Genomic DNA, 72,089 nt, shown 5'->3' with positions numbered 1-72,089 from the left:
TTGTATATGGCCACTCATTAGGCACAGAAAAAATGAGATCAAACTCTTCAGGTCTTTTTATGTAACTGAATTACAGTTAGAGCATATTTAAGATGAGTTACAAAGAGTATTAGGGTAAAAGGTGAGGGAATAGTGAGGAATATGGAAAACACTAAGAAGCCCAGCTTTCTCAGGAAAGTACCTGCTATTTAGTAGAATCTCTATATTCATTATATCTTTTTGTAACAACTAGCAAGACTGACATTATTTTCACTGTACAGAAAAGTGAACTGAACATGAGGGAGGGGAAGACTCCAGACTAAGGTCACACAGAGATGGAGAAGCAGAATGGCAATGCAAGCCTAGGTCCATTCCTGCTTTTTCTCTTTTCACCCTGCATTGTCCACAGTGCCAGGGAATCTCATGCTCAGGTTAACAATGCTCCTAATTTTCAGACAAGGAGAGGATAGCCAGGGTCACAGACATAATAGAGAAAGGAAGGTAAGTTGGGTATTTAGATTGTGCTGCTAACAATGTTGACTCAAATATTACTCAAATATTTTTCTATAAATGAGTAATGAGTTCAAACTTATTCGTGGTAGGGGAAAGACTGAAGTCATATGACTAATATTTAAGAAAATAAACACAAGCATCTCTGACTATTTCCAGTGCTGACTCAGTGTTTCATGTGCATGGCCACTGATTGCCCTGGCCTACTACTTGGCTTACCTTAAAGTGTTACAAAGGTGATTGCCAGTGATTCTTCCTATGCACCAGTAGCTAAAGTGACTGAAATTTCCCTGGGCCAGGGACTGTGTTAAACACTCCGTGGGTTATCTCATGTGATGCTCACAAAAGATTTAAGAGTCAGGTAATATTATTATCCCTACCTTATTTATTGTTCAAAAGAGGTTTAGTAGCTAAGTAACCTGACCAAGACTACAGATAAAATTATATTGAAGGCATACTATTGATTCTCAAAGCCATCAGGTTAAATCATGTGCTTAGAATTTCAAACATTAGAATTACGTTATCTCACTTGGGAAAAAAAAGTTATTTATAAAACAAATACATTAAAACCACCATTCTATGAACAAAATTAGAGAATAATGAAGAATATTTAGGTCAGAAAAAACTACATGCTTAGAAAATTGGTTTTGGTGGAATTTTTAAATTTTACACTGCAAAAGACACCCTTTAATCTAATAGTGCTAGAAACTCCTATTTGAGATTTTCATACAAAACAGAATAGTGTATGAAAGTAATGTAACTTATAAACAATATATAAGTACTGGTCAGAAAGAGAGCACAGTCTCTCAGTGTGACTGGGCCATTTTTACCGTTCCCAACAGGGGCAGTGTGTATCCATGGCAACAGGTGCTACAAATGCATTGTATTGTTATAAACTCTCCAGGGTTAGAGATTTTATTCATCCAGGTTAAAAAATATATATTCTTCCTCTTGTTTAAACAAATAAACATTAATCTCTATATTAATACAAAAAGGGTTTGAAATGTAAGGTTTGTTTTGTTTTATACATAAGAAAAATATACATTTAAATTTTTAAGATTTTTTTACTATTAGGTGTTTTTCCTTCGTATTAAAATTTACCTCTTCTTACCACAAATTTTGTTTTGTTTCATTAATTTCAGACATGCATGATTGTGTTTGTCTCTTAAAATATTAATGTAGATTCAATTTCTGACATGAGTTTTTTTTTCTTGGTTTCTTGAGTAGAATAAAAGCACAACCACAAAAATGCAACGTAAGTGCTACTGCCATTTAGCCTAGGACTCACAGACCTCAAATCAGAATATTTTTTCAATTTTAATAGTCCCATTTTGAAAAATCACATTTCTCAAATAATATTATTTTGTTACTGAAAAATGGCATACATCATGATGCCAGTAACACAGTGATTTTTCCTTTAGATGTCATCCATTTATGAGCAAATAGGGCCACATAAGGACACTAAAGCCCTAGAATAGGCTGGTTTCCTCCCCCACAACTAGTCAGAGAAGAATCTCATCTTCAAGAGAATTCTATGATGTCAAGGTCCCACTTGCAACACCTCCAGAAGTTCTTGTATTGCACTAACTTCCTGGCTCATTGATGTCCACCTTTATTTTACTTTCTAAAGGTCTGGGCTAGGGAGGAGTGTTGGGGAAGACTGGAGAGAGAGAAAGGCAAAAGCATTTCTTTCTATTGATGTAATTAATTTTTCTATGCAGGGGAAAAACAGCATTTCAATTTTTTTTTCTGAAAAGCCATAACTTGTACAGTTCTCTAAAAAGTTATATTTGTATATATTTTAGTTTCTTGTCATAGAAAAATGACTTAATATCATTTTGATTATGGCTTTTTAAATAAGAATTTCAGAGGAAGGAATACAGACAGTGAGGATGGGAGGCAGGGATAGAAAAGTAGCCTAATAAAAAGAGAATACAAACTGCGGAACCATAATAAGCCCTTCTTGCACTCGTGCTGTGTCAAACTCATCTCAAATCAGGGAAGGAGGAAAGGTTCTGCAATTTAGCAGGAGCAGGAAGTCCAGGAAAACAGAGTAGCCACAGGTCAGTTTCCCTGGTGACTTTGTAGCCACCATAGGTCTAAGACCTCAGAGGTGCAGGACTATGGGTGACTGTTGTACAGCAAGCAATTTCTGCAGCCACTTAAGGAGGCCAGCACCAAAGAGAAAATTTGCAACATGACAAAGACCTTCTGTTCTACCAATTATTTTTTTTCTCAGTTTGTAGTGATTCCTTTTCTATTTGACAACCGCTGTAGATGTGCTGTTTGTAAGTATGGTTGATGGGTATGAAAATTATTAGAATTAGAAAATAGTTGTATCAGCTAATGAACTACAGATCAAATAAACACCTTGGACCAAACTGGAGACTGAAACAAAATCTGTTCCCGGGAGATGGAGGGTATAGCAGGGCATGGGGGATGGAAATTCTTCAATACAAAGTACAATTCTGTTGCCAAAACAGGATGGGCAGGGACCCTACTTAGAGAGATGGAAGAGCATCAGAAACCCCATCCTCGTTGAGGGTTTGACAGGTGGGACTGGGAGCCTGAGTTCTAGTTCACAGTTTGCATGTGTATATTTCTACCCAGTCCCCAGTAGGCACCATGAGGATCAGAGCAGCACAGCCACCACATTGCTAACTGCAAGCCCATGCCATTCATTTTTTGGTATTCTGAATGCTTGGCACTTTACAACAACCTAAGGAGGCCTTAGTAGACTTAAAGAGCTGAACACTTGACTCTGTACCTTGCGAGTTAGCCACTACTGTCCACATTTCATGAGGAAAGAAACTAGGAGCTGGGTGCATTGGCTCACACCTATAATCCCAGCACTTTGGGAGGCTGAGGCAGGCAGATTACTTGAGGTCAGGAGTTCAAGACTAGCCTGACCAACACAGTGAAACACTGTCTCTACTAAAACATATTTTAAAAAATAGCTAGGTGTAATGGCACACACCTGTATTCCCAGCTACTTGAGATATTGAGGCAAGAGAACTGCTTGAACCCAGAAAGCAGATGTTTCAGTAAGGCTCCAGAGAAGTTCAGTATGACCCAAGATTCATACATTTCTATAATACACTCTTTGCTTACACTGCAAAACTCCCAAGCAATTATTTTGGTGCATATAAAGCTGGAAGCAGAGACACTCTGATGCTTTCTTTTCTTAAAAAAAAACCTCCTTTTTAATTAAAAAAGCATTCTGTGAACACATTTATTCGCTTTTTAAAATGTGAAATGTATATGTACTCCTGATTTCTTTAGAAAGAAACAAAAAGCTGCCTGTCCTGCAATAAACACATTTCTTTACTGTAGCTGTTTGTATAGCTAAGTAGAAACACACATAACAAAAGTTGGAAATTCATTCCTGATAAAAGATAATGTTAAATTTCCAGTATAAATAAGGTAAAATATTGCATAAATAAAATCATACATGCTAACTTGAGATAATAGCCATTTTTTATGTTGAATGATGTTTACAAACATATGCATTATAAATGAAATTGCAGCAGATACTGGGGCATGGGAAGATCTCATCAATAGTTAAGAAGTATTCTAACACTAGGTAACAATGTCCAGGTTGTTCAATATGTGGTGACATGAAACAGTGATACAAACTGTGAAGAAAATAGGTGTTGTAGATATAAGAAAGAATAGCCAAGAAATGCCAAAGACTTGAACTTTGTACTAAATTACTTAACTATTAATTTCAGCAATAGCTTGTTAGCTTATGAGGGTCAGGAATGAAATAATTTTCTTTTGATTCTGTGCCCCTCTCCCCTCACCTTTACCCCAAGCATAGTGACCTACATAGAAGATACACAATAAATGCTCAGTGAATAATTAAATGATTGATGTGGACTGTTTGAGATTTATCAGTCTCAATCTAAAATGAAAGCCTCTGTCGGACTTTCATTGTCCCCATAAATGCCCAGAGATGAAGGATGGTTGTCAGGTAGAAAAGGAACCATTTAAGATACTCAGGAAGTATTTGAAGTTTTAGGACATCATCAGTATAAGTGAACGTTAAAGAATAGTGATATAAGAAAATTTGTGTTTGCAAAAGGCCATGAGAACAAGAAGCTTTCATATCATCAAGTATCATTTAAACTATTCTGAACAGTTCCATTTTTAGGAGAAAGATCTTAGTCAAGGTTAGAATGGAGTAAAATGGTTAACAGCATTTTTTATTATTTTATTTTTTACTTTTTTAACCAAATGAGAGAAAAAGTAGAATTATAAATTTTTTCATGCAGCATTCTTTTCTAAAGCTAAGAAGTAGTTTTAGTTTCCGTAGGCATTGTGACAGTCCCTTGCAAAATCAGAGCTGCTAACTGGGCAAATACTTGGTGGCCTCAGGACCTTTCTCAAACGGGGGTATGGATCCTCCATCTTTAGATGGCATTAGCTTTCAGCTAAGCCTCTATTTCAGAGGGCACAGTTTTTACACTGCTGTGAGGAATAGAGAAAGAACACACACAAAGAAAATCCACGGAGGCTGTTGTGTGGCTTGTTGCTGTCCAGCATTTTTTAATCTGCTGGAAATTTCCTTTTCTGGTACTTTTCCTTTCAATAGGAGAATGAAAAGCCGGCATTGAGGGGAGAGAACTGGGGGGATGGGGAGAGTACCTACAAGTTATCTAACTTTCTGTTTCCAATTTTTGAGCTTTTTGAAGTCATTAGTGGCTGATAAGCAAGCACTATGTCCCCTATTTGCAGATTTGGAGGACCCTGAAAATCTAAAAGGGCTCAACCATCCTTTGACCTGTAGCCTCACAGAGCAGTCTATCTCTGTAATATCACACATTTATTGTGTGTGATATCTCCATAGGGAGAGTACTGGGCTCCTATGATGTGGAAGTGACAATTGCTTTTCACTGAGTGTAGGTAGCATCAGGTGCTTAGACAGAGAAATGCCTTACTATAATTTTCACAAAGAAGCAGAAGGAAGATACGAAGAGGGAACTTCCATTCTTGTCACCAATTCTATGAGAAGTGACAGTCTGCTCCTGTGAGAATCTGGCAGGTTGGGTGTGGCTTTTGGCAGGAAGAAAGACATAAATGAGGTAACTATTGGCCGGGCACCATGGCTCATGCCTGTAATCCCAGCACTTTGGGAGGCCGAGGTGGGTGGATCACCTGAGGTCAGGAGTTCGACACCAGCCTGACCAATATGATGAAACCCCATCTCTACTAAAAATATAAAAATTAGCAAGGCATAGTGGCAGGTGCCTATAATCCCAGCTACTGGGGAGGCTGAGGCAGGAAAATTGCTTGAACCTGGAAGGCGGAGGTTGCACTGAGCTGAGATCGAGCTACTGCACTCCAGACTGGGCAACAAAGTGAGACCCCGTGTCAAAAAAATAAATAAATAAAGAGCCATGAGAGCATCCATGGCCTGCGTGCCCACATGGCGGAGGAGAAGTGATAAGTGTGCTGCTTCCATAATACATTTGGATATTGTCAGCTAAGTTCACTTCTGAACTAAGGGGTCCCTCCACTTGCTGGCTGAAATTTGTCCTTGCACATCCCAAGGCTCATCTGCAAAGTCTACAATTCTGAAGATAGGGAGATTCAGCCATCGGTCTTTGAAATTTCCTGTGATGTGTTTCAATCTAGATGCAGAGGACATGGAAAAAATCAAAGTGCTCAAGTGATTCAAATATGTTATAGGCTACAATATTTTTCCAATTAAAATCCTCAGTTGTCATGTAGAAAGTGATTAAGCTCTTCTTGATTGCCAATTTTACTGAAAATGCTTAGTATTTTATAGTATCATTGAATATTTTTTGTTTTAGCCAAAGTATAGGAAAAAATAAATTAAACTGTATAGGTTGACTTTAAAAAAAATGAGGTAACTATTAGAATTCCTATCTTGTAGAAATTTTCCCCCAGCCTAATGAAAATAACAATAGCAATGCCAATTACCAGTAAGCATCTTGGAACAATGAGACAAAAAATGCCTTCCTTAATCCCTAGGTTTTCTCATTGTCACAAAGACAGATTCTCAGCTCTGTATTTTCAAGGTGTTGTGAGAGTGGAGGCATCCAAATAGGTGCTAGATATTATGCTGGAGAGGGCAATTGGGCAAGCTAATGTATTACTTTTATTAGTCTGGACCATAGACAGGCAGCACAGTTGTTAACTAAGTGCATATGAGACATAAAATACCAGCCTTGCCCACCCCCATCCCCATATATTATGGAATTGTCAGAGGTGTCTGAACTCCAGTGACTCCATCTTGAATACAGAGTGGGTAAAATAAGACTTAGATCTACTGAGCTATACTATCAGGTTAGGCATTCGTATTAGTGAAGGTTCTCTAGAGGGTCATGACTAATAGAATATATAATACATATAGATGGGAGTTTATTAAGTGTTAACTCACATGATCACAAGGTCCCACAACAGGCTGGCTACAGGCTCAGGAGCAAGGAAAGCAAATCCGAGTTCCAAAACTGAAGAGCTCAAAACATCAAGTCTGATGTTCAAGGGCAGGAATCATCTGCATAGGAAAAAAATGTAGGCTGGGAGGCTAGGCCAATCACTCTTTTCACATTTTTCTGCCTGCCTATATTCTAGCCCCACTAGTAGCTGATTAGATTGTGCTCACTCAGATTAAGGGAGGTCTGCCTTTCCCAGCCCACTGACTTGAATGGTAATCTCCTTTGGCAACACCCTCATAGACACACCCAGGATCAATATTTTGTATACTTCAATACACTCAAGTTGACAGTATTAACTAACAAAAGTCTACCCCTTTTGAGCCCATACACATCTTGCACCCATACACATCTCCTGAGATCATAATCTTCAAATAAAGACAACAATAAAGTCATAATTATACCTAACATAATACAACTATTCTTCATAAAACTGGAAATGCACCAATCCCCAACCCAAATACTATTACATAAAGTTAACAATACTTAAATGCTGATGTGAAGTCAATAAATGTATGTCAAATGATAAAGGAGAAAGGAAATAAAATGAAGATATTTCCTTAGTGCAAGTGTATACATGCACAAACAGGTTTTGAACAAAAAGAGAAGATACTCTTGACAATTACAGTCCTCATTTTTGTACCTGGTCACATGGTTGTAGCTGGTATTGATGAGTGTGTTCTTCTACCACCTATTCTGTATTCCCTTTGCCTCAGCAAGCACCTCAGCAGGTCATGGTTTTTTTCCCTGGTGAAGTGACGCAAATCTTCATTCCTGAAGGGTCTGGACCATTTGTAGTCCTGCCTGGATTGGGCTGTTATAGTTTCCCATTGACCTCAATAACAGAGTATGGTAATACTAAGAAATGCCCTAATGAATCTCCTGTATCCCATGTATGCTCTTCCTTCACTTTATTGTGGACTGATTTCATCTTGATAGTCAAGATCAGTCACACCATCCAACACTGTAACTCCCTACTTAGCCTGTTGACTTAAAGATAGGAAGAGCCCAAAGTGTCCAGGTGGCAATCTTAACTTCCAGTTTAATGGAATCGTGCCTTCTGCTGGCAGCATTCCTCCCTCCAGAACAAAGACCTCTAGGTCAGCAGACAGCAATGTTGTAGGAAGAGGAAGCAAAAATTTTTAGTGTATCACTAGGGATGATGGTGAGTGGTGCTAGTTCAACTTCCACCTCTTGATTCCTGGACCTGTGAATCTTAGCTATGGGAGAAACAGTACCATACATTGGACGCTGATTCAGAGCAAACAAGGTCTTCTGGAGAGCTTTGCCCCAGCCCTGCAAAGTATTGTCACCTAATTGGCATTGTAATTGTGACTTCAAAAGGCCATTCCACCATTCTGTCAATCCAGCTGCTTCAGTATGATGGGGAACATGTTAAGACCAGTGAATTCCATGAGCATGAGCTCACTGATGCACTTCTTTAGCCATAAAGTGAGTGCCTTGGTCACTCTTGGTTGTAGAAAAGGCCAAATACAGCAACTTATTCTTTACCTTGGAGGAATTCGACAGGTCCCATACCCCTGGACCCCTAGAAATTTTACTGAGGTAGAAGGTCCCTGAATTTTAGTCAGATTTATTTTTCATCCTCTGGCACACAAATGTGTCACCAATAAGTTCAGTGGGTTTGGTATTTCTTGCTCACTGAATCCTATCAACATAATGTCATCCATGTAATGGACCACTGTGATATCTTGTGGAAGTGAAAAGCAATCAAGTTCTCTCCAAATAAAATTATGATGAGAGACAAAACTAAAGAACTGATACACCCCTTAGGTAAGACAGTAAAGGTATATTGTTGGCCTTTTCAGCTGAAGGCAAATTGCTTCTGGTGGGCCTTATGGGCAGGAATGGAGAAAACGGCATTTGCCAAGTCAATGGCTGCATACCAGGTACCAGAAGATGTATTAATTTGCTCACACAATGAAACCACCTCCAGTACAGCAGCTGGATTTGGAGTCACCACTTGGTGAAGCTTATGATAGTCCACTTTCATTCTCCAAGATCGACCTGTCTTCTGCACAGAACAAATAGGAAAGTTGAAAGGGGATGTGTTGGGAATCACCACTTCTGCATCTTTCAAGTCCTTGATGGTGGCACTAATCTCCACAATCCCTCAAGGAATGCGATATTGTCTTGGATTTACTATTTTTCTAGGTAGAGGCAGCTCTAATGGCTTCCATTTGGCCTATCCCGCCATAATAGTCCTCATTCTACCAGTCAGGAAGCCAATGTAGGTGTTCTGCCAGCTATTAAGTATGTCTATGCCAATTATGCACTCTGGCACTGGGGAAACAACCACAGGATGAGTCCAGATTCACTGTAAATCAGGACCTGAGCTAAAACTCCATTAATTACCTGACCTCCATAAGCCCCCACTTTAATTGGAGGGCTACAATGATGTTTTGTGTCATTTGGAATCAACATCGGCTCAGAGCCAGTGTCCAGTAGTCCCTGAGATGTCTGATCATTTCTTTTCCCCCAACACACGGTCACCCTGGCAAAAGGCTGGAGGTCTCCCTGGGGAAGGTTGGGAGAAAGATTCACTATATGAATTGTTGGTAGTGTAGTGGGGTCTTTTCTAAGGAGACCCAGCCTCCCCTTCATTCAAGGGGTTCTGGGTCTATAAATTAGCTCAAGTCTGGAAATTGATTGAGGGGACATGATTCTCTGTGTTTATAATGCAAATTACTCTTTTGTCCATTTGACCTAGAAGTTTTCTGCTTGTATAAATTAAGTAGAAATGCAGTAGGCTTCCTATCAATTTCACTTCTTGAAATACTATGATTTGTTAGCAATGCCAGAGCTCTACATGAGTCAGACTACTTTGCCACTTTGCCTCTGCTATCTGTTACGGTAGTTACACCCACCTCGCCTTTGATGGTTGGGTGCTGCCACTTGGCCACTGCCACCTTGAGATCCAATTATTCCCATTGCATTTACATTTTGTAGTTGAATGACTGAAGTTCTCACTGTTAGATCTGACATACAGAGGAGCAATTACAGGGCTCTTCAAGATGCAGATATTTTACTGCACTCACAAATTTATTTTGAATTGGTAAAGGGTTTATCTTCTGGATCCTCCCAACTGAGATAAGTAGGTCTAAAGTGATAATCCACTCCACCATCCCAATGCCCTAAGCCTTTGGATCCCTTCCTTTACATTAAACCAAGGGAGATCAGGCATTTTCAGCTCACTCACAGTGGACCATCTTTTAATCCATATTTCAGCTAACCAAGCAAATAAACTATTAGAACATTTTTAACTCTCCAAGCTGCAATATTAAATGCAGAGTCTTCCATAACCTTAATACCCATTCCCATGCCTGTTCTCCAGATTTCTGTTTACATAAATTAGAAAACTCAAGCAGTTATTTTTGAGTAAAATAACTCCTTCTCATGGGTCACACTCTCAACCTTCTCATGGGTTGTACTCTCAACCTCACCTCTAGGGGCCCACCAGGACTTTAGCAAACAGGGTGCTGGGGGTGGCTCCTGAGGAGAATTAACATTATCTGGCCCAGCAACTGCCTCAGAGGAGGCCATCACGGTTGCCTCAGGCAGTACAGGGTCTAGCTCCCCAAATGTGGAAAGGCTGAAGGCAGCATGGGTTGGGAAGGTAATGTTGCCATTACTGGGGATGAGGAAGCTGTTTCTTCTGGCAAAAAAAGGTTCATCAGAGTTTACAAAATCAGTTTCCCTAGCTTCCTCAGGATCCTCCCACATGTCCCTATTCTAAGTTGCAGGGACCCATTCTTTTCCAATCGATGCCCTTACATTCACAGTAGACACTTGTTGAGGCTGTGCATGCACCTTTCAATGCAGGTCAGCCACTCACATGATAAGAGCCTATTTCTGTTCTTCCACAATTTCAGCTCTTTTGCTACAGGAGATAAGACTCTCACTCAGGGCAATCTTAGCAGATTTGAGGCTCAGGATTTACTTCTAAAGCCAGGAGACAGAATTCATCATTTTCTTTCATCACTTTTTCCACTGAACTTAGCAGCAACCAACCAGCTTCATTATGTTCCTTGGTTCTCCAATAGCTTCTCAAGGTAATATGTATGGAGTCACTAAACTCCTTGCCTCTTAGGAGTGATCAATCAGGAGTGTCAAATGCATTTACTTTGCATAACTCTGAACAGTTCATGTCATGGACTATCAGTGTTCTCCATATTATTAGAAGGAGAGTCCTTAGCAATTTTTTGTCTAATCATATTAAGTAGCCAACTCCAGAAACATAAAAGACAGCAAAAGAATATTATCCTTAATATTCTTTTCCTCTAGAACCACTCCTGGTATCAAAATCTGTATTAGTCAGGGTTCTCTAGAGGGACATAAGTAATGGAGTTTACATATAAACTCACATGATCACAAGGTCCCACAGTAGGCCATCTGCAGGCTGAGGAGCAAGGAGAGTCAGTGCTAGTTCCAAAACTGAAGAACTTGGAGTTCAATGTTTGAGGGCAGAAAGCATCCACCACAGGAGAAAAATGCAGGCTGGGAGGCTAGGCCAGTCTCTCTTTTCACATTTTCTGCCTGTTTGTATTCTAGCTGCACTGGCAGCTGATTAGATTGTGCCCACCCAAATTTAGGGTGGGTCTGCCTTTCCCAGCTGACTGACTCAAACGTTAATCTCCTTTGGCAACACCCTCACAGGCACACCAGGATTAATACTTTTTATCTTTCAAACCAATCAAGTTGATACTCAGTATTAATCAGCACAGTATTCTAAGTCACAGGATGAGATAGGAGGTTGGCATAAGATGCAAGCTACAGAGACTTTGCTGATAAAAGGATGCAGTGAAGAAGCCAGCCAAAAGCCACAAAAACAAAGATTGCAGAAAAGTGACCTCTGAGATTCGGAGAAATAGGAATGCTTTTACACTGTTGATAGGAGTGTAAATTAGTGCAACCATTGTGGAAGGCAGTGTGACAATTTCTCAAGGATCTAGAAATAAAAAATACCATTTGACCCAGCAATCCCATTACAGGATATATACCCAAAGGATTATAAGTTGTTCTATTATAAAGACACATGTATAGGTATGTTCATTGTGACACTGTTTACCATAGCAAAGACTTGGAACCAACCCAAATGCCCATCAATGATAGACTGGATAAAGAAAATGTGACACATATATACCATGGAATACTATGCAGCCATAAACAATGATGAGTTCATGTCCTTTGCAGGGACATGGATGAAGCTGGAAACCATCATTCTCAGCAAACTGACACCAGAAAAGAAAACCAAATACCGCATGTTCTCATTTATAAGTGGGTGTTGAACAATGAAGACATATGGACACAGGGAGGGGAACATCATACACTGGGGTCTGTTAGGGGATGGGGGGCTAGGGGAGAGATAGCAGGGGGCAGGGAGATTGGGGAGAAATAACATTAGGAGAAATACCTAATGTAGGTGATGGGGGGATATACCACCCTGACACATGTATACCTATGTAACAGTCCTGCAAGATCTGTACGTGTTCCCCAGAACTTAAAATATAATAAAAAAAGTGACCTCTGAAAGTCATCCTCACTGCTCATTATATGTTAATTATAATACATCTGCATGCTAAAAAATACTCCCACCAGTGCTATGACAGTTTACAGACGCCATGGCAACATTAGGAAGTTACCCTATATGGTCTGAAAGGGGAGGAATCTTCAGTTCTGGGAATTGCTCACCCCTTTCCCAGAAAACTCATGAATAATCCACCCCTTGTTTGCATAATCAAGAAATAACCATAAACATAGCCAACTAGCAGGCCTTGGGCTGCTCTACCTATGGAGTAGCCATGCTTTATTCCTTTACTTTCCTAACAAACTTCTTTTCACTTTACTGTATGGATTTGCCTTGAATACTTTCTTACCTGAGATCCAAGAACCATCTTTTGGGGTCTAGATTGTGACCCTTTCCCAGTAACAGAATCATAATGTGCATTTAACAAACATAATTTTTTATGTGGGAAAAAACTAAGTTTTGATAAGAATTTACTGCAAAGTTTAGAATAATCTGTATTTTTTAACTGTATGTTAAGACCTACAGAGTAAATTTCTGCTATTAAATGATCTACCTATATGTACATAATTAAATTTCTTTAAAAGACTCTTGAGTGTGTAAATCAATAATAATAACATATTATTGGGTTTATGATATATAGAAGTAAAATATCCAAGAACATATGGGTAGGTAGAGGGTAAACAGAATTACACTATTGTGAAGTTAATTACATTGCTCAATTGTTGTTATTTAAAGATAGGCCATAAGGATACATATAGTAATCTCTAAATCAACCACCAAAATAATACAAGGCATTACATCAGAAATTAAATTGAGTAAATAAAACAGGAAAGAAAAAACAGAGAAAAAAAACAGAGGCTCAAATTCAGGAATATAAATAGTTATATTAAATGTTAATGGATGGTACACTCCAGTTGAGAAACAGAGTGCTCAGAATGTATATGAAAGAGCAACATTCAACTATACACTTAAAATAAAACACTTTAAATAAAAGGTCATAGACAGATTGAAAATAAAAGTGTGGAAAAGATACATCACATAAACACAATGCATAAGAAGTTAGTGTGGCTAGATTAGCATCAAAGTAGAAAGTAGAGCATGCCTGTAGTCACCATACCTGGGAGGCTACGGTGGGAGGATCACCTGAGCCTGGGAGGTCGAGGCTGCCGTGAGCCGTGACAACATCACTTCACTCCAGCCTGGGTGATAGAATGAGACCCTATCTCAAAACAAACAAACAAAACAAAGATTAGGGGAATTGTATATTCATACAATTGAATATTATGTAACCAGCAAAAACCATGGTTTGGAGAATTATTATTGATAAGAAAAATGACAATAAAAATAGCACACAGAGTTATAACATTTTAATATATAAACCTATGGGTCCCAGATATGTCACAAGCTTATCCAGCATGCACATTTGAATATTGGTAAGGTGTGGATATTTTCAATACATCAGAGTTTAATTTAAAAAAGGAGCAATGACAAATAAATTTTATTAACAATAATTGGAAATTATCTTCCAACATTTCTGCAATTGAAATTGTTTCATTGTTTTAATTATCAGTAAAACAGTGACATTTTCTTTCTACATAAATTAAACTTTCACAATATAAAAAAGTCTATCACACCAAAATGTTGCTCAGCTTTTTAAAAATTAACATTTCTTAGTTTACAATTCTATACACAAAAGCATTGCTTTCTAGTAAACTTACATACACTGTGTGTAAGATTCAGACATGCCTTTTAGAATATGAAACTCCACTCATATCTCAGCAAGATAACGGATAGTATATAATGAGTTTTGAAATGAACTTCTGGGTTGATATAAAATGACAGCCACTTAAGGCTCCATTTGAGTTTTCATTACTTATGTCCAGTTTAAAATGTGATCAAATAGTTCTCAGCCTGGCTGAGTTGCAGCTGACTATGGTCCACTTAAATAAAGCTTTTACCAAATGTCAGAGCCATTGTGCATATTAATTAGAATATGAGTGGCTTATTTGAGGACAATGACAGGACTGTCTCCAGAAAGTATAATACATTATTCTTTAAGATCAGAGTGTAGTGTATGCCATTCTAACAATAACATCAAGAAGGAAGCCAGGCGAGGTGGCTCACCTCTGTAGTTCCAGCAGTTTGGGAGGCTGAGGTGGGAAGATCACGAGGTCAGAAGATCAAGACCATCTTGGCCAACATGGTGAAACCCCATCTCTACTAAAAATACAAAAAAAATAGCTGGGCATAGTGGTGCTTACCTGTAGTTGCAGCTACTCAGGAGGCTGAGGCAGGAGAATCACTTGAACCTGGGAGTCAGAGGTTGCAGTGAGCTGAGATTGTGCCATTGCACTTCAGCCTGGTGACAGATGGAGACTCTCAAAAAAAAAAAAAAAAAAACATTAAGAAGGATCATTTGTTTGTCTAGCTGCTTCATTGTACTAGCTGGAACAGACACTTATAATACAATGATCAGCTTAAGGTCAGAAGAATAATGTTAACCTTGGTAGAGCTTACCAACTCCTGTTTATTGTGTTAAGAAGCAGGTGCTAAAGAAAGTAACTTGCAAAGAAACAGGAAAGGGCTAAAGAGATGTTAATTAACATAACTCTTGTCCTACGATATTATTTCTACTGTTCCATTAAGGAAACAAACTGTTGAAAAGAAGTAATGGATCACTGAAGTTTTACATTTTCTTCCAGTTGAGTAAATCCTCGAACAGGTGACCAGTTTCAACTTTATCCTTTATCAAATTAGTCAGTACAGTCATTTTTTCTTTCCTAATAGCTCCCAAACCCATATGTTATTACTACTAACACTACAATGGATTTCTTATCTTCAACTATTGTTTTATTTCCCTATCTTGTCCCTAGCCTTTTGTGTAACTATAAGCTAATTTATCTTATAGAGCTGAAGTCACTTTCATTCATCAATTTTCTTTTCAACAACTTTCACTAGTTCTCTGTTATCTATAGGTTTAAGTTCAGTAGCAACTATAAAGTAATGACTACGCTTAACTCCAATTCCTACCACTCATCATATACGAGACATTTCTTTTTATAGTAGTCCCCACTTACTTATGAAAGATACTTTTCAAGACCCCAGTGGATGCTTGATACCATGGATCATACTGAATCCGGTAACAATATATGCATACTTATGATAAAGTTTAATTTATAAATTAGGCACAGTAAGAGATCAACAACAATAACTAATAATAAAATAAAACAATGATAACAACATGCCAGCATCACTATTCTTACACTTCGGGGACATAATTAAGTCAAATAAAGGTGACTTCAACACAAACACTACAATATTGTGATATTGAATCTGATCACCTAGACAGCTACCAAGTGACTAGTGGCCAAGCAGTATAGACAGCGTGCATACATTGAACCAAAGGGTGATCACATCCTGGGTGGAACAAAGTGAGAACAGTCAATGTCATGCTACTCAAAACAGCATGCAATTAAAAACTTATAAATTATTTCTGGAATTTTTCCTTTCATAATTTTAGACCACAGTTGACTGCTGATAAATGAAACTGCAGAAAGTGAAACTACAGAAAAGGGGGGAGCTACTGCCCTAGTCCTGGACAATACTGTGAATTCTTACACCTCGTTTCTAACTTCTTTTATTAACTTCAAAGATCCAGCAGTTTTATTTTATATAGCCCTTAAGTATCAGGTTAGATTTCTCTTCAGTGAGGTATTCCCTGACAATAGTAACCCAAATTAATTGGCATTGACATATTTTCTCCTAATAAAGATCATCTGGGGATCCTGTATCTTTACGGAAATTATTATAGTTCATAATTAGATTAAGAATGTCTTGAGGGCAGGTATGTCTTTTAACATTCTGATGAATAACAGAGGTAAACATCATGAGATAAATAAATACTTGTGTGTGGTATTATTATCATTTTTCTTTATTAGCTTATTTGATATAAATCTGTTAATTTGCAAAGCAGAAGAATGATCATTAAAAAAATGGAAGGAGGGTGTCTTTTCTCAGTCTCAGAAAGGTAGTAACCATAACCTTGATGATTAGGAATTTAAAGCAGAGGCCAATGAAAACACACTCATCACTAGCATGTGGATATTATACTTAATGTAAATGTAATCTTTTCTTATTTATTTTTTTCCAGATTTGTTATTTTCATTTATTAAATAAGAAGAAATACTTTGCTGAAGAGGACACAGGGAACCCTATTTAGTGTGAAGGAAGGATTACAAGAGATTCTTGGAATATCAAAGATGTGTAACTTGGAGGTAGGTCGATGTTCCCTTAGTCTCCAGTTCTCTTTAGAAATGGGAACGAAAAGCTCAAATACTGACAAAGGCATAAAAATCATCATATAATATCAAATATAGCTATATGCTAAGCTTTATGAGGCCAAAGACTTTGTCCATCTACTCAGTACTGTGTACTCAATATCTAAGACCATTCCTGACACATAGTAGGCATTCTTGAGAATTTGTTGATCTAATGAGGATTATTAATACTTTTAACCTTTGACTGTAATTAGCTTTATGATAAATATCATTAAAATTCATTGAGATTTTAGAGCAGATGTTCTACATAGAATTTTCTTAATTGTTTTTATTTTTATAGTTGAAAACTGGCCATGGCAGACCTTTCTCTTTCCCCTCTGTCAATCACACTGATTGGTTACCAGTCACAGCAAGATGATAATGAGCTTTTAGTATCCACTGTGTGCAACTGTCATATTTTCCCTCCTTTGGCTTATGTGCTTAATTTTTCATTTATTCTTCTTTGCTGGAAAGTAAATATTCTTGCTTCATAATCACTATAGAAAACAGAGGAGACGGGGGAGGAGAAAACAGTATGTTGTTGAAATCATCAAATTCTTAATACCTCCTTAGGGCAACAGAAGGATGGCAGGTGTTAAAGAATTATGTAAAAAGAAAAGGAACAAAGACATTAAAAGAAAGCCTCCATAATGAATCTTCTGGCAGGTTTCAGAGAAAGAAGCAGCTGAGTCCTAATGGCAAGAAAACATAGTGGAACCTACTGGTAAAATATGGTGACTGGTGCTTTCAACATGTTCAAAAATATGGTCACTCAGAAAATATATGTTTCAAAGTGCCTGAAGATATTTAACAAGATGATACAATGGCCTGAAAGACTACATATTTATAAGTTGACAATAATATTCATATTTTAAATGTTACCTCTCATTTAGGATCTCAAATTGCTACATGGGGAACATTATTTCTCTATTTATGAATTTTGCTAAAACATTTTTTGGAATGACTTTAGGATTTTTTTTTAAACAAAGAAAATTTCAGGAGCTTGATATCATTCGAGTCTAATGCAATAATCTGCATATCTTGGCACCATTATGAAAAATGTACAAAACAAAGATAGGGTTACAAATGTAAATACCAGAGTTAATAATTGTGACACAAATATACTATGGAAACAGCATGACTCAGTAGCTAGGCAACAGATTAGAAACTCAGGTTTAATATGTAATTCTGATTCTTCCCCCTGCTTTCTAGCTTTGTTTCTTATCAGCAATCTATTTAATATGTTGACTTATATAGTCAAAGGATAAAAATGGTGCAAAATAAGCCAAAATAGCAAATAACTTCCCGTTCTTATTTAACTTTGTAATGTCCCAGACTTTACATTTGAATGGCTGTGTAGGAGTATCACAGCACTTCACAATAAATGATGAAATCACAGTCAAGACATATAAGATGATTTGAAGAGTTGTATCTTTGTACTATACTGCCCAATCTACCCTTGAACAGTGCTACCTATTTGACTTACTATGCGCCAACCTACGTGGAAGAAGGTGGTGTCTTTTTCTGTTTTGTCTGACTCTGGTTCAAACAATCCCAACCTGAAAAAATATATATCATTTTCAAACAGAAAAAAAGAATTATCTTCAAGCTTTCTACTTACCTGTTCTAGTCAGAATGAAATGGTGACTATGCTTTTAAAAAAAAATGTAGCAGATAATGTGATAATGTCATTAAAATGTTAGCAACGGAGTTTCCACAGATGAACACATGTGCAACCCTGTTTTTTTAAATTTCTCCATTTGGAAAATGGAAAACAGAACTAGGTAAAACAAAAACAACAAAACAAACCTCACCATGAGCTAAGGTTGCAGTTATTCATATGCTAGCAGAATGTCTCAAAATATCAATTCTTCTTCTCCATTGCCAAAACCTTTATATCTCCACAAAAACTAAAATGCAGTGGTATGATATTTGTAATCAAGCTTTCTGGATACAAAAGCAGTTTTTCATAGTTTCTGCTAATGTCACTATTTGCTCCCAGGAATTGCAGCCACTGAATCATTTGGTGGATCCAGGCATTATATTGTGAGTGTTTAACAATTTTAACTCATCATTATCAACTGGCAATATAACCTAATATAAACTAATATTGGTTGGGTATGTGTCATGCACTGACATATAAGGTCAACAACAGTGATATTTTGGCTCCTAACCCAAACAGTTTCTAACCTCTGATAGAATATAAATGTAAGGTAGTACATTACTCTAAAGGAACAAACAATAAGGTTGGAGAAAGTCTGTTTGTTTTCTTTGTTAAATCTTACGTTTTATTAGTACTTTGATTTCAATAAACATGTCCGTATTGATACCAGTCCCTGAGCTTTAAAGCAGCTGTCAGGATAAAAGATCTAGATAGAGGCATTTCAATGAAGGAGCTCTCAGGAAAACACAGTCAGACATTTAAATAATATAATACAATAGATTAAATGCTATCGTTGAATATTTTTAAGTATAGCAGAATCAGGGAGGAAGTAAGTAACTAGATATTAGAAATGGGATAAAGCTTCACTGGGGAGGAAGCAATCTAACTAACTCATAGAATCAGAAAAGTCAGGCCCAAACAGATAAAGTTAGTACAGGAAAGAAAATTCCACACAAGAGAAACAGTAAATGAGCAGAACATAATGCTGGGTTTTGATGCTGTTTTACTTTAATTTTCATTTTTTCATGGGATAAGGAATAGAAAAAGAGCAAGAGCACCATGAGATATGAAATGCAAGAGTTGAAATGTAAGTTTAGAGAAGGAAAAACTTAAGGAAAGACTAATTCTTCATCTGAGGCTGCCGTGGGATACTCTGTTCCAGGAAACAGGCCAGGAAAAGAAATAGAGGGTGAAGTTGTAGGGAGAGGACTTATGAGAGACTCAAAATTAAGACACAATTTTTAATTAAGACATGAAATCACGACAGAAGGAGTTGATCCAGAAACTTCACCCTGACTTGTAGATGCTTCAAGCTCAGCGGTTCTGTAAAACACTTGGTAAATAACAAAGCCTCCAGACATTCAAAAGGATATTCACAGAATGGAATCTAAAATATCAAACAGTAGAAAACACAGTAAGGAATACTGGCAAAAGCAGCAACTACCAAACACGTGTACTCTCAAAGTACATAATTTCAATGTTGCTATTTCTGATGAGACCTAAATTCCTTTGTTTCATACCTTGACATTTAGAGAGTTTTTAAATTTTCACCAAGACCTAAGGGCTTCAGTCACTAAAGCTCTAATTCTGCAGAATTTATAGCCTTAATTCTTTGCCATATTCTGGAGCCGCTTCATTTCACCTGTCTGACCTCCTGGGTCTCAGGTCAACCATACACAAGCTGGGGGCAAGCTACAGCGCAGAGCTCCTAATGGGGCTCAAGACAGGCGGCTGGAGTTCAATAAATATTGATTGATGGTAACAGGGACAGTATCACTCTTCTTAGATATGTTGTCACTCCGCCTGCAGGAAAACACTGAGAGTCTGTGCTATTCAGGACAGTTTCCATGGCAGCAGAAATTAAAGGCCAGCAAACTTGAAGCTACACAAAAGTTGTGAGACAACATCATTCTGAACCTTGCATCATTCATGACTGTTTGTATTGTTTCAGCACAAAGAACAGACCAAGAATCTTCAATATGTCTGCATTGTGAATAGTCAAACTGTGACAGCTATGCCATGTTTTTCATGGAATAGACTATTTACAAGCTAAGGTATAGATTTTTTAAGTGGGGAACAAGTGAGGCATAGTCCCTCCTCATGTTTTAGCTTCAGTACACAGAGGAGATAACTTTTTTGGACGTCTTGAGGCAATATTAGAGAGAACATATCTAGCTTAGCTCTTAGTATCCATATTTGCACCTCCTGAGGCCTCTAAATGGCCAATTTTATTGAGCAGATTTTGCTATAATTATTGAGCTGCATTACGAGGGGATGAGATACCATCCTCTCAAAGGCAATTGCAATGCACACTTTCTTTTCCTGCATGCTTCTGGTTAAGAATTACTTAGAGATTCCTAGAATCAATGGGCTCATGAAGAATCAATGGCTCCATGGAAAATATCACATAAGCTAGAGTATACAATGGAGGTGCTTCATAAACTGAACTCTCTCTGGTTTGTGTGTTAATCTCACGAAACCTCGATTGAAGACCCCATCTATTATTTTGAATCAGAGTGGCTGCTTTATAATATGTAGTGATATTTCCAAATTTTTTCTTATATTATTCTCAATTTCCTTGGTCTCTAAAAGATACCTTGGAATCAGAACTGCTTCTACAAATTGGAGATAAAATAACTTAAGTGATTCAGAAGCTTATTTCTTTGTTGGTTGGTTTGTTCTCCTGCTTTTTAATTAGTTTATAAAAACAAAGCAAAACTAAGAAACCTAAGAATGGGAAGTAAGCATTCAGGCACAAAAATAGATAAGATTTCTGCTTTCAAGAAGGATATTGACACCTTTGCTCCAACTTTTAAAGTAAATCTCATAAAAGAAGGATTTATAATAATTAATTTTAATTTCAAGCTATTTTTCATACATATACACGAATGCCTTTGATATACAGAAAATTTGAAAAGTAAAAGTATATGTAAGACAGATGACAGAACAGTGCACTTGTACCTTTATTAATTCTAAGTGAGAAGTCTTAGGTCCCTGGAAACAGGGAAGGCAGAATACATGAAACGAAGAATCTAAAAAAGAAAAAGAAAATATCCACATGTATGTCCTAGATAACCTAAAATTCTAACTTCAAAGAGCAAAAATATTTTTAATTTGGCACTGTGTTCAGTCTTCTACTTTGCTATTTATATTTATTACCAGAACTCCTGAAATATAAACTGCTTAAACATTTCTAATGGCTAATTTTTCTCTTCTTACTTTGGGGGAATTAAGATCAAGTGGATATCTGGAATGGAAAGGAGACTATCAGCACAACCACCACCTTAGCACATCAACCTACAACCCCTGCCGCCCGCCACCACACACATACATGTGCAGTTATTAGAAGACTCAGAAACACTTTCCTGAGGGACAATGGGTCGACAAGGGTTCCATCCACATATGACTGCTCATCTATAAGAATAATCCTTGCTCTAGACATTAGATAGAGATGTATTATGTGGAGGTGAGAAAGGAGAAAACTTTTTATATAGAGCTCAACTTCCATATAACAGATACATATTGCTATCAGATGAATATATCCCCCAAAATTCATATGTTGATATATAATCCTGAATGTGATAGTATTAAGAGCCGGGGCCTTTAGGAGATAACTAAGTTGTGATGGTGAAGCCTTTGTAAATGGAATTAGTTACCTTATAGCAGAGATTGAAGGGAGAACCCTAGAATTCCATTGGCCATTCCATCTCTATCTCTTCTGCCACGAGAAGAGGCAGAATTCCTCTTTTGTTTTGCCCTTCCCCCTTCTGTCATGTGAGGATGCTGCCTAGAGAAGATGCCATCAATGGAAAAAGCTCTTACCAGTTCATTAAACATGCTGGTGCCTTCTTTCTTGGATATCTCAGCCTCCAGTATTATAGGAAATAAAGTTATGTTTTTTATAAATAACCCAGACTTTGTTCTTTTTTTAAATAGTAACACAAACAGACTAAGACACATGTTAAACAAAATATAATCCTCTTCAAACTGTACTCCTTTCAATTATCGTATTTCTCAAAGCATAACCGGAAAACAAGTGTAGGAAAAAAAGAAAACAAGCATTAATAAAATGTCTGCTACTTACCAGATGTTGTACTAGCCATGTTCAGTATGATTTCACACTTAATAACAAAACTTGCCAGATTTCTCTTCTTATTCCCTTTTTGTATCTGAGGCAAAGTGACATAAAATGACTTACCTAAGATTTTAAAAAGTTATAAATGGAAATGTGGAGATGTGACATTATTTATCTTTGACTGTAGATGAAGCACAAAACACCAAAAAATAAAACCCTCCCAGCACTGAGTGAGAGTTTACTATATCCCAAGCTTATAATAAATAAATTGCATTTTATCCTCACAGCAATGCTGTAAATAACTATTATTACTTTCCATTTTATAGAAGAGAAAAATGAAGTGAAAAATAATAACCAATTTCACATAATTTAGATGGCTGGAGCCAAGATAGAAACCCATCTGTATAATTTCAAACTCTAAGGGCTGACTGTAGCACTCCTCACTCTCCATACTTACAATTTTTGTCTGGATATATTTACTCACACTAGGACTTTCTGGATGGTTAGCCTTAACTCTCTGGGGTTGCAGGCTAACTAAGTAGGACCAGCGAACGAAATATAACATGTGTTGACCTCAGGATTTCAGCATCATGATAGGGCATTAAAAAGTCTGTCTATTACAGGTTCTCAGGGACAAAACTGTAGCTCAAAAAAGTTAGGATCTATTGACATATTGCAATAAGGGAGAGCACAGAAAAAGAAACTTAGAACACCTCTCCCCAACAAAGAATGCTAAGGTTCTTACAGGAATAAGGGGAGGGGAAGGTGATGGAAGAGTGAGGGGTTTAGGTAATTATATTTAGCAGTATTTGGCTTAAAATAAAGCAGGTCTGTGTGTAAAGATGTTAATTTCAGTCTTTGGCTGAAAAGCAAGTTCAGGGCTATGGTTCTGTGGAAAATACAGTGGTGAGATGAATATGAAATGCTCTGTCTGTAAATCACTTATCTGGAACCCTGCAAGACTGCCTCTATGCTCCAGAGACTCATATCATTCAAGCAAGAGTAGGTTCTCCCATTCTTAGTGAAATGGCATCAAACAGCAAAGTTTCTGACAGTCTGTGGTTTTAAGATTTGCAGAACTAAGTCCCTTTCTTAATGAACAAATGAGGATTTTACTGATTTACAGAGAATGCAACTTCTCAAACTTAGTTGAAACTGCATTTTTATCAAGATTTACACAGTCATATCTTAGAGATAATGTGAGTTCAGATACAACCACAATAAAGCAAATATCACAATAAAGCAAGTCACACAAATATTTGGTTTCCCAGTGCACATAGAAGTTATGTTTACATTATTCTGTAGTCTGTTAAGTGTGAATAGCTTATACCCAAAAAAAGAATGTATACACTTAAATTTAAAATACTTTGTTTCTAAAATATGCTAACCATCATCTGAGCTTTTGGTGAGTTGCAGTCTTTTTACTGGTGAAGCGTCTTGCCTGGATATTGACAGCTGGCGACTGACCGTGATGGGGGTTGCTGAAGACTGGATTGGCTGTGGCAATTTCTTAAAATGACACAATGAAGTCTGCCAAATCAATTGACTGTTCTTTAACAAAATATTTCTCTATAGCATGTGATGCTGCTTGATAGCAGTTTATTTACAGTAGAAATTTTTTCAAAATTGAAGTCAATCCTCTTAGACCCTGCCACTACTTTATCAACACATTTATGTGATATTCTAAATTCTTTGTTGCCACTTCAACAAAGTTCACAGTATCTTCACCAGGAGTAGATTCCATCTCAAGAAACCACCTGGCTAGCCAGTTATCCCAGCACCATTCATTGAAGAAGGAGTCCTTTCCTTATTGCTTGTTTTTTTCAGCTTTGTCCAATATCATTTGGTCATAGGGGTGTAGCCTTATTTCTGGGCTTTCTTTTCTGTTCCGTTGGTCTGTTTTTCCTCCAATACCTTGATATTTTTGTTAATGTAGCCCTGTAGAATAATTTGATATCAGGTAACATGATGCCTCCAGCTTTGTTCTTTTTGCTGAGGATTGCCTTGGCTATTAAGTCTCCTTTTAGATTCCATGTGGATTTTAAAATAGTTTTTTCTACTTCTTTGAAAAATGTTATTGGTAGTTTGATAGGAATAGCACTGAATCTAAGTTGCTTTGGCCCATATGGCCATTTTAATGATATTGATTCTTTCTATTAATGAGCATGGGATGCTATTCCATTTGTTTGTGTCATCTCTGATTTCTTTGAGCAGTGTTTTGTAATTCACCTTGTAGAGCTCTTTCACCTCTCTAGTTAGCTGTATTCCCAGGTATTTTATTCTTTTTGTGGCAATTGTGAATAAGATTGCATTCCTGATTTGGCTCTCAGCTTGGCTATTGGTGCATAGAGAGGCCTGTGAGTTTTGCAGGTCGATTTTGTATCTGAAACTATGCTAAAGTTGTTTATCAACTGAAGGTGCTTTTGGGTGAAGATGATGGTATTTTCTAGATATAGAATCATGTTGTCTCCAAAGAGAGATAGTTTTACTTTCTCTCTTCCTATTTGGATGCCCTCTCTTTCTTTCTCTTGCCAATTGCTTCCCAAAGATTTTCAATAGACTGCTTAGATCTATCAAATAAATCACTTATCTATGGCAGGTATAGCCTTACAAAATATATATATCTTAAATAATAACTCTCGAAAGTCAAAACTACTCCTTGATCCATGTACTGCAGAATGGATGTGGTGTTAGCAGACCTGAAAACAACATTAATCTCTATACATCTTTATCTGAGCTCTTGGGTCACCGGGTATGGTGTTAGTGAGTAGCAATATTATGAAGAGAAGTAGTTTTCAACAGTGGGTTTAAAATATTCAGTAAACCACTCTGTAAGCTGTTATCCAGACTCTGTTGTTCCATTTACAGAGCACAGGCAGAGTAGATTTAGCATAATTTTTAAGAGTTCTAGGATTTTTAGAATGGTACACGAGCACTGGTTTCAGCATCAAGTCACTAGCTTCATTAGCGTCTAACAAGAAAGTCAGAGTGGACTTTGATGTTTTGAACCCACGCCTTAACTTCTTTTCTCTGTCTAGAGAGTCTCAGAATGTACTAGATGGCATCTTCTTCCAAAATAAGGCTATTTCATCTACACTGATAATCCGTTGCTCAGGGTAGCCACTTTTGTAAGTTATCTTAGCTAGATATTCTGCATAACTTGTTACAGCTTCTAGATCAGGACTTGCTCCTTCACCTTATATACTTTTATGTTATGGAGATGAATTCTTTCCTTAACCCTTATGAACCAAGTTCTGGTAGCTTCAAACTTTTCTCCTGCAGCTTCCTTACCCCCTCAGACTTCAGAGAATTGAAGAGAGGTAGGGCCTTCTCTGGATCGGGCTTTGGTTTAGGGGAATGTTGTGGCTGGTTGATCTTCTATCCAGACTTCTCAAACTTTCTCCTTAGCAGCGATAAGGCTGTTTTGCTTTCTTGTCATTTCTTTGTTCACTGGAGTAGCACTTTTAATCTCTTTCAAGAACTCTTTTTTGCATTCACAATCTGGCTAACTAGTTGGCACAGGAGGCCAAGCTTTTGGCCTGTCTCAGCTTTAAATATGTCTTCCTCACTAGGTCTTATCATTTCTAGTTTTGGGTGTAAAGTAAGAGAAGTAACTCTTCCTTTCACTTGAACACTTAGAGGCCATTGCAGAATTATTACGTGGCTTTAGCTTTATGTTGCTGTTTCTCAGGTGATAGGGAGGCCTGAGGAGAGAGAGAGAGATGTGGAAACAAACCGGTCAATGGAGCAGTCAGAATAAACACATCATTTATTGATTAAGTTCACTTTCTTACACGGTGTCAAGAGACCATGGCAATGTTACAGTCAGGTAAGAGGAGGAGGCAAAAAGTATTTTAGAAACTTTAAATTTCCTCCAATTCAAAAGCAGAGTGGTAGGGTAAATGGTAAGGGTCTAGTAGCATTTGAAAGGGAAGTCTTTGCTTGATGATGGTAACTAGTCAGAATTTGTACCTTGGATAATCTTTCAACTGCACAAGGATTTATGAAGAAGGAGATTCGAAAATATAACCAAAGGAATTGACTGTGTTTAAGAGAGTAAAATGCTAAAGTTACAAAATTTAAGAATTAGAGAATTTATAGAATTCAGCATTTTCCAAGTTACAATTGGAAACTCAGAGTTAGGTTCTAAATGTAGCAGAAACTGCTAGATATCCCTTGAAACCAGCTCTCTGCTCACCCTTTCTCTCCTAGAATAGAATCCCAGATTTCAGATGGGCACATGGCTGTGTAAATAAATGTTTAACCAGCCTTCCTTGAATCTAGATGTGTGCCTGTTACTAATTTATAATTCATGGGACACAAGCAGAAGTGAAAGGCATTTTGGGAAATGCCTTTAATTGCCCCTTTTCACCCTTCCTTCTTTTACCTGTGATGGCTGGAACTGAGGTAACATCCTGAGCCATGCGATGGAAGCCAAGTGCTGTAGAAAGCAAAGTGGCAGCCTAGGAAGGATTTGGGTCCCTGATGATTTTTTTGTGAAGCTGTGCTTTTTTTCCCACCAGACCTGAACTTCCAAACTCCAGTCATCTTTCTCACAAGAGAAAAATAAGCATCTTGGTTACTTCAGTATCACTTGTGTCTTTTTGTCACTCATAGCTATGCACACTCGTAATTGAAATATTGGTCCTCTGCATTAATATCCCTAGGATTGGACACTGCCTTTGCTATATTGTACCTTCCACTAAAGTGAAGCGTAATGTCACAAAACTAGCATCAGGTATAGATATAAGTTGAGATTAAAACCAACAAATTACATTCTTGGACAAAAATGTGACATTATATTTGAAACACATGAAGACTGAATACAGTTATCTTCAGGCTAATTTTCAAAACTTGGGGGCAATGAAATATAGTGGTTAATAATACAGATTCTGGAAACAGACTGGATTCAGATCCCTTCTTTGCCACCTAATGTGTAAATTTAGCCACACTACTTCACTTCTTTGCCTCAATTTTCACCTCGGTAAAATGGGAATAGTTACAGACCTATTTTTAGGGTTGTTTTGAGAAGCAAATTGATTATATAAATATAACTCACATGTAGTTATATATATAATACTCTAATATATATTATATATACATAGTTACATACGTGAAATTCTTAGAGCAATGCTTAGCAAATAATAAGTGCTATTAACCAACCTAATAAGTAATCTAACTAATACAAATATCTCAAGATTTAGGGTTAAACAGTAGAATTTACTTTTTGATTAGGGGAATAAAGTTAATAGGAGATGACTCTTGATGTACTCCATATAGTATTGGGAAGAGAATTTATCATTTATGATCATTCCCATGGATCACTCCAAATGTTTAGGTAGAACTGACATAATTTAACCTTAGGGTTTGTAAATGTCACTACAACTGTCAGTGTAATACTTTCTATAATACTTTCTGTAATATTATTAAAGAAATAACCTTAAGTATCTTTTTTCCTTAAATTTACAGTTTCCCAATGTTGATTGCTCTGCTTAAATAATGAACAACTCACAATAGTTATATGATATAATTTGCATCTTTGGCACCATTCAGTTTTATATATTAATAAGACTAATATGTAATTGAGTTATAAAATAACATATAAATAATTGAATAATTTTTTTAAAAAGATTTTCATATGTTATGTCTCATTTGCAGCCAGAGGAAAAAAACTTGTAATTTTCTGTGGAACTTTCCAGATAATTTTATAGATATGGACCATTTTTAACAGAACATTTAACTTATACATTTTTAAATAAGCCAAACCGGAACATGAAAACACCGTTTCAGTGAAACAAACAGACTGAAACATTGTATCAGGACCACAGTCAGGAATGCTCCTTTTCTCTCATCTTCCCTTATTGTTAGGTTTTATTGTTTCATTGAAATGTTATCTCAGTCTTTAAATGGCTTCTCTCTACACTGAGTGAAAATATGCTGGCCCATTCGCATCTTTGTCACCACTCAGTATACTCAAGATAAATGTATAAATAGGAAGCTTGAAAGATCTAGCTGGGAAAATACAAAGGCTCAAGGAGGAGTCATGCAGGATGAGCATCTGGTCTTTCTTCTTCTTGTAGAACTGCAGTTTATAAACTTCCTCTCTCTATGAGGCATTTGCACCATACTGGGAAACTTCCAAATATAACTCCATTACAGAGCTATCTGAAGAAGCTAAAAAACATCCATGCTGATCCACAGTGTAAAATAGATGACGTTCAATATTTGTCAAAACATTTCACCTTTGCAGCTACTGAACCTGTAATAACAAGGACTAAGCCCGGGTTGACAACAGGCACACAATTATACTTACTGGAGAAAGTTCAAGGAAAGTTTGAAATACATCTGTAAGAGAAGAATACATAATTTAAAAAGATAGTGCCTTTTGGATATTTAAAACATGAAAATAATTTCCCACCATTTAGTGCTTTAGATAGTCTAAAGTTTAGAGGTTTTATTTTTCTTTAGCCCACAGATTTTAACAGTGAACAACATTTATTAAGTTCCTCTAATATTTGAAACCTTACTGGGCATCTTTTATTTTATTGTTCACAAATACATTGTACTAAATGTTGTCTATTCCAAAGCCTACAAACACAAGCTTGTGGGAGCTGAATGAGCTCAGTATACTCTAGATAAATGTATAAATAGGAAGCTAGACCGTAGCTCTTGGTCAGGGCTGGTGAAACAATTGGAATGATAATAATCTGCTGCTCAAGCTTCATAAAGACTATCGGGGTGCTTAACTAAAGGAGTATTTTGAAAAATTAATATAGGGGAACTCGATTAGAAGAATGACCAGGGCATATCTGAAAACATTTTCCTCCCTCTATTTTCTGGATTTTATTAGTTGAGATTTTATTTTGAAATTCTCTTTCCATCTGTTCTAGTCTGAGTTCTTCTTAAACTGCTGGTAACTAAAGAATCTCAGAAATCTCATAGACTCAATTGGAAGGCTGAAGAAACATGTTTCAAAGTGGACAAAAAAACTGTAGAACCCAAGTAACTAAAACTTCAGTTCCCATTAGGTGAGTCTGGAGAAAACACCACTGCCTTGCCCTCTGGAACCACTGCCACTGGTAACACTGGATAGTACCATTGCTGCAGGACAGCAGCCAATTTGTGTATGTGACAGTGGGTTGCACCACCACCAACACCTCCATGGAGTTCCTGTGCCACTGCCATCAACAATGCTGTTGTGACTTTCCATTGTATGTTGCTGCTGGCACCTCTGCCTACAGACACAAATGCTACTGCCACCACTGCAGACAGAATTCTGAATCATTCTTTCATGTTTTCACTACTTCCTCTAGACAGCAAGATTATATGGGCAGCATGTGATCAATTTCAGTTAAGAACTCAAGCAACCTAAGAAGAAATTTAGAGAGGAAAAATCTACCCCCTTTTAATCACTCCACCTAACTTGGTACTTTTATACCTGAGAATTATATTTGAAAGTTGAGTAAACAACAAAAGGCAAATATTAGTCATAATCTACTTCTTTGAATGCCCAAATATACAGCCATCCTTTTCCCCAACTTATATTTTAAAAATGCTTTGTCCTAATGTAACATAAAAATGGCTATGCAATGGAAAACTCCCTCTACTTTCATTTCAAGGGGAAACAAATTAAATTCTTGTCAGTTACTCCATTCAGCTCTAACAACTACAACTGGTTCTCTGCTCATACCTATTCTTCCCCTAGGAAAAATGCTATAACATCATGTACATATTCCATAATCAATGAATTAAATTACAAACTTCTCTCTCACCAACACCTTTCTTAAAAATAATGAAGAATGAGAATATGAAAACTATTTTAAAGAGCAGTTAAAATTGATGCAAATATATTCATTATTAAAAATAATATATGGAGATGCTAGAGTCCATATTTCTGCAACTGATCATGAGAACATAGCTAGAAGAGTCTCCCTCCTCCACATTACCTTGTCTTTCAAACTCCAGCTCAGCTTTCCAGTTCTCCTGATAAAGAAAAAAAAAAACTTAATTCTTTAGTTATCCAGATATTAGTGGTCCTGCCTAATGAACTTGGTGTCCTTGCATTGAACTTTTAGCTTTTCTCTATCTTTACTGAATTACACCAACTTTTCCACTGACAATAAGGGCCAATCAAATACTTCCTTTTTGACCTTGAACCCCCACCTTTAAAACTTCAGTCAAAATAACTTAATAAAATCTGACTTTTTAAAACTCATATCTGGAAAAGGCTTAATGGCACTTCAATACTGCAGATAAATCTAAATCCCTAAACAGGCCATATGAAACCCACCTTATTTTCAGACTCATATCCTACACTAGCATTTTATACACTAGCTATATTAAACGAATTCTTGGTTTCCAAACTATATTGTCCTGTTTGGATGGATGGATAGATGGATAGATAGATAGATAGATATGATCATTATAATGGAGATATTTATAAACTAAATTTTACTCTATGGGTGTGTCTGTATAGATACACACATTAGTACTTTTGTCAGTGCACATGTGGAGTTTACTAAATGTCTAGCATATAAATAACAGCTAATAAGGATCACAGAAATGAGCGAAACAGTGAACGCATGAATAAATGAATACAAGATAAGAAATATAAAAAACAAAATTGCTTCAAAAATTATAAAAATCAAATCCCAATAATCTTCAGTTTCAGCTCCTACAGATAAAGAACTTTGAAGTCACCATTCTTGTCCTTACATAAGAAGCTGAACAGCCAGGCGCAGTGGCTCACGCCTGTAATCCCAGCACTTTGGGAGGCTGAGGCGGGTGGATCACAAGGTCAAGAGATCGAGACCACCCTCGTCAACATGGTGAAACCCCGTCTCTACTAAAAATACAAAAAATTAGCTGGGCATGGTGTCATGTGCCTGTAATCCCAGCTACTCAGGAGGCTGAGGCAGGAGAATTGCCTGAACCCAGGAAGCAGAGGTTGTGGTGAGCCAAGATCGTGCCATTGTACTCCAGCCTGGGTAACAAGAGTGAAACTCCATCTCAAAAAAAAAGAAGCTGAACAAACTGAAAATCATTAACTTTTTTGGAATCAATCAGAAAATTCTGGTTGCAGGGCAAAACACCACCCTAAAATCTGGAGAGAGAAGTAAATACCAAGAATTGCAGGTGATATCAATTAACTTATAGCTGAAGCTGCTAGAGTCAAAACTAGTAAAAATATGAAAATAATATTTTGAGGAATTTCTAGGTGCTCAATGTGATGTACCCTGAATGTGAGAAACTCTTAGAGGCTACAGTCTGAGATAGCACCTGCACATTTATAGGTTTTCTTCCAGAAACCCCAGCAGCCTCTCATAGTGAAGACTTGTGAAAGATCCCAGTATAGCTCTGGCAGGGGGACAGAAAGAGTAGTCATTAGGAAATATCCTCAGAGTTCTCCATAGCAAAAGCCCACTATCCAGGGAAAAAGATTTCACTGGTCCCTTGTTCTCCCAGGGAAAGGGATTATTCCCACTCCACCCTCTTCTAGACTTCTTGTCTCATCTAAAGAAGAAACTAAAAAACACTTGTGAAGGTCAGACCAGGGCTAGAGGCCACTAATCGACTGAGATTTAATCACAGCATTACAGAACTCTTCACCTACCCGACAGCTTACCACCACACTGACAAGACTCCAGTATAATAGCAGATTACAACTGAAGAAGCTGAAAGATGCAGACTGTCTCTGGTCCGTAGTCCTTAAAAAAGATTAGTCAAAATAAGAGGAAAAGAAGGGCACCAAGGAATTTAAAGCCTCTGACACATATAATTACAGCAAACACTAAACACAGCACAACACCCAGTCATATTAACATACACCCTCACACTGAAGGCATATTTTTCTCAGTTCCTGTTACCTGATACATCATATACAGCTTTCAACATCAACAAAATTACAGGACATACTAAAAGGCAAGAAAAATCACAGTCCAAAGAGACAACACGAGCATCAGAGTGATGACTGAAATCAGTAACTGAGGCATATGCCAGATCATCAAGGTTTATGCAGCCAGCTTTAGGGCACATCCAGGAAAAACACGAGCCACACACACAGCTATAGTTGTTTTTACAGAGGTTTCTAGGAGGCTTTGCAGTTATAAATTTTCTTAGAAGCAGAGAAAGGCCTGCAGGAACTGAGGCAGATAGGTGGTAAAGCCAAAAGTTACTTATATTTCTGTGAGACTTTTCTTAGTGCCCAGTAAATCTACATTTTACATAAGATAAGGTGAATGTCTGAAGAGAAAAAAGAGAATAAAGGAAAAGTCTATGTAACTGTTTCTACAGGGGTGAAGGAATGAGCTTTGACTTAGTTCTGCACCTGCAAAGATAAGCTTGTACTGGACATTATCAGTGTGGAATTGAACAGACTTTAGTTTTAGGAGCTAGACTTACATTGTGTACCTAAAGTTACAATTAGCATGTCTTTTGTGTGTGTGTTTGGGAGGCCAGTAAATAATTTACTTATAAATGATCTATGTGACAAGTATTCCCAGATGCCTTTCACTTAATGCTAGTGACAGCTATTCATTTGGAAGAGGATGTTGCAATGATTCAATCTCTGGGCTTAAGTTTCCCTTTTATATAAGAAGTTTGCAGGTCCTGAGATTTTATGTTTTCCTTTTAAGAGCCAGACTCAGATACGACCCAAAATTATTGGACAAAAAATTTACAAGAGCAATGATTAATATATTATGGACTCTAGTGGAAAAAGTAGACTACATGTAAGAACAGAAAGGTATTATTGTCAGAAAAATGGAATCTGTAAGAGAGAATAAAAAGAAAATACTAAAAATCAAGAACATTGCAACAGAAATGAAGAAAGTCTTTGACGGAACATTAGTAGACTAGATATGACAGAGTAATGTATAATGAGTTTGAAGATAGGTAAATAAAAATTTCCCAAATATAAATGCACAAAGAAAAAAATTATAAAAAAAAACCATAGATCTAAATATCCAAGAACCATGGGACAATTTCAGTAGTTATGATGGGCCTGTAAGAGGAATACCAGAAAGAGAAGAAAATGACAATGCAACAGAAAATAAAAAGTATTTGGAGTAGTAACAACTAATAACTTTCTAAAATTAACTAGAAAAAGCAAACCACAGATCCAGTAAGCTCCAAGAAGGCCAAGCTGAAATAAATAACAAAACAGTTTACATCTATGAAAGCCATATTTACTAGAGAAAACCAAAGACAGAAAGGAAAACTTGAAAAAAGGCAGAGAGAAAATAAAACACTTTACATATAAAGAGACAAGGGTATGAATTATTCAGACTTCTAATTATACATTAAGAAAGCAGTAAGAGTATAGAGTGAAACATTTGCTGTCAGAGGAAAGACAATGACAGACCTAGAATTCCATGTCCAGTGAAATTAATATACCAATTATTTCCAAGTTTGTCTATAAATTCAACACAACCCCAAACAATATACAACAACCATCTTTGTGCACATCAACAAATTAGTTCTAAATTTAACATGGAAAGACAAAAGACATAGAACAGCTATGAAAATGCTAAAAAACAAAACCACCAAAATTGTTGGTCACATACTACCTGATTTCAAGACTTAATATAAAGCTACGGTAATCAAGCCAGTGTGGCATTAAATAAACATATAGAACAATGGAGCAGAAGAGAGACCACAGAAATAGACCCAAACAAATATAGTCAGTAATTTGACCTTTTACAAAACAGCACAGGCCATTTGATAGACAAAGTATTGTCTTTCAACAAGTGGTGCTAAACAACTGGGACCTCCCCGTGCAAAAAATTAATCTAGACAGAAATCTTACAAAAATTAACTCAAGATGAATGACAAAATTTCTAGATATAAACTAAGATTCTCAGGTGCTCAGGGGTAGAGTGAGAGAGTTATGTGTATAGTGCATAATGGCTTTTGTACAAATGTATGTAATAATCTAAGTGAAGAGTTGAGGGAAAGGGTGCTAACCTAAGTAATTATGGAATTGAGCCATGTTTGTAAGACTACAGTCAAAAGAAACTGAATACAAACACTGTTCCTAGCCCATACAATGTTGCCCATGGAAATATGAATTGACAATTCTGATATAACTTTACCTGTATAATGGAATTGAATAATCAGGTAAATGGATGGCAGACAGTGGGAGCCTGATTCCTTACTGTTTGAATAGGAATTTAGAGATAAACAAGGGAGGAGGTTAGAATATAGGCTAGAGTGATTTGTACCATAATAGAGAATAGTTGGAAAGATTAGTATAAACTCAGGTTAGCTTAATGTATATATACACAGATGGTTACATTTGGAAATATGTATAGATATTTCTATATACACAGGTTAGTATAAACACATATTTCCTTGCTTTGTCTGTCAAGGGGGCCTAGAAGCAATGGCAACCCAGTAACAATGAGCACATATAATGCCCAGATCTTGGTTTCTAATTCTTCAGTGAAAAGAACAAAGGCTTCTTGGAGGAATGGTACAAGAAATATACAAGATAAACCTGGAACATTTTGTAGTGTCAAAAATGTAAGAAAATGTTCTAAAAAAGTTACAATTATGAGGGTATGTCAAAGGAGCACAGGAGTCAACTGAAAGACCACCCAGTGGCCAAAGCTGGAAAAATTTCAGCAATAAAATAAAGTAGTATTGGATTATAACCCAATGTATAACATAAACATTCACATGTCCATACTGATAGAAATAAATGATTGAATAAATGGAGGGGAAGAAACAAATTTTCAATGCAAAGTAATTCCAAATATTATTTTGGAAGTACTTGAAATATTCTTCCTTCAAGCACAACTCCCTATTCATATTAAGTATTTGCTTTTTTACTCTTTTTTCCCCTTTCTGTTTTATATTATTTGAAAGAAAATCACACAAAGGCATTAGACAAAGTCCAAGTTAAGTACACTCTAAAAATTATATGACTAATACTTCTCAAAACTCTCAAGGTCATCAAAAACAAGGCAAGTCTGAGAAACTGTCATATTCAATAAAAAGCCTAATTAAAATAAAAACGACTAAATAACAATTAAACATAATGTGGTATCCTGGATGAGACCCTGGAAAAGAGAAAGGCCATTACACAAAAATTGAGGAAATCTGCATAAAATTTGGACTTTGGTTAATAATAATGTATTAATACTCGTTCATTGATTATATTAAATGCTGTTGTAATATCATATCATACTAGTGTAAGCTGTTAATAAACAGATGTGGAGTATATGAAAACTCTGAATATTAACTTGCAATTTTTCTCTAAATCTAAAAATGTTCTAAAGTAGATCATCATATTTGGAATAGCTAATACGTTTTCAACAATCTTCTTGCTTGTCTAGGGAGTTAAATACTGAAAGCAATAAAGTAGAACTAATCCATAAAAGCAAGTATGGAAACAATAAATAATGAGGAAGAAAACAGCCAGGAGAAGGAACAGAGATTGGATTGAGGCCAAGAGATGAATTGGAAGCATTCAGAGAATGTAATGAAAGAATAGTGATTATTTAAATTAATCTAGCTCCCATATTGCCACAAAATATATGACATAGAAAGAAAGAAATTCCTCAAACCTGAGAGAACCAATATGATGTTCTAAAATTGCTGTAAACTCTTTTAAGAGTAGATCCTAGATTACCTGTGTTTAATTTGCCCTCTGTTTTAATCATGCCTCCCCCAATTTACAGAAATGCCAAATCGCCTGGGATTCAAACAGATCTCGGGTTCCAACCTAAATTTACTACTTATTAGTTGTATTACTGTGAAAGTTATTCAATGACAAAGTCTCAGTTTCTTAGAATATATCTGATATAATTTCTTTTTTAAGAATTAAGTGAATTTTAAAAAGTCAAGTGCACAACATGTATGTCCTGTGAAATAGCAAAGCTTTTGTTTCATATTTCTGTAACTTACATAGATAGAAAAATTCAAAGTAAATTCTTATATATCCCAGAAACAAGCATGAGGTTTGTTCAAAGGAAACAGAAGCCAAATTGAAAGGGCTTCCAATGGCCAAAACTAAAACAACTTGAGAAATAAAAGTTTTTAAAATGCAAATTGGACAAGAAAACAAACAAACAAACCCATTCAAAAGTGGGCGAAGGATATGAACAGACACTATTCAAAAGAAGACATTTATGAGGCCAAAAAACATATGAAAAAATGCTCATCATCACTGGTCATTAGAGAAATGCAAATCAAAACCACATTGAGACATCATCTCATGCCAGTTAGAATGGTGATCATTAAAAAATCTGGAGAAAACAGATGCTGGAGAGCATGTGGAGAAATAGGAACACTTTTACACTGTTGATGGGAGTGTAAATTAGTTCAACCACTGTGGAAGACAGTGTGGCAATTACTCAAGGACCTGGAAATAGAAATTCCATTTGACCCAGCAATCCCATTACTGGGTATATAATCCAAAGAATTATAAATGGTTCTATTATAAAGACACATGCACGTGTATGTTCATTGCATCACTGTTAACAAGAGCAAAGACCTGGAACCAACCCAAATGCCCATCAATGATAGACTGGACAGGGAAAATGTGGCACATATACACCATGGAATCCTATGCAGCCATAAAAAACAGAGTTTGTGTCCTTTGTAGGGACATGGATGAATCTGGAAACCATTATTCTCAACAAACTGACACAAGAACAGAAAATCAAACACCGCATGTTCTCACTCATAGGCAGATGTTGAACAATGAGAACATGTGGACACAGGGAGGGGAGCATCACACACTAGGGTCTGTTGTGGAGGTCTAGGGGAGGGACAGCAGCAGGGAGGGAGGTTGGAGAGTGATAACATGGGGAGAAATGCCAGATATAGGTGATGGGGATGGAGGCAGCAAACCACATTGCTATATATGTACCTATGCAATAATACTGCATGTACTTCACATGTACCCCAGAACCTAAAATGCAATAAAATATATATATATTAAAAAATAAAAATTAAAAAATAAATTTAAAAATGCATATTGGATCTTAGCCCAAATTATAATAATAAATGATTGAATAAATAAATGGAAAAGACAGTGTTCCCTATAGGAGAATTTCAAATTATATTGTGTAGATGCAACCCCTTCAGGTGGTAGAGTTTAAGTGCCTTCTCATTCAATGTAGATTGACCATAGTGACTCACTTCTGAAGATTAAAGTATGAAAAGAGAAAACAAATTTACATAACAGTGGAGAGAACTGGCAAACACCACCTTAACTAAGTGACTGAATTAAACATAGGTGATGTCATCTAGATATCATGGACCTCCTGATATAAGGATGAGAGAGGCACTTCATCTTTATGTTGTCTCATGTAGAAAATTATAAGTGCCATCTATCATGAGAACACATCAGCTGTTCGCATGATAGCTGATATGCTCTCACATCACAACACAAAACCAAACTGAAGGATGTCCTACAGAATATCTGACCAGTAATCTTCAAAACCATCAATGTCTTTAAGAAGAATGAGGCTGAAAATGTTTCACAGATTAAAATAAACTAAGGAGACTTGAAAACTAAGTGCAATATGATATTCTGAATTAGATTCTGAAACAAACAAACCAAAAAGACATTAGTGGAAGACCTGGTAAAATGCAAATAAAGTCTGCAGTTTAGTTAAGGTTAATGTACCAACATTAGTATTTTAGTTTCAAAAAATAATGGACATGTAAGAGTCCATTATTAAGTAATAAGGTCTTCAGTCATGGTAGCTAGGTGAAGGAAACCAGGAAACGTGACTTTATCTGTGCAAATTTTCTGTAAATCTAAAATTATTCTAAAATAAATTTAAGAAAATAAAAGCCAAATTTCAATGAGATAAAACATTAAAAACATAAGAAAGCTTAAAATTTAAAAATAAAATGTATGAGATGAAACATCAAGACTACAAAAGTGGAGAAATGCAGGAATTACTAGGAATTAAGAATATAAATGTTAATATGTATGCCTGTATATATACTATATATAGTTGTGTATCTATATATTTATGTATACATATAAATGAGAAAAGTTTAGGAAAACTATTTTAAATAATTATTTTATGTCAAAATAAGAAATAATTGAATGAATAAAAGAAGTTAAAGAACCATGCAAAAGTAGAACCCGTCCACTAGATGTTAATATTATATGAAGAAGAGATTGACTCAAGATGGTGCGGTGAGAACAACCCAGGATTGAAGCTCTTGGTGAACATGCGGAGGGTGAGTCAGGGCTGCATTTCCAGATGGATCTTTGTTGCCCACAGAATGGGGAAATTTCCAGGTATAAAAGAGACGTGGGGCACCAGCACAGCGGTTTTAGCTGGTGCAGCCAGCGGCCAGCACTGCAGCACAGCGGCACTCCACAGTGCTCAGCACAAAGTGCATGGGTCTGGGTGCCCTGTTGAACTGGCAATCTGAGACTTGAGAGGGCAGATTGGCATATCCATCTGATTGAATGGGAGTTGGACAGTGACCAGGCCAGGAGATTCCAGGGAAACGGCGTTTGGGCCAGCGCAGTGGGAAAAACAAAACAGCGATTCCAAACGCTCCAGGTGGAGAGTTTCACTGCAGGCACAGCTGAACCCAGGACTGTGCAGCTCGGTGGGGGAGGGGCGTCTGCCATTACCGAGGCAATCTGCCCCTACTGAGGTACACGCCCATTGCTGACACAGCCTGCCATTGCCGAGGCAACCCGCCACAACAGAGAGACTCCACCACAGGGCATAGCCCATGGCAGCAGGACGGAGACCGCAGCAGCAGGGAAGAGCCTGCAGTAACAGGGCAGACCTCACACCAGCAGGGCAGAGCCTCGGCAGGCAAATAGTGACTAGACTGCCTCCTAGCTGGGCAGGACAGTGCAACGGACACTCATAAAGAAAGCCCCAACCTCCCCAAAACAGAGCATCTGAGAAAAAAAAGGGTTTTTTTTTTATGAGTTCTGCTGCAGCAGAATTAAATGTAGCAGCCTAACAGCCCTGTATGAACAACAGAGCTCACAGCTCAGCACTTGAGCTCCTATAAAGTACAGACTGTCTCCTCAAGCAGCTCCCTGACCCCTCTATATCCAGAAGACTGACATTTGGCAGGCATCATTCTGGGACAAAGATAGCAGAAAAAGAAACTGGTAGCATCCCTCACTGTTCTGCAGCTGCTATAGGTGCACCCCAGACAAGCAGGGCCTGGAGTGGACCTCAGCAGTCGTACAGTGGAGGGGCTAGACTGGTAGAAGGAAAACCAAGTAACAGAAATACTTCATCATCAACAATCTGGGCGTCCACTCAGAGACCCAATCAAAAAGTCAGCAACTAATCAGACGACAGGTGGATGAATCCACAAAGATGGGAAGAAACCAGCGCAAAAAGGAGGAAAACACCCGAAACCAGAACATCTCGTCTCCTACAAAAGACCAAAACTCCTCACCAGCAAGGGAACAAAGCTGGAAGGAGAATGACTGTGATGAAATGATGGAATTAGACTTCAGAAGGTAGATAATGAGAAACTTTTGTGAGCTAAAAGAACATGTTTTAAATCAATGTAAAGAAACTAAGAACCTTGAAAAAAGATTCGAGGAAATGATAACAAGAATGGATAACTTAGAGAGGAATATGAATGAATTGAAGGAGCTGAAAAACACAATACAAGAACTTCGCGAAGCATGCACAAGTTTAAACAGCCGAATTGACCAAGCAGAAGAAAGAATATCAGAAGTTGAAGATCAACTCAATAAAATAAAAGGACTTGAACTCAGACTTGGAGCAAGCAAACCTGATAGACATTTACAGAACTCTCCACCCCAAATCCACAGAATATACATTCTTCTCAGCACCACATCACACCTACTCTAAAATTGACCACATAATTAGAAGTAAAACACTCCTCAGCAAATGAAAAACAACTGAAATCATAACAAACAGTCTCTCAGATCATAGTGCAATCAAGTTAGAACTCAGAATTCAGAAACCAACCCAGAACCGCACAGCTTCATGGAAACTGAACAACTGGCTCTTGAATGTTGACTGGATAAACAATGAAATGAAGGCAGAAATAAAGAAGTTCTTCGAAACCAATGAGAATGAAGACACAACATGCCAGAATCTCTGGGACACATTTAAAGCAGTCTCTAGAGGAAAATATATAGCAATAAGTGCCCATTTGAGGAGAATGGAGAGATCCAAAATTGACAACCTATCATCAAAATTGAAAGAGCTAGAGGAGCAAGATCAAAAAAACTCAAAATCTAGCAGAAGACAAGAAAGAACTAAGATCAGAGCTGAACTGAAGGACATAGAGACACAAAAAAACCCTTCAAAAAATAAATAAATCCAAGAGCTGGTTTTTTGAAAAGATCAACAAAATAGACAGACCACTAGCCAGATTGATGAAAAAGAAAAGAGAGAACAACCAAATAGATGCAATAAAAAATGATAAAGGGGAAATCACCACAGATTCCACAGAAATTCAAACCATCATCAGAGAATATTACAAACAACTCTATGCACATAAACTAGTAAACCTGGAAGAAATGGATAAATTCCTGGACTCCTGTGTCCTCCCAAGCCTAAACCAGGAGGAAGCTGAAACTATGAATAGACCAATAACAAGGGCAGACGTCGAGGCAGCAATTAAGAGCCTACCACACAAAAAAAGCCCAGGTCCGGATGGGTTCACAGCCAAATTCTATCAGACACACAAAGAGGAGCTGGTACCATTCCTTCTGAAACGATTCCAAATAATCCAAAAAGAGGGAATCCTTCCCAAATCATTTTATGAGACCAACATCATCCTGATACCAAAACCCGGCAGAGACCCAACAAGAAAAGAAAACTTCAGGCCAATATCCATGATGAACAAAGATGCAAAAATCTTCAATAAAATATTGGCAAGCCGATTGCAACAGCAAATCAAAAAACTTATCCATCATGATCAAGTAGGATTCATCCCAGGGATGCAAGGCTGGTTCAACATACGCAAGTCTATAAACATAATTCACCACATAAACAGAATCAAAAACAAAAACCACATGATTATCCCAATTGACACAGAGAAGGCATTCGACAAAATTCAACAGCCCTTTATGCTAAAAACCCTCAATAAACTCGGTATCGATGGAACATATCTCAAAGTAATAAAAGCTATTTACAACAAACCAACAGCCAATATCATACTGAATGCACAAAAACTGGAAGCATTCCCTTTGAAATACGGCACTAGACAAGGATGCCCTCTTTCAGCACTCCTATTCAATATAGTACTGGAATTTCTAGCCAGAGCAATCAGGCAAGAAAAAGAAATAAAGGGTATTCAAATAGGAAAGGTTGAAGCCAAATTTTCTCTATTTGCAGACGACATGATAGTATACCTAAAAGACCCCATCGCCTCAGCCCAAAAACTCCTGAAACTGATAAGCAACTTCAGCAAAGTCTCAGGATATAAAATCAATGTGCAAAAATCACAAGCATTCCTCTACACCAATAACAGACTTAAAGAAGGCAAATCAAGAACAAACTGCCATTCACAATTGCTACAAAAAGAATAAAATACCTAGGAATACAACTCACAAGGAACGTAAGTGACCTCTTCAAGGAAAACTACAAAACACTGCTCAACGAAATAAGAGAGGACACAAACAGATGGAGAAACATTCCATGTTCATGGTTAGGAAGAATTAATATCATGAAAATGGCTATACTGCCCAAAGTAATTTACAGAATCAACGCTATCCCCATCAAGCTACCATTGACTTTCTTCACAGAACTGGAAAAAGCCACCATGAACTTCATATGGAATCAAAAGAGAGCTCGCATAGCCAAGTCAATTCTAAGCAAAAAGAACACAGCGGGGGGCATCACTCTACTGGATTTCAAACTATACTACAAGGCTACAGTAATCAAAACAGCATGGTACTGGTACCAAAACAGTGATATAGACCAATGGAACAAAACAGAGGCATCGGAGGCAATACAACATATCTACAACCATACAATCTTTGATAAACCTGACAATAACAAGCAATGGGGAAAGGATTCCCTGTTTAATAAATGGTGTTGGGAAAACTGGCTAGCCTTGTGCAGAAAGCAGAAACTGGACCCCTTCCTGACACCTTACACTAAAATTAACTCCAGATGGATTAAAGACTTAAACATAAGACCTGGCACCATAAAAACCCTAGAAGAAAATCTAGGCAAAACCATCCAGGACATAGGAGTAGGCAAGGACTTCATGACCAAAACACCAAAAGCATTGGCAACAAAAGCCAAAATAGACAAATGATATCTAATGAAACTCCACAGATTCTGCATGGCAAAAGAAACAGTCACTAGAGTGAATCGGCAACCAACAGAATGGGAAAAAGTTTTTGCAGTTTACCCATCTGACAAAGGGCTGATATCCAGAATTTACAAAGAACTCAAACAGATTTACAGGAAAAAAACAAACAAGCCCATTCAAAAATGGGCAAAGGATATGAACAGACACTTTACAAAACAAGACATATATGAGGCCAACAATCATATGAAAAAAATGCTCATCATCACTGGTCACTAGAGAGGTGCAAATCAAAACCACATTGAGATACCATCTCACGCCAGTTAGAATGGCGATCGTTAAAAAATCTGGAGACAACAGATGCTGGAGAGGATGTGGAGAAAAAGGAACACTTTTACACTGTTGGTGGGAGTGTAAATTAGTTCAACCATTGTGGAAGACAGTGTGGCAATTCCTCAAGGCCTTTGAAATAGAAATTCCGTTTGACTCAGCAATCCCATTACTGGGTATATATCCAAAGGACTATAAATCATTCTACTATAAGGACACATGCACACTAATGTTCATTGCATCACTGTTTACAATAGCAAAGACATAGAACCAACCCAAATGCCCATTGATGATAGACTGGATTGGGAAAATATGGCACATATACACCACGGAATATTATGCAGCAATCCGAAATGATGAGTTCGTGTCATTTGTAGGGACATGGATGAATCTGGAGAACATCATTCTCAGCAAACTGACACAAGAACAGAAAATGAAATACCGCATATTCTCACTCATAGGCAGGTGATGAAAAATGAGAACACATGGACACAGGGAGGGGAGTACTAAACACTGGGGTCTATTGGGGGGAAAAGGGGAGGGCCAGAGGGAGGTGGGGGAGCTGGGGAGGGATAGCCTGGGGAGAAATGCCAAATGTGGGTGAAGGGGAGAAAGCAAGCAAAACACACTGCCATGTGTGTACCTATTCAACTGTCTTGCATGCTCTGCACATGTACCCCAAAACCAAAAATGCAATAAAAAATTTAAAAATATATATTATATGAAGAAAACTACAGAATCTTTCCATGTTTTTTAATATTCCAATAAATAAACTACATATAGATCATTAATGCCATTACATGTTGAATCTTTTTTTAATTATAAATTATGAAAAAGTTGGTCTTCTGGTTTAAAATTGAGTGGTACTGTTGGCTTTTAATGCTCTTAATTTTTATCCTAAAAATGGAAAATTAAATAAGGTAAACTGAAATCAAGAATCAACATTTTCACCCAGAAGAAGGCAGTGATTTCCTGTAGAGCAAATGAAACATTGGAAACTTCTCACTTTGGACTATTTCACATTATTAGGCTGAGTGAGACAGCTCGTTAAACAGGTCTTTCATCCATCCCCACTCTCTGACCTTGGATAAGCAAAACCGAAATGCTAGTGCTGCTCTTCAGAGTGACTCTTCTATGATGCCCTACTTCCTGCCATTCATCCTCCCAGAGATTAGAACTTCTGAAAGCAATTGTACAGTATTAGAATTGACAGCGATGACTTAAGAGGAGATGGTGGTGGAGGTGGTAGTAGAGGAAGTGGCTGTGGTAGTGAGACACTGAACGACAGTCCCTTCATGGAAAGTATCCTCAGATGATGTAGTTGGACATAGAAAGTATAAGAACTCTGGTAGCAATCTATTTCGGTATTGTTCATTTTTTTTATTGGTTTTATTTGTTTGAAATTTCAAAATGAGATGAAGTGGAAATAGGAGAGATTCCACAGATCCGCATGATCTCGAATCTTCTGGAATGCTCCAGAAGCTGCAAATATAAACTTCTGGTTCAATTCTCAATATGGAAGAAATAAAACATCAGAAACCAATCGAATAGGAAATGGACCTCAGGCAATTCATATACCTTATCTGTTGAAAATACATGACAATGAGTAAACAGAAAAATAATAGAATATATTCAAAATTTGTATTTTATTTTCAAATAAAAAAGAAATAAGCACATTGCCAGGCAGGATGGCTCATACCTGTAATCCCAGCACTTTGGGAGACCAAGGAGAGAGGATCATTTGAGGCCAGGAATTGAAGACCAACCTGCGCAACATAAGAAAACGTGTCTGTACAAAAAGTTTAAAAAGAAAAGAAAGAAGTATTAGTTGAGGTCCACAACAAAGAGTAGACTTCTGAGGTTGATCTCCTATTTCCAAAACAAGAAATTCTTAGAAAATGTGTACCTTAAAATGTAAAAATATATAAGTAAAAGATTAATTATAGAAAAAACCAGAATGAGATTAAAAATCCAAAAGTTTACAGTGGACATGGGCTATTTTGCTTGTTCAGTCTCACTTTCCTTTTTTTCTGATAATAGAAGTTTTCTTATAATCTTGAAACACTCTCCTCCCTCATAGTGGGATTGTCAATAACATGCTGACATCCCTGCCTTGGGAACCCAGGCTGGATCATTTGAGTGTCTCTATACCTGGAAAAGCACTGAAAGGCTCAGGGATGGCCAAGCCCACATTGCAAAAGTCCTTTTTCAGGCATGATAGAGTCTCGCCATCTAAGATTATGGGATGGCTCTCAGGAACTATGTGAGCCAGGCATTGCTTATGCACTCACAGCTTATCTCAATCAAAATGACAGCTCTAAGATGTAGGCCACATCAGAACATGAGGACACGGATCAATTAACAGCCTCTTCAAGCTCAATCCAAAATTAACTTTAAAAGCATATTACTAACTTTTGATTATTAAGTAAATGACATGTCTTCATTTTCACTTCTTGCTCACTTCTCAACTTTTAAAGAGCTTATGCTTTATGACACCCAAACACAGAAAAAAATAATTTCCCAGCCAATCTTGCTCGAATTTGCCTTACTATACCTAGAAAAAAAAACAAGTGAGAAGAGGATGAAATAATCCCCTATTATCATATATAATTTTGGATAAGCTTATGTATGTGTATTCCCTAGATTTAAATAGTGCTTCTGTGTCAACCACATTGTCTCACACTTTCCAAAGGAAAGCAGATGTCTTCATTTCAAGCCTGTCAGAGATCATAGCTTGCACAGTGCTGTTACTACTACTATGGACTCTGTCGCAGCACAACAGAGATAGAGCAGTTACGTAGGCAGCACTTGCTCTTGATTGAGAACGTCAGCACTGTAAAATCCCTTCAGTACTTTTCCCTTGGTTTACTCTGACAACTTAATTCTGTCTTCACTCTCCAGGCTCGGATGATATGGGAAAACGTGGCCTTTGACCACAACCTGTGTAGCCCATGTCATTGTTATGTCAGTCCCCAGAGAAGCTGAAAATTTAGATTCTTTCCCCAGGCCAACGATATTATCCATGAAAACAAAGCTGTCTCCCGAAGCCCACCTGGTATTAAAATGTATGTGAGAGAGACTCTTACTGCTGTACCACCTGTCAATGAATGATTTGGTGGTGGATTTTCTCCAATGTTATAATTTAATGTTTCCACCCATAGTACCAAGGGTAAAGCAAAACAGATCTGTATTGAGCTAATGCGTGCTCAAAATATTCATTAAATGGCTCTATTGTATTTAATCTTGCCAGATATCCCATAAATTTCCTTTTTTTTCAAATGAGAAACTAGATTCAGAGAGGTTAATAAGTTGACCAAGGTTATAAATTAGTAAGGGTAGGAACTGAGCATCAAACTAAAGCTGTGTAAACCCAGGGCAACACTCTCGATGGACCTACAATTACTTCTTACAGATAACGTGATGTATATTCTAATGCATTTTTAAGGTACAAAACAAGTTTAAAAACATGAGGCTCTCTATGGCTTCAAAATGTGTGAGCTCTCAAAGCATGTTGATTCTTAGAGGGCATCTATTTCACTTCCAACTCCATGCAATCAAAGCTCCTGCAATGGTCTAAATGGTGAGTGTCCAAGGTTGAATATTCCTGGGGGCACCATGACAAGAAACAAACTATGTTATAAAGCAGCCCATTCAATATCTGAAAATCTCTTCATGTAAGAAAGTTTTTACTTACATCAAGCAAAAGTGCTCCTCCCTTGATTATCTTTTCTACTCTCACAACACACTGAATAAAGTTAGTACAGATTTCACATAACACTCTTTTTTAAAATGGCAAGACAGCTATAATACTTTTTCCAAAGGCTGCCTTTGACTGGAATTAGGGCTGCCTCCTTGTTTTATTTTAGATTCAAGGGGTACATGTGCAGGTTTGTTACATTGATATACTGCATAGGGTGAGCTTCTAGTGTTCCCATCATCCAAATAGTGACTATTGTATCCAACAGGCAATCTTTCAACCCTCACCCCCTTCCCAAGATCTCCCCTTTGGAGCCTCCAGTATCTATTATTTCCATTCAATCTGCATCTTTCCATTGTTTCTCCATGGCATGGTGTCTAATCACACTCCTCTTGCATCCATAATGGAGCATAATATGCCACTGCGGACTGACTAATATAATCAGGCAGCAGGGCAGGGAAGAAGGGGGATATTCCACAAATTGTTCTAGATGCTGTGTTTCTTTTTATACAGACTAAAATTAAATTTGTCATTTTTCTGCCTGTCAATCATGCTACATTGTTGATGCATAATGAGTTTGTACTTGATTAAAGCCCCCGATTTCATATAAATAGGTAATAAATCAGAGTACTGCATGACAGTTAATATTTATACTAAGATATAATAGTTAACAATTATCCTGTTTAGATTATATATTGTCAGTTTCAACACTAACTGAGCATTTTTAAAGGTTATGATTTTTTGAAATCATAACCCTTAAAAATAATTAGAAGGTATATTTTAAAGAGTCTTTGATTTCTCAGGCATTACAAGTCTTATCTAATGAATGTCCATATCAACTTTGTCAATTAGATATTATTCTCTTTTTATGGACAAGGAAAGCTAGAGTCAGTCAGATTAAGGGACCTAAAGTTACAGTGCAACTACATGTTGCAGTGAGATTTAAACCTAAATGTGTCTGGTTCCAAAACCTTAGTTCTTTGCAATATTGTACAGTCATGTAGCTTTTTGTCACTTGACAAATTTGACATATTTTTTATAACTTTATTCATAGCAAAGAAAATGTCAAACAGCAAAATGAGAATAAAAGGCAAGTAAAGATTCCCTCCAAGGGTGAAAAATTATAGAAATCAAAACGTTTTAGAATGGAGAATTGAATCTGCTATGGATTCACTTAACAGTATTATTATTTCATTTGGTTCTAACTATCTTGCTGGTAAGAATATAACAGTGGCATTGACCAAAGTCTTTATAGAAATTTTGATTTACTCTGTACTTACACTGTAGTTTATAAATCTATTAACCCTATTATAAAAGGAAATGATGTCAGCCTAGTCTGATTTATTTTAATAAATTAATGTATTTCGATGATTATTTCTGTTTTTAAAAATTTAGAAACATGTATTTAATAAACTGCTATAAAATTTTGTTGATTCAATATTAAAGTCATTGATTTATATTTCCAAAATTCAGTTTCTTCCTTTTTTCTCCTCCCTCCCTTTTCTCTTTTCTTCCATTCTTCCAAACTTCCTTCCTTCTTTCTTTCCATCCATACATAAAAGGCATATGAAATGCCAACTGTCTGCTAGGCAGTATGTTCGATGCTGAGAAAACATATATAAAAACAAACCAGAGACTTACAGATTAGTGCAGAAGAGAAATGTAAGCAAGTTTAAGCATAGCAATTTCACACAAACTGCAATAAAAATATGTACAAAGTGTTACAGGAAGGTATGAAAAGAAATACATAATCTGGTAAGAGGGTCTTGAAGTTCACATTTGGGCAACTTTGAAAATGAGAAGATGCTCCCCAGGTGAATGTACCTGGAGAAGGACCACTTAAAGGAACAACATGAGCAAAATATCAGAAGCAAAATCAGTGAGTCATCAGCCAAAGATGAGACTTTGCAGGATCTTGTAATCCATGTTAAGTATCTGGAAACCATAGAAAGATTTTAATGAGATCACATTTGTCTTCTAGAAAGATAACTTTGGCAGCTATGTGGAAAATAGAATCCAGTTTATCGATTCAAGAGGACCAGTTGATAAACTAGATTCAAGAGGACCAGTTGATCAAGTAAGACATAATTGGACCAGGTACGGTGGCTCACAGCTGTAATCCCAGCACTTTGGGAGGCTGAGGTGGGTGGATCACCTCAGGTCGAGAGTTCAAGATTAACCTGACCAACATGGAGAAACCCTATCTCTACTAAAAATACAAAAATTCACAGGGTGTCATAGCACATGCCTGTAATCCCAGGTTCTCCAGAGGCTGAGGCAGGAGAATCGCTTGAACCCAGGAGGCAGAAGTTGCAGTGAGCCGAGATTGTACCATTGCACTCCAGCCTGGGCAGCAAGAGCTAGACTCCATCTCAAATAATAATAATAATAGTTATCTGTCTACAAAATTGGCAGAATGGAGGAACTATGAATCTCGGTGTGCCATGGGTATCATGGTTGAGAGCATGGGCCCTGGACATAGAGTCACTTACTAGGCTCATAATCTTGGGTACACTACTTAATGTTTTCATCTTACTGTGCTCATCTGAAAATGGAGATGATACTGATAAAACATTTAGGAAAATCTTGAAGAGATCTTAGCAATTAATATTATGATACTGTTATTAAGAAGGATCAGTTTTGAGGCTCAGATGAGAGATAATGAATTCACATACTGAACTTGAAATGTTTACATAATACTCACTGGAGCTCCCTAAAAGGGTGGATTCATTTGGGTCTCAAGAAAGGGCACAGTTATGTATCTTTGGCTTTCAAAACCATCAGTGTAGAAGAGATGATTTAGTAAAGATTAATGGAAGAACAAGGTTAAGATTGGTACTTGGAGGAACACCATTACTCAAAGGCAAATATAAGAAGAGGAACCTGCCCAGGAGACTGACATAGAGGGATGAGAATAGAAATTGGTAAGAAAACTCCATAGTTCAAGAAAGTAGAAAAGATTGAAGAACCAAGGATGTTTCAATAGGACCAAAGGTGAGAAAGAGGATAAATACAATAATCACTGGTAGAAATAGTATTGGTAGAATAATGTAGGCTGAATACAGAATGTGTTGGGTTAAGGAGTCAGTGGGTTGGAGGAACTGGAACAATCAGACATCAGTGATGCTCTTAGGAAGTACCTTTATGAAAAGAATGTGGCTAGAGGGAGAGTATATTTAAAGTATAAAACGAGAAGAAAATAATGAGAAGAGGTAAATGTTTTGGAAAAGAGAAGATAATTTGAAGTTGTATAGATTAGAGAAAGGAGGATTCAGGAAACAAAGAGAAAAATAAGAAGGAAGATAAATGTTTCCACTAAGAAGGAAGAAAATAATGTAAAAACAAATAAATTCCAACTGGGCAATGTGTAAGGGAATATTTATTTTCTCCATGAAATAGAATGCACAGTTAGCTTTTGAGAGTAAGAAAGTAGAAATAGTTTCGAAAACATGTGAAACATTTGGAACCACGTTAAGTGTTAGGAGCTGCCTGTGTGAAAAACAAAAAAAGATCAAGTAAAATAGGAATATATAAAAGATTGCTGTGCTGCACCAAACTGAAGTTGGAAACCATAAATTTATGCACATTTGTATACATAAATCTGTACTGTTACATGGATTTTTCTTAGTAATTGTTGGCTACAAGAGTATAGTAATATATACCATGCATTTTAACTTTGTTCTTTTCTTGAGATGTGTAGAAATCTGCTTTGCATGAATGTGTTCATTTTATAAGTTAAGGTCTTAAAAGATGACTCTTCAAGACTTCATGCTTGGATATCTAGTTTTTCAAAAAAAAAAAAAGAAAAAGAAATCGAGTGGAATTTGTTTTCCTAGATTCTGGCTCTTAGATACTCCTGTAAATGCCCCATGACAGAATGATACCCTGCATGGAAATGAAAGTGAATCTCAATTCCTTAAGTGTTACTTTTGTATAGAAATGATCGTTGAAATGCATTCTCTTGTAGATCTGCTATGACATCTGGGATGGCTTCTGGCTTTTGGAGTTATAGTTCTGTTCCTATGTCATGGTGGTTTCAGTCAACTAGAGATAAGGCCATCTGTAAATTAATAATTGCCATCTTGCATTACTTCCACTAAATATTTGCTGCTATGTCATTAGCTGATTTAAAGATTCTAATGTTTAAAATAAACATAGATATTTTGGTAGGCAATTCTTTCATATTTCTAAATATTTTTGCCACCATCTAAAAAGCAAACCTTCTATTGCTAGTGGTGTGTCCATTACAACTAGTTTTGCTGGGTCTGTTCTTTGCTCTGTTCTTGCATTCAGCTAAGAGTCTAAATGTAATTGGGAGCCACTTATATTTTACCTTTGAATATGTTTTACTTTTTAAAAAATTAGGAATGAGAAGCTGACATTCTGTCTCCAAAGAAAGGAAAATTTTCCCAAGTCAGTTTATTAATATCTAGTGTTTTGTTTTTATTTTCTGTGGCAGTAAGATTCAGTCTGTAATCTTTCTCTGCTCTTAAAATAAAGTTCATAGGATTGTTTATACCTGGAAAGAATGGGCTCATAGGTTAAATCTGTAAAGAGGGTTTCACACATGGTAGGTATGAAATACATTTTGAATGAGTGGTTAAAAGCTTCATTACAAAACAATATGCAAAGATCAAAGGATTAATATTTAATGACCCTTTTTATCAGGAAAATTATAGTTGTGATAAAAATGTATTCATAATTTAATATGCAAGCCTGTATTTACAACTCATCCATATTGTTCAGTTGTTAACTCAAAGCTCCATCTTTTTTTTATGATTACTTGTAACTTTCCAAAGTAAGGAACAACATAAGCATAAATAGTTTATTCACTAAATATGTAAGGCATGCCTTTTAAGTTAAGGTTTTGTAACTCTTCTCCTCTAACTGATTAATAATCAATATTAGTTAATCTTGGCTGTCTTTTTCCTTTGACATGGGCAACAGGAAAAATTCCTGTCAAAAATGATGCCCTCTCAATGTTGGGCCTGGAGTTTCTTAAGGCTAAGACATTTTCCAGTGAAGGTTTGAGTCATGATAGGTCAGATTCAGACCCACTGCCACCCATAGACAGTGCTTAATACATACTTAATGATTGATACAGATTGAATTTCTAGTGTCAGTTCTGACACAGCTACCATGTGATCCTGACAGATAAGAAAGGAAACTTGTAAAAAGGTCTACTCTATAGAAAGATGCACACCAGGATCGAAACAAAGGAGAAAATACTAAGGGCAGCCAGAGAGAAGGGCCAGGTTACCCATAAAGGGAAGCCTATTAGACTTACAGCAGATCTCTCAGCAGAAACCCTACAAGCCAGAAGAGAGTGGGGGCCAATATTCAACATACTTAAAGAACAGAACTTTCAGCCTAGAATCTCATATCCTGCCAAACTAAGCTTCACAATTGAAGGAAAAATAAAATCTTTTATGAACAAGCAAATACTCAGAGATTTTATTACCACCAGGTCTACTTTACAAGAACTTCTGAAAGAAGCATTATACATAGAAAGGAACAACCAGTATGAGCCTTTCTAAAAATATACCAAAAAGTAAAGAGCAGCAACATAAAGAAGAATTTACATCAACGAATGGATAAAATAGCCAGTTAACATCAAACGGCAGTAACCCTAAATTTAAATCGACTAAATCCCCCAATCAAAAGATACAGCCAAAACCTAACAGTATATCCAAAGATACACAAAGACTCAAAACAAAGGGTTGGAGAAAAATTTACCAATCAAATGGAGAGCAAAAATAAATAAATAAACAAAAAGCAGGAGTTGCAATTCTCACATTTGATAAAATAGATTTCAAAGCAACAAAGATACAGTGGTAAAAGGATCAATGCAACAATAAGAGATCTTAATACCCAGATACATAAGACCCATAACGAGATTTAGACTCAATGAGACAGAAAATTAATAAGGATATCCAGGACTTCAACTCAGATCCGGAACAAGTAAACTCAATAAATATTTATAGAGTTCTCCATTTTAAATACACAAAATATTGATTGGCCAATCCATTAAAAAAAAAAAAGAAAAATAAATGTTAGTGAAAGTCAAAAAAAAAAAAAAAGATGCACACTTACATGCACCTGTAAACACTGCCTTAAACTATAGAGAGCAAAAGTTAAAAGGAGATAAAGATAAGTCCACCAGCTTAGAAGAAAATTTTGGCACCTCTCTCTCAGTAACTGACACTATGAGCAGCCAAAATATCAAGAAAGAAATAGAATAAATGTAAAATAATATACATATAAAACACAGTCTCCAACAACTGCACAATGTATATTCCTGTCAAGTATACAAGGAACATTTACCAAAATGTTCTATAGATTAAACCCCAAAGCAAATATCAATTAACTTCAAAGGAGTGAAATAAAACAGATATCTCTGAATGTAAAGACTCACAAATGTATGGAAAATAAGTAATTAATTTGAAAAACTCCATGGATCACAGAAAAAAATAAAAATGGAAATTAAAAGATGTTTGAACTGAGGGATAATTAATATATAAGTAGTCAAAATGTATAGGATGCAGCTAGTCTTTGGAGAAAATTTCATGCCATTCAAGAGGAAAATAAGAAATAAATTACCTGAGGACATATTTGAAGGAGTTAGAAAAATAATGAAAATTATATCCAAAGAAAAGTGAGGAAAAAATAATAAAAGAAAATATAAATAAATAAAATGAAGATCAACAAAGTGAAAATCAACTGAGTCAATAATTGGCTAATTGTTAAACCCACTCAGAAGACTGATAAAGGGAAAAAAAGGTACAAATAACATAAAAAATTAAAAAAACAATATTATTATACATTAAACAGATTTTTAAAATTATATACATATATACATATATATGAATTCATGAAAAATGTTATGTAATGAATTTGGAAATTCAGATAAAATGCAAAACATCTGGGTAAAACAAATTATAACTTATACTAGAAAAAAATTGAAGTATCATATCTTTATATTATATAAAGATATTAAATTTATAGTCAGCCTTTACACAAAGAAAACTTCAGGTGGCTTTACTTATGAATTCTCACAAACATCTAAGGAAGAAAGAAAACTATAATCTAACACAAGATCTCTCAGAGAGAAAATACTTTCCAACTCAGGTTATGAGGCCAGCATCACCTTGATACCAAAATCCAAGGATATTACAAAAGTACATGCCATTAATATGGAATAAAATGCCTCTAAAATATCAGCAAACTGAATATGGTAAAAATAAAAATAACAATACATCATGACCAAATTTGTTTTTGTTTTTTGTTTGTTTTCTTGGCCAAGGTTGAAAAATTATTCTAACATTAATAAAAATCAATATGACTCACACCATTAATAAAATAAAGGAGAAAATAATTCTTCTTTTCTTAATATTTACAGAAAATATGATAAAATTTAATGCCCATTGATGGTGATCTTTTTAAATTATTTATAAACCAACAATAAAAGAGCGCATCCCTAATCTTATCATAATTCCAAAAATCTGCTGAAAATCATATCTGCCATTGAAAGATTGAAATTATTCCCCTGTGATGAGGAAGAACAAGGGAATATCTCCTACCACAACCTCTTTTCAAACTATTTGAATTAATGAGAATTTAGGATAAATGCTTGATATTAGTTTACTGTATGAAAATAAATTGAATTCTTACTAGGAATAAAATAATAGAAAAAAATATTAAAATTATGTTAGCTACACTTGCATCCAAAAAGTCAAATTCCAAGAATAAATGTAACAAAAAATGTGCTTTGCCTTCACAGAGAAAACTAAATAAAATTATGGATATAAATCAAAAAAGATCTAAATTAATGGAGAAATATACTTTGTTCATACATTATAATGTATATTAATTCTCCCAAATTTGTTAAGTAGTTTTAAAGCAGTCAAAATCAATATTCCTGAAGGCGCTGTTTTTGATGGAAATGTACAATCTGATTGGAGAGTTTACATTTTAATAAAAAAGACTAAGAATAACAAATACAATTTTCAAAAATAAGAACAACTTGACAAAACACGAATCAAATAGACTTTACAATCATTCATGACTAAATGCTCTGAAATCTTTATTTAGATAAGATGTGAGATGTCTACAACCATCTAATCTTTGACAAACCTGGCAACAACAAACAATGGGGAAAGGACCCCATGTTTAATAAATGGTGTTGGGAAAACTGACCAGCAATGTGCAGGAAGCAGAAACTGTACCCCTACCTGTCACCTTACACTAAAATTAACTCCAGATGGATTAAAGATTTAAACATAAAACTAACAGCATAAAAACACTAGAAGAAAACATAGGCAAAACCATCCAGGACATAGGCATAGGCAAGGACTTCATGACTAAAACACCAAAAGCAGTGGCAATAAAAGCTAGGATAGACAAATGGGATCTAATTAAAATCCAGAGCTTCTGTACAGCAAAAGAAACAATCATTAGAGTGAATCGGCAACCAACAAAATGGGAAAAAATTTTTGCAATCTACCCATCTGACAAATGCTAATATCCAGAATCTACAAAGAACTAAAACAGATATAAAAGAAAAAACAAACAACCCCATTCAAATGTGGGCAAAGGAGATGAACAGACACTTTCAAAAGAAGACATATATGAGGCCAATAAAGATATGAAAAAATGCTCATCCTCACTGGTCATTAGAGAAATACAAATCAAAACCACACTGATATATCATCTTACACCAGTTAGAATGGGGATCATTAAAAACTCTGGAGACAACAGATGCTGAAGAGGATGTGGAGAAATAGGAACACTCTTACACAGTTGATGGGAGTGTAAATCAGTTCAACCATTGTGGAAGACAGTGTGGTAGTTTCTCAAGGATCAAGAAATAGAAATTCCATTTAACCCAGCAATTCCATTAGTGGGTATATACCCAAAGAACTATAAATCCTTCTACTATAAAGACACATGCACACATATGTTCATTGCAGCCTATGTACAATAGCAAAGACCTGGAACCAATTCAAATGCCCATCAATGATAGACTAGACAAAGAAAATATGGTACATATACTCCATGAATACTATGCAGCCATGAAAAATGATGAGTTCATGTCCTTTGTAGGGACTTGGATGAATCTGGAAACCATCATTCTCAGCAAACTGACACAAGAACAGAAAGCCAAACACTGCATGTTCTCACTCATAGGTGGGTGTTGAACAATGAGAACACATGGACTCAGGGAAAGGAGCATCACACACTGGGGGCAGTTGGGGGGATAGGGGAGAGACAGCTGGGGGTGGGGAGGGAGAGGAGGGATAACATGGGGAGAAATGCCCGATATAGTAAGCACCTAAAGTAAAATAAATACATTTTTTTTAAAAAAGAAGAGTTTTACAAAATAATAGAAGATTCTCAAATTTTAAAAAACATGAACTTTGTGGAAAAATGAAATTATTTGAATTTATGTTATCCAGTTATATTTATTAAATATTCCTTGCTATTAATATTTGCAAAGCATATCAAATAACAAACAAATTCAAATTTTACACTAACTTTCAAAATGACTTAATTATCACATAAAAGTTTTAGACACAAAATTTTTCTAATTTGAAAGAAGTTCCATCAATAAAACACCAAGGATCTAGAAATAGAAATTCCACCATCAATACAACAAGTGGCATTCCAACCAAATTTAAATAAATTAAAAACATGAAACAAAATAATTTTTGTAAGTATAAAGTGCAAGATTTATGTGCAAATAATCTTGACTATAACGATTCATTTCTGGTCATTAAAGACAAATACATAGCCTTAATTTTTAAAAAAATTAAATGTAGCTACAAACTGGTATTTTTTTGTTTAATTTTACAGCACTAAAGTATTTTAAAGAATGAGAACATAAGGAATATTGTCTTGATCTATCTATTCAGGAAACAGTAAAAGGTACAATATAAGCAACAGAAATATATATACTAAATTAAAATAATTTGTATTAGTTTATTTGGTTATGGTGATGTCATATTTGACCTCATCATTTTTTTCAACCTGCATTATGAAATCATTTTGAATAAATATATTATCTCCAAAGTATTACATTAGATGTCTTATTGACAACTCCAGTTGCTACTGCTTCACAGATCAAAATATCTCCAAGTTGAAATTAATGAAAATTACCTAAGAACCACAATAAATTAGGAAATTTTGGATAATGTGCCATTTCCATTGATAATCCACGAGTTATGTGAGCGTTTTAATTGTAACTCTATAAGGCATAATTTTGCTGATCTTTATTCGTTTTTATAATTATTTTTATTTTTTTAATTTATTATACATTAAGTTCTGGAGTACATATGTACAATGTGCAGGTTTGTTATATAGGTATACACGTGCCACAGTGGTTTGCTGCATCCATCACTCCGTCATCTACATTAGGTATTTCTCCTGTTAACCCTCCCCAATCCCCCTACACACCGCTATTCCTCCCACACCCCCCAACCCCCCAACAGGCCCCAGTGTGTGATGTCCCCCTCCCTGTGTCCATGTGTTCTCATTGTTTAGCTCCCACTTATGAGTGAGAACATGTGGTGTTTGGTTTTCTGTTCTTGTGTCCATTTGCTGATAGTGATGGTTTCCAGCTTCATCCATGTCCCTGTAAAGGACATGAACTTACTCTTTTTTATGGATGCATGGTATTCCATAGTGTATATGTGACACATTTTCTTTATCCAGTCTATCATTGATGGGCATTTGGGTTAGTTCCATGTCTTTGCTATTACGAACAGTGCCGCAATAAACCTACATGTGCATGTGTCTTTATAATAGAATGATTTATAATTGTGCTGATCTTTAGTCAATGAAAAACACTTCAAGAAATACATGTACAATGATTTATGAGTTGTGTGCCTTCTTCCTCAATCACCATTCTGTAGAAAGATAGTAAATATATTCTGCATTTTTTTTTATATTTTCCTTTTAGTCATATTAAGACCATGGGTTTTTAAAAATATTTTATTAGTATATTATGAAGGCATATTTGTCAACATATAAGACCAAAGCATATTGTATTTAACAAATAACATGTTTGATAATGTTTTAAATTTTAACCATAGAAAATGGGATCTCTATTTGTATTATCTAACAGATTCAAAAGTGATACAGATGTCCAAGCTAAATCTTCCCTGGAAAGGAGCATCCTTGAAAATCACCACCCAACAGCGCCTACTAATTCAGAATTATTTAGAAACCACTGGTATTACTAAAGAAAAAATTACTCAATAATGCTTGTTATTATTATTACAAGCAAGAAAGACTATTCAGGACAATCATGTTTGCTACAGGGACCACTGCAACGGGATTTTGCAGTGGGGTAGAGAGATTGGACTCAAATCCTAACACAGCATACCAAGTGGGAGCTTATAGGCAGAGCATGGAGTCGGGGGCAGTGGGTGGAAAATTACTCAGAGGAAACATCAGGGGTACGGGGGATTCTGGCTAAACTGACTTAATGGGGTTCTTGCTGAAGACAGGCCAAGGTGACCAGACATCCCCTGGAGGATGGTGGAGGATGAAAAACCTAAGAAGATATTGAGGTGATCTGGCATCAAGCAAGAATGGGAAGTTCTGGTTAAAATGATTCAGCAGAGTTCTTGCTGAAACTGGATTTTACAAGGAAGTGCACACATAGATGTAGGAGAAGCTTCAGGAGCCAGGCTAACCTTTGGTTAAGCAGTACTTGTCAGTATTCTGAAAAAGAAAAAAAAGTATTAAAAAACCTCTTGATTATAAAGCTAAAGTGAGATGGTTCTGAAGTATTTTGAAACACAAAACCATTATCTAAACACAATCTAAGATAATCTCAGCATTTCTTTTTCCTGGGCCAGAATGTACAAATTAAGGACAGTGGGGGTGGGGAGTTGGGAGGGATAACATGGGGAGAAATGCCAGATATAGATGATGGGGAGAAAGGCAGCAAACCACATTGCCACGTGTGTACCTATGCAACAATCTTGCCTGTTCTTCACATGTACCCCAAAACCTAAAACGTAATAAACTATATACAAAAAAAAGAATTTGTTAATTTCCCACTTTGTTCATTATATGTTGTACCTCATAACAGTTATTCTATTCATTCAAGTGGTGATCTTACTCAACATACCGACATACCTTATGGATGCAGAGTTTATTCTATTGACAAGTCTAATTACCAAGGAAACTTTGAAACAATAGTGCAAACTTTAACTCTGTGGTTGGTATAGGAAGCTGGCAGTTTTATTTTTCCTGGTCCTTCACCAACATATTAATGTTTCCAGCTGTTAATGTCATGTCCTCACCTGGCAAAAGGAGGATTGCTCTTCAAGTTTCTTCTTGCTCCAACAACCCAGACAGGTGAGCTGTTATTTGTCTTACTTTCTGACCTCCTGCAATCTGCAAGCCAAGCACATTAAAGTTGCTTGAAATTTTTTACTTAAATGTCAGGATCACTGCAGGACATTGTATTTTCTCAAAGCATGAGGAACCCTGATGTTTCTTTGGCCCTCACTACCTTTGCACTATTATCTATTTTTCTTTCTGAAGGTCATCTTTTATCTCTAATATTAATAACTAAACCAGTTCTCTGATTCTAAGCTTTATGTCAGTGGAGCAGTTTTATTACAATTATAAATAATAACATTTAAAAAATAAACGACAAATAGATCCAGTGGGGCTGGATCATAACGTGATGTCACTTTCTTCAGATCACTGAGAGATGCAGAAACATTCCAGCATCCACCATTCACAAAGCATTATGCTAGACATTGTGAAAGATATAAATAAATATGAAACCATTACTTTTAAAATCCTTCCTCTTTCCCTTTCTTCCTTTTCTCTTTTCTTCCTTTACTCCTTTCTAAAATAGTATACTCCTAGTAATTGAAACCTCTGTTTCTTATCATTAAGCTCCTTCATTTTGGAGAGAACTAAGTGAGGGAGATAAACACGTTTTTCTTAGGCCTCCTGCAGTAAATTCTTCTCTATGTGCATTTATTTGCCAATCCCTTAAAACATTAACTAGAAATAGTTTCATCAATAATGCACAGTGCTCATTCAAAGTGCTAATGACTGAATGACCAATAAAATTAAAACAAAATCATACGAAACAAGTTTTCTTTAGGATAAATTCTGTTTTTCTCCTTATTTGAGTTTTGATTTCAGAACACATGCTACTCAGCATTCATAATACCTACAAAAATCAAATGGAATTGTATTGAATTTGATAGTAATTTATTTCTCCAAGCAAAGATCCATTAAAAATCTCTATATGCATCACTAAATTATTTTATTACCAACAATAAATGTCTCTTGACTCTAGTTGCAATGGATGTAGATAGATACAAGGTAATTGAATTACAATTATATTCTTTAGGGCACAGGCCTAGTAAATCTCAATGTATGAGTCAGACTGAAAATCATTTTGTTCCACTTTGGAATGTGAATGTTTTTATTAAAATATTCATTAAATGTTTTCACAGGATAATTGTAAACCTGCTCCTTTGAGTTAAATGTTAATGCTGAAAAATTTTGAATATAACTGATTATTCAGATAAGAAAAGTATATAAGAAATTTAAAAAGGTTTGTAACATTGAGCAGGAATTAACTTTCGCCCTAAGAAATTTGCTGTTTGTTTTGAGAATATAATTATACAATGAATCAGGCTCATAAATAACAGAAAACATCGATGCCTAGAACATTTGCATGAAATTGGTTCTATCTTTTTCATGCTTTTCTCTAGCCAGTATAAGTCAAATGCCTTCCTGCCTAGAGAAATCTGACTGTCTATGTAATAGCTGGAAGCAGCAATCCAGTCATATAACTCACATATGCTGACAACATTGACTTTTGTGTCAGTCTTCCTAATTCTTTTAGGACTAAACAGTACTCCAGGGAGTTAGATGGTGGCACACTTTTCTTCTTGTCCACAGAGTATTTCCATTACTGCATACTGAGTAAATAATTTAGAAATGAGACCAATATGTTTTGCATATTACAAAGTGGCTTATAAGAAAATTTTATAAGAACACACAAGGACCCTCAAAGCATGTAGGCCAGCAGTTCTCACAGTGTGGTCTACAGACCTCCAAAGGAAACCCAAGTTGTTTTCAGGAAGTTTATGAGATTAAAAACTATTTTTGAAATAATATTATGACATTTTTTGCCTTATTGACTGGGTTAACATTTGTATTAATGATGCAAAATGAATGGTGGGTATATCTACCAGCGCTTAGCACAACCTCAGGGCACCAAACTGTACTAATAGTCCTTTCTTTCTTTCTTTTTATTTTTTGCCATCTGCCATTCACAAAGAGAAAATGTCAGTTCCACTCAAGAATGTTCTTGATAAAGCAGTAAAAATCTTTAATTGTATAAAACGTCTGTATTGAAACCAAGTTATTTTTAATATTCTATGTGACGAAATGGGAGATATATACAAAGCACTTCTGTAGCATATCTAAATACAATGGCTGCCTGGAAATAAATGACTCATGCCATTGTTTAAAATGGAAACTGAATTAGCTTTTTTTTTCTCATGAAATGGAAGTTTTATTGTTGAAAATAAATTTGAAAGGACAAAGCGAGGCCATACAGACTTGTGAATTTAACAAGCATTTTCTCAAAAATAGGGTGTATTTGTCACTGCCAGGAAAACAACTGATGTTACTATTTTATATTACAAAATGTGAGCTTTCAATAAAAAATTAGAATTTAGGAAAATATATCTGCAACTGTGAGCATACAAGGTCAGAAGACTTTACTATAACAAAGAATAAAACATTCATTGATAAGGTTGCAGATCCCATAGTTCACCTCACTTATAACAGGGAAAAAAAAACAATGAGTTTTTGTATAAAAATGAAAGAATATTTATATCTTCTCAGAAAAACAATTAAAATTCTTCAACTCTAAATCTCCGTGAGTCTGAATTTTCTTTATGTACTTAAATAAAAACAACATATTGCCAATAATTGAATGCAGAAACAAATATAAGACCCAGCTATATCACAATAAACCAGATATTGAAAAGGAATAAAGCCCACTTGATTGTAGTGAACTAACTTTTCTTTGTGCTGCTGGATTTGGTTTGCAAGTGTTTTGTTGAGAATTTTTGTGTCTATGCTCATTGGAGGTGTTGAATTATAGATTCTTTTTTTCTTGTGTTTTTGCCAGGTTTTGGTATCAGAGTGATTCTGGCTTCATAGAATTATTTAAGGGGCAGTCTCTCCTTTTTTTTTTGTGAATGCCTTTGGTAGGATTCACACCAGCTCTTATTTGTACGTCTGACAGAATTTGGCTCTGAATCCATCTGGTTCAGGGCTGTTTTTGGTTGTTAGATTTATTTTATTACTGACTCAATTTTAGAAGTTGATATTGAAGTTTCAAAACTTCAGGTTTTGAATTTTCCTGATTCAGTCTTGAAAGACTGAATGTATCCATTTCCTCTAGTTTCCCAGTTTGTGTGCATAGATGTTTTCCTAAAACTCTGAAGATTCTTAATATTTCCATGGGATTGTAATGTCACCTTAGTCAATTCTGATTTTGCTTATCTGGATCTTTTCCCATTTTTTCTTTTCTTAATATAGCTAATGGTCAATCAATCCTGTTTATCCTTTCAAAAAACTTATTTTTGGTGTTGTCAAACTTTTGTATAAATTTTCAGTTGTCAGTTTCATTCCATTATGCTTTGGTTTTTGTTATTTTCTTCCTACTACTTTGGAGCTAGTTTGTTGTGTTTCTAGTTCTAGGTGCAATGTTAGATTGTTAATGTGAGATCTTTCCAACTTCTTGATATAGCTGTTTAGCACTATAAACATTCCTCTTAACATTGCTTTTGCTGCATCCAGAGATTTTGGTATGTGGTATTATTTCAAATAATTTTCTAATTTCTGCCTTAATTTCATTGTTTACCCAAAGTCATTCAGGAGCAAGTTGTTTGCTTGCTATGTAATTGTGTGGTTTCGAGAGATCTTCTTGGTATTGATGTATATTTTTATTTCACTGTGGACCAAAAGTTTGGTTAGTATGATTTTGATTATTTTTACTTTACTGAGACTTATTAGGAATATGATTGATCTTGGAGTATGTTTTGTGTACAAATGAGAAGAATGTATATCCTGTGGTTGATGACTGGAGTGTTCTATAGGTGTTTACTGGGTCCAACTGGCCATGTGTCAAATTTAAGTACAGAATTTCTTTGTAAGTTTTCTGTCTCTATGATTCTGCCTAATACTCTCAGTGGGGTGTTGAAGTCTCCCACTGTTATTGTGTGGGTGTCTAAGTCTTTTCATAGTCATAGAAGTGCTTGTTTTATGAATCTGGGTGCTCCAATTTGGGTCCATATATATTTAGGATGGTTAAGTCATCTTGTTGAATTGAACATTTATCTGTCATCATGTAGTATCCTTCTTTGTCTTTTTTTACTGTTGTTGGTTTAAAGTTTGTTTTATCTAATATAAGAATAGTTATCCCTGCTCTTTTGTACTTTCCATTTGTGTAATAAATCTTTCTCCATCTCTTTACTTTGAGCCTATGGGTGTTGGTATGTGTTAGATGGGTCCACTGAAAACAGCAGATGGATGAATCTTGTTTATAAATCCAAAATGACATTCTGTGCCTTTTAAGTGGGGCATTTAGACCATTTATTTAATGTTGATATGTGAGGTGTGCTCCCTTTGTGAAGTTGTTAGTTGTTTTGCAGTTTCTATTGTGTAGTTGCTTAAAAGGGTCTGCATGTGGTTTCGTGGTAGCAGGTATTGTTCTTTCATGTCCATGTTTAGTACTTCCTTAAGAATAGCTTGTAAGATTGGTCTAGTAGTAATAAATTCCCTTAGCAATTGCTTGTCTGAAAAATATTTTATTTCTTCTTCACTTATTCAGTGTGCTGTGACAGGATATAAAATTTTTTGTTGGAGTTTCTTTTCTTGCAAAATGCTGAAAATAGGTCCCCAGTCTCTTCTGGCTTGCAGGATTGCTGCAGAGAAATCCACTGTTAGTCTAATGGAGATTCCTTTGTATGTGATCTGCACTCTTTCTCTAGCTACCTTTATGATTTTTTTCTTTAGTGTTGACTTTAGACAATCTGGTAACTATATGCCTTAGTGATATTTGCTTTTTATAGTATCCAGCATGCTTATCTGGATTTCTTGTATCTGGATATCTACTCATCTAGCAAGGTAAGGAAAATTTTTAATTGTATTTCAAAATTCCTTAAGTGAGCTTTTCAGCTTTAGTAGCTCTGATTGATTTTTTAAGATGTTCATATCTCCTTACTTCTCTGATTACTTTAGAAGTTTATTTGTGCTGATTTTCAGCCTTATCTCTAACCTTGTTGAGCTTCCTTGCAATCCATGCTTTGAATTCTTCATCTGTCATTTCTGTGTTTCTATATTGGTTAGGGATCACTACTGAAGAGCTAGAGTGATATTTTGGTGATGTCACAACATTCAGATTCTTTACAATGGAAAAATTCTTAAACTGGTTTCTTCTCATCTAGGGAGAATTGGGTTGGGTATAGTCTTTTGGGTTTTCTTCTGGAGACCCATGTACTTCTTCTGGCAGGCTTTGTATTAGGCTGTTTATTTCAACCTATAGGCCAGTAAATGGCATTTGCAGTTAAGACTCAGCTACTGCACAAGCAGGTGGGTATGGACATGATCTCTGTTTACTGTAAGGTGCTTTGTGTTGACAAACCCACATGCAACATTATACTTAATGGGCAAAATCTGGAAGCATTCTATGTAAGTATTGAAACAAGACTAGGATGCCCATTCTCACAATTCCTACTCAATACAGTACTGGAAGTTCTAGCCTGAGCAACTAGCCAAGAAAAAGGAACACAAGGCACTCAAAGAGAGAAAGAAGTCAAATTATCTCTTTGTTGATATGATTCTACACCTAGAAAATACTAAAGACGTTATCAAAATGTTTCTAGAGCTGATAAACGACTTCAGTATAATTTCAGGGTACAAAATCAATGTAAAACGTTAGTATCATTCCTACATATCAATAACATTTGAGAGCCAAATCAAAAACACAGTTCTATTTACAATACTGTCTCTCTGTCTCTCTCTCTCTCTCTCTCTGTCTCTCTCCCTCTCTCTCTCTCTCTCTCTCTCTCTCACACACACACACACACACACACACACAATATTTAGGAATACAACTAATCAAGGAGGTGAAAGATCTCTACAAGAACTATAAAACACTGCTGAAAGAAATCAGAGACAACACAAACAAGTGAAAAAGCATGAACATTCAATGCATATGGATCAGAACAATCAAACTCATTAAAATGGCTGTACTGCTCAAAGCAACTCACAAATTCAATGCTATTTCTACTAAATTACCAGCATCATTTTTCTCAGAAATAGAAAAAATCTACCCTACAATTCATATGGAATCAAAAAAGAACCTGAATAGCCAAAGCAATTCTAAGCATAAAGAGCTAAGCTGGAGGCATCACATTGCTAGATTTCAAACTATACTACAAAGTTGCTGTAACCAAAACACCATGGTACTGGTACAAAAGAAAAACAGACATATAGACCAATGGAATAGGACAGAGAACCCAGAAATAAAGCTGCACACCTACAATGATCTGATCTTTGACAAATTAGACAATAAAAAGCAGTAAGTAAAATATTTCGCATTAAATAAATTGTACTGGGATAACTGACTAGCCACATGTAGAAGATTGAAACTGCTTGCCTTTCATCATATACAATAATTAGCACAAGATGAATTAAAGGCTTAAAGGTAAAACCTAAAACTATAAACACCCTAGAAGAAAACCTAGGACATAACATTCTGGGAACAAACCTTGGCAAAGATTGAATGATGACATCTCCAAAAGTAATCACAACAAAAACAAAAACACACAAGACCTAATTAAACTAAAGAGCTTCTGCTCGGCAAAAGAAACTATCAACTGAGTAAACAGACAACCTACAGAAGAGAGAAAACATTTGCAAACTATGTATCCAACAAAGGTCTAATATCCAGAGGATAAGTAACTTAATTCAACAAGCAAAAAACAACCCTATTAAAAACAAGGTCAATGAATATGAAAGATATTTCTCAAAAGAAGACATACATATAATCCACAAATATATGAAAAATGCTCAACATCACTAATTGTTAGATAAATGTAAATAAAAAACTACTACAATGAGATGCCCTCTTGCACCAATCAGAATGGCTATTACTAAACAGCAAAAAATTACAGATATTGGTGAGATTTAGGAGAAAAGGATACACTTATACATTGTTGGTGGGAATATAAATTAGTTCAGCCACTATGGAAAGAAATTTAGTGATTTCTTAAAGAATTTGGAATAGAATTCTTCAAGAATTCTTCTAATCTGGAATAGAATTTAAAATCTCAAAGAATTTAAACTTTCTCAAAAAATTAAAATAGAATTTCAAAATAAAATATAAAATTGAATTTTAAAATAGAATTTAAAATTGATCCAGCAATCCCATTACTGAGTACATACCCAAAGGAAAATAAATCACTGTACCAAAAAGACACATGCAATTGTGTGTTTATCAGAGCACTATTCACAAGAGCAAAGACATAGAATCAACCTAGATGCCTATCAGTGGTGGACTGGATAAAGAAGATATGGCATATACATGCTATGGTAGTATTTCATGTGTGTGGTTATCATGTGAATGATTATTACTAAGTGAAAGAATGAAATCATATCCTTTGCAGCAACATGGATGCAGCTGGAGGCCATTATCATAAGTGAATTTATGCAGGAACATAAAACCAAATACTGTATAGTCTCACTAATAAGTGAGAGCCAAACATTGAGAACACATGAATATAAAGACAGAAACAACAGACACTGGAGACATCTAGAGGGTGGGAAAGTAGAAAGGGGGCAAGGGTTGAAAAATTACCTGTCAGGTACGCTGCTCACTACCTGAGTGGTAGGATCATTCATATATTAATATTTAGCAACACACAATCTACCCATGTAACAAATCTGTACACATATCCCCTGAATCTAAAACAAAAAGAGAAAGAAAGAATGAAAGAAAGAAGAAAGAAAGAAAGAAAGAAAGAAAGAAAGAAAGAAAGAAAGAAAGAAAGAAAGAAAGAAAGGAAGGAAGGAAGGAAGGAAGGAAGAGAGGGAGGGAGGAAGGGGGAAGGAGGAAAAGAAGGAGGGAGAGAAGGAGAAAAGAAAGAAAAGAGGGAGGGAGGGAGAGAGGGAGGAAACAAAGGAAGGAAGGAAGGAAGGAAGGAAGGAAGGAAGGAAGGAGGGAGGGAGGGAGGGAGGGAGGGAGGGAGGGAAGGAAGGAAGGAAGGAAGGAAGGAAGGAAGGAAGGAAGGAAGGAAGGAAGGAAGGAAAATATTTGAAGACATAAGGGCTGAAAGTTACCACATTTGGTGAAACAAATGAACATACACACCAAAGACGTTCAACAAACTCCAAGAAGGATAAACTCAGAGAGAGGCGCACCAAAACACATTACAGTCAGATTGTTGAGAACCAAAAGCATAGAGAAAAATCTTGAAAGCCACAAGTAAAAAACAGCTCTTCCTCTAAACAGATTCCTCAATAAAATTAATAATTTCTAATCAGAAATCTTGGAAACTAGAAGGAAGTGGAAATACATACTTAAAGTGCTAAAAGAAAAAAAAAGACTATTAGGAATTCTTTAACTAGAAATAGTAGACTTTACAAATGAAGTAGAAACAGACATTTTCAGGTAAACAAAACCTGAGGCAGTTTTTTGCTTGTATACCTGCCCTATAAGAAATGCTAAAGGGAAACCTTCAAGGTAAAATGAATGGACATTAGATAGTGACTAGAAGCCATAAGAAGAAATGAAGAACCCTAATTACATAGGAAAATAAATAAATAAATAAAATAAAGGTGACCCTATAGAATGGTGTTTCCGTTTTAGAATTTTTTTGAAGCAAAATCATATATTAGACATTTATCTCTGCATGGTTTACCTACCTGCACATTATGTTTGTGGGAGTCATCTACACTGCTGGGTATAGCAGCAGTTTGATCATAGTCACTGTTGTATGGTCTTCCACTCTATAAATATGCCATGACTTGTGTGTTTGTGCTGTTGTTGATGAACATCTGTTGTTTTTTTGAGGATGTAATGAATAATGCTGATATAAATGTTTACATAGAAGGCTTGGTGCACATACAAACATTTCTTTAGGGTATATAAGTGAATGCAATGACTGGTTCACAGGCACTCACATGTTCAACTTGGAGAGAGCATGCCTACTCAAACAGCACATGAAATTTCCAGAATTTTCATATTTCTGCCAACACCTTGGTTTTTTTCATTTCAGCCATTGTAGTGGGTGAAGTTAGTATTAACACATTGTGGTTCTACTTTATAACTTCCTAATCCTAAAAAGAACACCTAATTATGTTAATTGACTATTTGGATATCTTCTCTATAAAGTGTCTTTTTAAGACTTGTGTACATTTTGCTACTGAGGTTTTTTTCCTAAATCATTTATTGGAGTACTCTCTATATGCTGGATGTTAGTCTTTTGTAGGCTCTGTGTTTTACAAAGAATCATATCCTATATACTTATATCTCCACAATTTAATAACATGATTTCATGACAAATTTTTAATTTTCAATTAGTAAATTTTATCAATCTTTTTCCTTATGATTATATTTATTTCATACTTAAGATATCTTGCTTATCATATGATCACAAAAATATTCTAATATATTCTCGAACTGTGCTGTCCAATACAATGACAAGTAGCCACATATTAAATATTTAAATTTATATTAATTAAAATTAATGAAATTTAATTTTTTTTAATTCAGTCACACTAGCTACATTTCATGTCCTCAGTAGCCACATGTGGCTAGTGGCCATCATGCTAGATAATACAGATGTAGGATAGTATCATCATTACAGAAAGTTTCACTGGACAGCACTGTTCTATAACTGTTTCATATTTAAATCTACAAGCCACCCAGAATTGATCTTTGTGCATGGTATCCACTAAGGATAAAGAGCCTTTTTCCATGTGTGAATATCCAATGAACAAAACACTATTTATTGAAAGATCAACTTTCCCTGCTGCTCTGCAGAGTCACCTTTATCATAAATGAGATAACTATATGTGTGTGGTCTTCTCATGGACCCTCTAACTCTATTCCATTGGTCTGTGTAGCCATAGATTTGAAACCACAGTCTACTTATGGTAGCTTTGTAGTAGATCTTAGTAGTGTGAAAACTACATTTTTTTTCTTATTCAATATGAAATTCATTAATATTGGGCTTTGCATTTCATATAAATGTGAAAATCAGCTTGTCAAATTTGATAAGAATATTTCTGGATTTTTATAGTCATCTTGCTGATTATATTAATCTATACAGGAAGAAATGATATGTTTACTATATTAAGTCTTTTAATCCATTTACATTGTCTTCTCCTAAGAATAATTTATACATTTTTATTCGGAGGCCTTTTCTGGTTAACTACTGCTACTTACCAAACTACTTAAAAAACTATTGGCATAAAACAGCTATGTTTTTATGCTCATAGATTCTGTGGATTAGGAATTCAGAAAGGACACAGTGGGGATGCCTTGCCTTTCTCTGCTCCACCATGTCTGAGGCCTCAGCTGGAAAGACTTTAGAATCACCTAGTGGCTCTTTCATTTGTGTGTCTACCACATGCCTGGGCAAACTCAAAATCGGGGCCTTGCTGGGGCTGTTGACTAGAACACCTACACGCTGCCTCTCATATGGCTGGGGTTTCTCATAGCATGGAATACGGTTTCTGAGTGGAAGAATCCTATCATGGAACATTCAGAAATTAAGGATTCCCAATGAACCAGGTGAAAACTAAAAACTCTCACAGTGTCACTTCTATTGCCTTCTATCCACAACAAGTGTGTAACAAATACCAGGCCAAATTCAAGGGAAGGAGGCATAAAGTTCACATTCATTGGCAAAATCCTACACACATTTATTATTTCTAAGTATTTCTTATACTTTGTGGTTATGGTGAATGGTATTTTTTCAATTCAGCTATTGTTTTTGGGCCAGTATATGAAGATAAAATCGACTTTTTATATTGACCTTACTAAAGTCATTTATTTTTAATAATTTAGATTATTCTGGATTGTTTTAAGAATACAAATAGGCTGTTTATAAAATATTGAGATAGCCTACTTTATATTTAATATTATTTCTCGTATATTTAGATTTAAATTTAGCATCTTACTATTTGTGTTTTACTTGCACTGTCTGTTCTATTTTGCCTATTTTCTTACCAGAAAATATTTTCTGTTGTTATATTAATTGTTCATTTTATATTATTTCACTTTTCCCCTCTATTTGCACATTAATTGTATGCATGCTTTTACCTGATCTGACTAGTTCCCTTAGAGATGAGAACACACATATTTGGACTTATTAGTTTTCCATATAAATTAGTAGTTTTACCCTTTAGCAATGATCTCACATTGAGCTGTGGATAGGTTATAAATTGGGAACAGGAGAAAAGGGTCATACACTGTAATAAGATCTGACATTCACATCTGCGACTGCCTCGTCACCTATACACTGCTGATAGTATTCACAGTTATATCCAAGCTACTGATTCAGAAAGCACAAAAGAAAGTCATGGGAATTCCAGCAGAGGGGACAAGTAAACATTTCCCAACAGAAAAAAAGGCAAAATTTTAAGACTGAAGATCAGAGTATCTGAAAGTTTTCCTTAAAAGATAAAGATGTACATAAACAAATATAAGTTTCCAAGAAGAATTGATTCAGTTTTGCAATTGAGTGGATGGAGGATGAGATTCAGAGGACAAAAGAAAAGCCAGTGACCTGGGAGATACCCTAACTACCAATTCCCTGGAATCATTAATGTGAAGAATGAGAGTATACTAAGCTACAGTAAATTATAAGAGAGAATAAGAAAACTGAGAAGACAATTTTCTTCTTCTCTAACTAATTTGAGTTGCCCAAAACAAGCCAGGATCATGCTGGTAGCCCAGTTATCACACAATTCCAGGAAATAAGTACTGACAAGCCCAGTGGGAGAGATTTATTTGCCTGGAAGCCCCCCTAGATTTTAGGGTAGCCAATTACTCTATAGCAGGAAAGCTTAGAGCTCCTCACAGTAAGAGGTCAATCTTGTGATATAGAACCTAAGAGACTCACAAGGGGTAAGACTAGTACCAGCCCCTGTACTTACCATCTGCCTTGGTCCTGGACCAGGCCTCCTAAACAGCATTGCTGGCTTAGCAAGTCTTAGGGACCAGGTAGGAATTCAAGATAATTTCCAGGAAGGCACTCCAAATAACTGGGTTTCTGAGGGGCAGGGCAATCACTGGCCCCAGGTACTTGTCTGAGGGCAGTACTGCTTATCAATAGAGTCACTGTTATGAAACTGAGTTGAAATTAAGTGACCTTTTAAATAAAAATGGAAAGAACAATAGCAGCTAGGGCCTGCAGTTAAAGGCAATAACATATTAAATGCACTTGGTACTTGGCACTAATACAGCTGAATTAAAATGATAGCTATTATAATTAAAAAATATATAAGGTATATTTTACAGAAACTTTTATCTGAAGGTTTGTACAGGTTCTTAAGATATTCTCTTAAAAAGACTGCCATGAATTAAAAAAAACTTATTCTGAGACAATAATGGGCATTCTCTGGTCATAAAAAGTAGTGAATTCAATGTCTTCATTCTTTTATTATGCTTTGCACTGTACTGCAGGCCTCTACTCTCTGTGTTTCTATTGTAAACCAAAAATAAATCTTAAGGCCCCAAACAACTGAACAGACCCACTCTTGGCCATGGGAACCCTAAAGAAACCTAAAAAATTGAATTCCTGGACATCATGAGAAAGGAGGTTAGACGTACCTTGTTATACCACCTTTCTTTTAGAATTTAGGCACAACCAACCAGCACTAAGGTTACAATAGAGATTATAAGACTGACAAAACACACTGTTTGTGGTGATAAGATACCAAATTATAAACAAGAGCTAGGGCTGTGTAAGGCAAGGGTTAAGTCACACCATACAAACCATGAAGTCACTCCTCCTGGCTCAGAATAAACCTTTTCAAATTATTTTACATAATTTGGTTTTTATATTAATACTACATTTCTGAATTCTGTTCACATTTTAAGACAAAATCAGACTCTGCTTCTTGGAGAGTTCCTCCATTCACAGGTATTGCCTCATTTAAACTCATAGTAAGATATATATGGGAGCA

This window comes from Callithrix jacchus, chromosome 13 (assembly GCF_049354715.1).
Source record: "Callithrix jacchus isolate 240 chromosome 13, calJac240_pri, whole genome shotgun sequence".
Lineage (NCBI taxonomy): Eukaryota > Metazoa > Chordata > Mammalia > Primates > Cebidae > Callithrix > Callithrix jacchus.
The sequence above is the reverse complement of the archived record's forward strand: the minus strand, read 5'-3'. Positions refer to the sequence as shown.